The sequence below is a fragment of the Kogia breviceps genome, chromosome 8 (genome assembly GCF_026419965.1).
Source record: "Kogia breviceps isolate mKogBre1 chromosome 8, mKogBre1 haplotype 1, whole genome shotgun sequence".
Lineage (NCBI taxonomy): Eukaryota > Metazoa > Chordata > Mammalia > Artiodactyla > Physeteridae > Kogia > Kogia breviceps.
This window is the reverse complement of record NC_081317.1, coordinates 55,948,629-56,009,576: the sequence shown is the minus strand read 5'-3', so window position 1 is coordinate 56,009,576 and position 60,948 is coordinate 55,948,629. Positions and strand designations below refer to the sequence as shown.

The 60,948-nt window shown below is 40.0% G+C and overlaps 1 long non-coding RNA gene across 1 annotated transcript; it reads left to right on the top strand.

Moving 5' to 3' along the window:
* The first annotated feature begins 311 nt into the window (after nucleotides 1-311).
* Nucleotides 312-47,339, top strand: LOC136794764 (uncharacterized). Its single transcript, XR_010841965.1, has 3 exons — nucleotides 312-422; nucleotides 1,750-1,876; nucleotides 47,235-47,339. It is a non-coding gene; the product is annotated as an uncharacterized lncRNA (long non-coding RNA).
* Nucleotides 47,340-60,948: the final 13,609 nt, after the last annotated feature.

Genomic DNA, 60,948 nt, shown 5'->3' with positions numbered 1-60,948 from the left:
CTCAGATGGGATGAGTTGGAGGGTTCGGGAGTTCAGGGTTCCGAGCCTTGTCCACCTGGACGGCTCCATCCTAGTCCTCTGGGTCCCACTCTCCTGACTTTGACAGAAGGGAACTGTCAAGGCTGTATAATCAGTTTTCTTTGTAGCTTCGCCTCCTTGGCAGATTTTGAGTTGATTTCCAGTACAGTCCGCCCTACAGTTGCAGGAGATAAGGGTTGCCTAAGCGCCTCCCTGGAGGCCCTCTGTTTTTTACAGTTTATGGCTGGTTGACCTGTAGCTATCTTTTTTTTTTTTTTTTCCCAAGATATTCAAACAGTTACCAAAGCAACGAACACCACAGCCACAGCCGTCATAATTACCATTTCACTGTGCTGTTCAAGTGTTCTTCACCTTCCACCAGTGCCTAATCCTATTACCCCAAGGTAAGAGTTCATTGTGATGCTTTGTCCCTCAAATGGCCACCGTAAATGGGGCCCTTGCCCTCTGACCAGTGGGTAGGCAATCAGCTGCCAAATCCTACTCTGAGAGTTTGCTTTCCAGGACATTTCTGGTACTAACTTTCTTAGCCTGGTACCCCAATATCCAGAGACTGAAACGAAACCTTGCATGTGGGTGGGTTTGGAGGGAACTGTGATTCCAGGAAGCAGGAAATCAGGACAGGGAAGCAACCAAAGGCAAAGATACATTTTTGAGGTATTTTGCTGCTTTGCAATAGGTGTTTGATTCTACCAAGGAGAAATATTCTCTTGGGGAATGAAAGGGGTAAGCACTGATCTATTGGCCCCTATGCCCTACACTTCTGGGTTTCTCATGGCCATGTATAAGAGTGGTTCCCAAGGGGTGAGAGGTAAGCAGCCTTAACCCGAAGCAAGGCTCTGTCTCCCTGCATCTGTGCAAAGCTAGTCAAAGCTTGCATGGAAGTGGATGCTGCAGCTTTTTGGCTGGAGTAAGAAGTAGGGACAAGGGGATTTTGAAGTGCACACCATACCTACCCCGCACCTCATGCAACTTCTACTCAATCCATTTTTGCCCTTCTCTCCTCAGATCTTGCAGCTCTTGTTATATTCAAGGGATTATCTACCATGTTGGGATGAGCCCCTTACCTGGAGGAAGTATATTCTTGCTGGCATCTTTTTAGTCCCTGAACCAGCTTATTAAGCATATCCCCCTGCACAGCTTCTTCCTAAATACCTCCTCACCCGATTTGGTTATTTTGGATGACCCTTGGATATTTTTTGACCCTGAGTATTATATATCCCTCCTAATTTTGCTCAAAATGTCATTATTCATACTGTTATTGTTTCCGTTAATCTTGTTTTGTATGACATCCTGGAGGAGAACTGGAAATTTCTGTCTCATGCTGCCATGTTTATACTGGAATTCCTACTCTGATTCTTTTTTTTTTTTTTTTTTTTTGCGGTATGCGGGCCTCTCACTGTTGTGGCCTCTCCCGTTGCGGAGCACAGGCTCCGGACGCGCAGGCTCAGCGGCCATGGCTCACGGGCTCAGTTGCTCCGCGGCATGTGGGATCTTCCCGGACCAGGGCACGAACCCGCGTCTCCTGCATCGGCAGGCGGATTCTCAACCACTGCGCCACCAGGGAAGCCCCTTACTCTGATTCTTTTAATCACTCAGAGATGGAAATGTCAGGTCCCTGAGTGAGAGGCAAGGTAGAAGGTTTCACTCTCTCCTGTGTTACCATCCATGCAGGGCCAAACACTATTTAGATACTAACCTTGTTGATTTTAGCCCCTGCTGAAGGCAGGATGTTTCAATTGTCATCACAATCCTGGCTCCAGAGCTGGTGTGAGTCCCTTGGTGACGATCGGTGGGGCTTTGTCTGCACGCCCAGCCAAGCCTCCGTGGTAGCCACCAGGTGAGTGTTCCCTAGGAGTGGGGGAAGTACATGTTTGAGATATTTTATTATTTTTCCTCAGGGTAGAACATATAGGCCCGCAGTGATGTCTAATTGCAACTCTCTCACCTCATTTGTGGCAGATATCTCCCTGTGCTTTTATTACAGAAACATAAAAATCAAGCAAGCATGATTTCTAACCAAAGAGAGACTTTTAAACATTTTTTTCTCTCATTGCTGTGTATGAGTGGCCTGTTTCCTAAGAAAGGTCTCAAATGTTTCAAGTATCTTGTTAAAAAATCCACAGGCGATAGTCTGTCAATCCCTTCTGCTTCACAGAAGGAGGGATTTTTCCAAGGGTTTCCCATAGCTCCTGACATATATTATCTCATTTAATCCACACAACAAACCCAAGAGAAAGGTGTTGTCAGCCAGTTCTATATATGAAGGAACTGAGACTCAGAATTCTAACTCAAGTTTTTCTGACTCCAAAGCCCATACTCTCCTGGTACCATAGGACACAGCATTTCACATAACTTGTATTTTGTGGATGAGGAACCCAAGTCCCCAAATTCAAAACACACGACCCCCTCCATTTACTAGTTTTGTTATGTTGGGTAAACTACTTAAACTCTCTGCCTCATTTCTTTGTTTATAAAATGGGGATAAAATAATACCTACTTCATTGTTGTGGTAGGTTGTTGAGCATTAAATGAGTTAACATGTGAAGTGTTTAAAATAGAGTGACACAGGGAGCTCCCTGGCAGTCCAGTGGTTAGGACTCTGCGCTTTCACTGCTGAGGGCATGGGTTCGATCCCTGGTTGGGGAACTAAGATCCCACAAGCTGCATGGTGCAGCCAAATTAAAAAGTAAAATAAAATAGCGACACAGAGTGAGCATGCCATGTGGTTTAATAAAACCAAACCAAGGTTCTGGGACTAAAATCAATTCTTCTGACTCCTGCTCCAAAGTCTTCCTCTGTGAAACATCTCTGAAATGGTAACTAAAGTCAATGGGAAAATGCGTTATATTTTCCAAATGCTTTATGCACCCTCTTTCAGCAAATATTTACAACATTCAACAGTGACAATTTATGTCTTTGGTTATTTGGACATTGCAGTCAGTGTAGAATAATTCAAATCCATTCACTAGAAGACCATTTATTGTTCCTGCCAGAGAGAGAGCAGGAGCTCATAAGGTTGGAGCTAATTGATCTTTAAAGAATGGAGGTAACAAACTGGGGAGACCAGGTAAATGGGGGCTGGGCAGTCCAGACAAGCCATATTTGTCCTACCCATTGTAGTGGTGAAAGTCTTCACTGCAAGCGACAGTAACCTAAGGTGCACCAAAACAAAAACAAAGAAAGGAAGGAATTGGTACATGTGATTGGTAAGTTCAAGGATAGCACTCACTTCAGGCAAGACTAGATCTAGGTACTTGAGCAGTGTCATTGGAACTTACCCCATCTTTCTTCCGCCCTCATCTCTTCTTGTTTCTTGTTTCCTAATAATTTATTGGCTTCATTCTGTACTGCCAGAGACAACTCTTTGTACATCATGGGTAAGATAATTACTGACACATCCATGTCTTCATCCTTACAGGAAAGAGAGCACTTTCTCTTCAATATCCAAATAGAAAAATCTCATGGAAGAACACCAATTGGCCCTCCTTGGACCTGTGTCCATCCTTGGACCAGTCACTATGGTCCGGTCACTATTGTTAGTTGGATAGGGTCCCATGAGAGTCTCAGCCTTGGTCATTGCCCTCCCTCATGGAGTAGGAGAGTCAAGGCTTTAGGCTAGAGAAGAAATAGCTCTCCAATTAAAAGGGGAATACTAGACAAACAAAAATCAATCAATGTTTCTTGCCCTCTGTATACAATCTCAGGTTTTCTCAACTGTTTTCTTCTCCTATCCCCTCAAGTCTATTTCCAAACCGGTTTCTGGCTGTTGGTTTAATTTACCTTCCATAATCTCACCTTTAGACTTAATGTTTGCATGTGAACTCCAGACTCCTGACTCCTGTCTGCACCTCAAGGATTATGGCTCAGATGTGTTCTTCCACTCTTTCTGCTTTAGACAACAACTTTAAGTGAGATTTCCTTCCTTGGCAAATCCTATGGAGCCCAGATTCTAGCACCAGTTTCATCTTCCCAATTCCGTTGAGCTTCCCAGAATCAGAAATTTTGTGTGACATGAGGATATGTTTAGAGTACATTAGGACTTCCCTGGTGGCGCAGTGGTTAAGAATCCGCCTGCCAATGCAGGGGACACAGGTTCAACCCTGGCCCGGGAAGATCCCACATGCTGTGGAGCAGCTAAGCCCGTGCTCCACAACTACAGAGCCTGTGCTCTAGAGCCTGTGAGCCACAACTACTGAGCCCGCATGCCATACCTACTGAAGCCCACATTCCTAGAGCCCGTGCTCCTCAATGAGGGAAGCCACTGCAATGAGAAGTCCATGCACCACAATGATGAGCAGCCCACGCACGCAGCAACAGAGACCCAATGCAGCCAAAAAGATAAATAAATAATCATAGAGTACATGTGTCTGATTGTAAGTAGTAAGCCTTCAGTTTATATAACCCAATGAGATCTGGGATCTCAGGAACACTGGAATAGGAGGCACCCGAGGATTAACAGTGGATCAGAGTAAGAGCATTTCTGTAGCTCAGGACCATTTCTATAGGTCCTGGGAAAACTGTGGGACTTTGAGATTAAAAGGGAGCAGATTCACTCCAGGGTCGATAAGAAACATGAGGACATCAATACAGCTTCCTTTTACTGGGGGGAGGGGTTGATATGTCTCTTAAGACTCACTTAAACTGAAGGTTTCTTCTCTGTTTCTGTTGCAATTTGTTGAAGACACAGGATCATACATTTTATAGAGTGTTCTCAGTAATTTGGTATTTGGATCTAGACAAGTGACTTGATCAAATTCAAGCTTGAGTTTTTAGCAAGACTTCCTCTTAGGTAGTGTGTTCTTTCTTTAGGAGGCATTTAATCTTTGATCATATATATCTTTTTGTGATTTTGGCAGTCATTGAAAATCATTCTTTAGATACATTAATAGAAGTTGCAAAGTACTGATATTCTAATTCTGTCATTCCTTCTACGCTTATTTTCTAGAATACTTTTATAAAAAGAAACTTCCGTTTATCAACTATTTTTTTTTTTCCTAGTGATACACTGTATACAGGAAAGGCAGGATAACTTCTTGATTCCTTTTTCTGTTTTCCTGTTTTCAAGATAGTTAATTCATTAGCATTTCCAATAGTGACCAATAGATTTTGTAAGTATCATTATGAACTCATGGATCTAAACATATTTAATATGTTTCAGTTCATTGAAGTTATCCTTATTGATACTCAGATTGCCCCTATTTTGGCCAGTGTGAATCCCTTTAAGTTGGCATCTGAGTCCTTTTAATACAACCTTAGGAGTCTCTGCTAACTTCCGCCCTTTCTAGTGAAATGAGCTATATGGGCTCATCTGGTAGGTTTCTTGCCCCAAAACTGGAATTGGCCATTTCTTCAAGGAGCCCTGGTTCCTTGGAGTAGTATATCTCAAGACCACAGCTGAAGTGCTAGGGACTTATTTTACCTTCTGAATTAACAAGAAGGCAAAGTTATTCAATTACAATCTACTTAAGTAATATGAAGGCTCTGAAGGTTACTAGTTCTATGAAAAGGCCCTATAGATTTTCAGAAATTTTGGACAGTATATTAGTCAGGTTTCTCCAGAAAAATAGAAAATAGAACCAATAATCTGTCTATCCATCCATCCATCCGTCTATCCATCTACACATATATATAAAGAAGATTTTTAAATGAGGAATTGGCTCATATGATTATGGAGGCTAAGTCCCACAGTCTGCAGTCTACTAGCTAAAAACCCAGGAAAACCAGTGATGTAATTCCAGTCCCAGTCTGAAGGCCTGAGAACCAGGGAAGCTGATGGTGTGAATCCCAGTCCAAGGGAAGGAGAAAACTGAAGTCCAGTGTAAGTGGATAGGCAGGAAGGAAATGAATCCTCCTTCCTCTGCTATTTGTTCTCCAGATGCTCAGTGGATTAGATGACCACCCACATTGGGGAAGGCTGCCTACTGTAATGAATCCACACGTTCACATGCTCATCTCATCCAGAAGCACCCTTACAGACACACCCAGCAATAATGTTTCATCTGGCCCTGTGGCCCAGTCAAGTTGACACAAAAAATTAACATCACAGAGAGTATGTTTGGCAATATGGGTATGTTTAAATACTTTTGTGAAATGCCCACTAATTATCTCAAGAAGGTCTTCAGGGGCTTTTTAAAGATTCAGGCTCTTATCCTCCAGAAGGGTTAAAGCTGAGGTATGATGAGAGGCCCCTGGGAGTGCTGACTGGGTGAGATGTGCTAAATGAACAGAGAAATCAAACTGTGGTTCAAGTATAAGCCTGAAATTGAAGTCACTGGGCTAGATGCTTCAAATTGCAGGCATTGATTTGCAAGAGCAAGGTGTTTTTCACATGGGCAGCCCTATGTAATTGGTCTCAGGAGGACTGGCAGCTTGGATTTATTTATTTAACAATGGTTAAACATTCACCCAAGCAATGCTGGATATCAGCTAGTGGGAAAGCTATCACACAGGCTGAATAGGCCATATCAATCCATCTGCATGTTTTTTTGTTTGTTTGTTTATTTTACATGGGTGAACTGTGCAGAAAGCTAAATTTTAATCTCAGTGTACTTCATCTGAGTTCAGCTAGTTGTTGGTACTGTTCAGCCTACCGTGCTCTGACAGCCTGTTACAATTATGTCCACCATGGGGCTGGCTGGCCATTCCTGCAGGAGGTCTGGAATGCACCTTTCACTGGTCAAGTTCCTTCCCTGGACATGGCTGGAGGCTGTTCAAGTTGTGTAAAGAACCATACTCCCCTGTATGAGTGAGTTCATACCACCACCTCCCCTTTATCTTAAAAATATGGCATTTTATGTATTTTCTGATGCAGGTCAACTAGAGAGTTTTGGAATCTTTAGCTGAGGGAATTCTAGGCCTTGCACTCAGCATGTTAAGTGCATGAAGAGTTTGAGTGACACTTGTCCATACATCTGAAGGAGGTCATTGACTTTGCTTTCCAAAAATGATTCACTTCATTCTTCGGACCTGAAGATGGACAGTGGACTTTTCAGAAGGAACATCTAAGTCGCAGAGCTGATTGTCTTCTGGGTGAGAATGTCAAATTACTGTTGTATGTTTGGGGCTATCACCAATGTCAGACTAAGGATTTGGAGTGACTAAAATCAACTGATGGTCAGACCCTGATGTAGTGTGACATCATATTGTCCAGCTAACATTAATAATGTAACTCTTTTTATAAAAAGTTTATTTATTTTTATTTTTGGCTGCACTGGGTCTTCTTTGCTGAATGTGGGCTTTTCTCTAGTTGTGGCGAGCGGGGGCTACTCTTCGTTGTGGTGCATGGGCTTCTCATTGTGGTGGCTTCTCTTGTTGTGGAGCATGGACTCTAGGCACATGGGCTTCAGTAGTTGTGGCATGCGGGCTTAGTTGCTCTGCAGCGTGTGGGATCTTCCCAGACTAGGGCTTGAACCCATGTCCCTTGCATTGGCAGGCAGATTCTTAACCACTGCACCACCAGGGAAGCCCAATAATGCAACTCTTAAGTGATACCTATGCCATGTTTTAAAGTCTCTCTAGCTAGTGCAATACTGAGAAAGCATATTCCTATGGTATTTTTATTGAGGAGAAAGCATATTTCTATGGTATTTTTATTTAGGAGGTTGGCTACCATGCTTTTACTTCTGAGTAAGCACAGAAATTTCACCTTCACCTTACATCAATTTATGAAGGAGAGGAAGCTTATTTGGGTCAAAAAAATGACACAGACAAGTATATGTAAGAGTAGAATTTCTGGTGGGTAGATAAATGAATTATAAACAACATTGATTGAGAGCATATTATGTGATAGGAACAGCTCTAATATTTTACATGGATGGTTTCTCACACTTCCTATAACAACCCAGTTAGGTAAGAGCTGTTGTTGATCCTTGTCTTTGTCCATTCAGTCTGCTATAACAAAAATGCCACAGACTGGGTGACTTAAATAAAAACATTTATTTCTCACAGCTCTGGAGGCTGGGAAGTCCAAGACCAAGGCACCAGCAGATGGAGTGTCTGGTAAGAGGCTGCTTCCTGGTTCATAGAGATGGATATCTTCTCACTGTGTCCTCACAGGGCAGAAGGGGCAAGAAAGCTCTCTGGATTTTCCTTTATAAAGGCATTAATTCCATGAGGACTATACCCTCATGACCTAATCACCTCCCCAAAGCCTCACTGCCTAATGCTATCACTCTGAAAGTTAGGATTTCAACATATGAATTTGGGGAGGAAACAAATATTCAATCCATAATAACCCCCGTCTTGCAGCTGAGAAAACTGAGGTCCAGAGGAATTAAGTTATGCCGAGTACATGTTGTTTGCCAGAAACTGCTAAATATATTTTTTAATAGATCTTTATTGGAGTATAATTGCTTCACATTACTGTGTTAGATTCTGTTGAACAACAAAGTGAATCAGCTATATGCATACATATATCCCTATATCCCCTCCCTCGTGAGCTTCCCTCCCACCCTCCCTATCTCACCACTCTAGGTCATAGCAAAACACCCAGCTGACCTCCCTGTGCTATGCTGCTGCTTCCCACCAGCTAACTAGTTTTCATTTGGTAGTGTATATATGTCGCTGCCACTCTCACTTCGCCCCAGCTTCCCCCTCCCCTCCGCTATGTCCTCAAGCCCATTCTCTATGTCTACGTCTTTATTCCTGCCCTGCCACTAGGTTCATCAGTACCATTTTTTTTTTTTTTTTAAGAATCCATCTATATGTGTTAGCATACGTATTTGTTTTTCTCTTTCTGACTTACCTCACTCTGTATGACAGTCTCTAGGTCCATCCACCTCACTACAAATAACTCAATTTCATTTCTTTTTATGGCTGAGTAATACTCCATTGTATATATATGCCACATCTTTATCCATTCATCTGTCGATGGACACTTAAGTTGCTTCCATGTCCTGACTATTGTAAATAGAGCTGCAATGAACATTTTGGTACATGACTCTTTTTGAATTATAGTTTTCTCAGGGTATATGCCCAATAGTGGGATTGCTGGGTCGTATGATAGTTCTATTTTTAGTTTTTGGAGGAAACTCCATACTGTTCTCCATAGTGACTGTATCAATTTACATTCCCACCAACAGCGCAAGAGGGTTGCCTTTTCTCCACACCCTCTCCAGCATTTATTGTTTGTAGATTTTTTGATGATGGCCATTCTGACTGGTGTGAAGTGATACCTCATTGTAGTTTTGATTTGCATTTCTCTAATGATTAGTGATGTTGAGAATCCTTTAATATGTTTGTTGCCAATCTGTATATCTTCTTTGGAGAAATGTCTGTTTAGGTCTTCTGCCCATTTTTGGATTGGGTTGTTTGTTTTTTTGGTATTGAGCTGCATGAGCTGCTTGTAAATTTTGGACATTAATCCTTTATCAATTGCTTCATTTGAAAAAATATGTTCTCCCATTCTGAGGGTTTTCTTTTCCATCTTGTTTATGTTTTCCTTTGCTAAACAAAAGCTTTTAAGTTTATTAGGTCCCATTTGTTTATGTTTGTTTTTATTTCCATTTCTCTAGGATGTGGGTCAAAAAGGATCTTGCTGTGATTTATGTCATAGAGTGTTCTGCCTATTTTCCTCTAAGAATTTTATAGTGTCTGGCCTTACATTTAGATCTTCAATCCATTTTGAGTTTATTTTTATGTATGATGTTAGGGAGTGTTCTAAATTCATTCTTTTACATGTTGCTGCCCAGTTTTCCCAGCACCACTTATTGAAGAGGCTGTCTTTTCTCCATTGTATATTCTTGCCTCCTTTATCAAAAATAAGGTGACCATATGTGCTTGGGTTTATCTCTGGGCTTTCTATCCTGTTCCATTGATCTATACTTCTGTTTTTGTGCCAGTACCATACTGTCTTGATTACTGTAGCTTTGTAGTATAGTCTGAAGTCAGAGCGCCTAATTTCTCCAGCTCCATTTTTTTTTCTCAAGATTGCTTTGGCTATTCAGGGTCTTCTGTGTTCCATACATATTGTGAATTTTTTTATTCTAGTTCCGTAAAAAATGCCATTGGTAATTTGATAGGTATTGCATTGAATCTGTAGATTGTTTTGGGTAGTAGAGTCATTTTCACAATGTTGATTCTTCCAATCCAAGAACGTGGTATATCTCTCCATCTGTTTGTATAATCTTTAATTTCTTTCCTCAGTGTCTTATAGTTTTCTGCATACAGGTCTTTTGTCTCCTTAGGTAGGTTTATTCCTAGGTATTTTATTCTTTTTGTTGCAATGGTCAATGGGAGTTTTCCTTATTTTCTCTTTCAGATTTTTCATCATTACTGTACAGGATTGCAAGAGATTTCTGTGCATTAATTTTGTATCCTGCAACTTTACCAAATTCACTGATTACCTCTAGTAGTTTTCTGATAGCATCTTTAGGATACTCTATGTATACTATCATGTAATCTCCAAACAGTGACCACTTTACTTCTTCTTTTCTGATTTGGATTCCTTTTATTTCTTTTTCTTCTCTGATTGCTGTGGCTAAAACTTCCAAAACTATGTTGAATACTAGTGGTGAGAGAGGGCAAGCTTATCTTGTTTCTGATCTTAGTGGAAATGGTTTCAGTTTTTCACCATTGAGGATGATGTTGGCTGTGGGTTTGTCATATATGGCCTTTATTATGTTGAGGAAAGTTCCCTCTATGCCTCCTTTCTACAGGGTTTTTATCATAAATGGGTGTTGAATTTTGTCGAAAGCTTTTTCTGAATCTATTGAGATGATCATATGGTTTTTCTCCTTCAATTTGTTAATATGGTGTATCACGTTGATTGATTTGCATATATTGAAGAATCCTTGCATTCCTGGAATAAACCCCACTTGATCATGGTGTGGGATCCTTTTAATGTGCTGTTGTGTTGTTTGCTAGTATTTTGTTGAGGATTTTTGCATCTATGTTCATTAGTGATATGGCCTGTAGATTTCTTTCTTTGTGACATCTTTGTCTCGTTTTGGTATCAGGGTGATGGTGGCCTCGTAGAATGAGTTTGGGAGTGTTCCTCCCTCTGCTATACTTTGGAAGAGTTTGAGAAAGATAGGTGTTAGCTCTTCTCTAAATGTTTGATAGAATTCGCCTGTGAAGCCATCTGGTCCTGGACTTTAGTTTGTTGGAAGATTTTTAATCACAGTTTCAATTTCAGTGCTTGTGATTGGTCTGTTCATATTTTCTATTTCTTCCTGGTTGAGTCTCAGCAGGTTCTGCATTTCTAAGAATTTGTGCATTTCTTCCAGGTCATCCATTTATTGGCATAGAGTTGCTTGTAGTAATCTCTCATGACCTTTTGTATTTCTGCAGTGTCACTTGTTACTTCTCCTTTTTCATTTCTAATTCTGTTGATTTGAGTCTTCTTCCTTTTTTCTTGATGAGTCTGGCTAATGGTTTATCAATTTTGTTTATCTTCTCAAAGAACCAGCTTTTAGTTTTATTGATCCTTGCTATTGTTTCATTCATTTCTTTTTTATTTATTTGTGATCTGATCTTTGTGATTTCTTTCCTTCTGCTAACTTTGGTTTTTTTTTTTTTTTTTTTTTTTTTTTTTTTTTTTTTTTTTTGTCTTTCTGTAATTGCTTTAGGTGGAAGGTTAGGTTGTTTATTTGAGATGTTTCTTGTTTCTTGAGGTAGGATTGTATTGCTATAAACTTCCCTCTAAGAAGTGCTTTTGCTGCATCCCAAAGGTTTTGTGTCATCATGTTTCCATTGTCATTTGTTTGTAGGTATTTTTTGATTTCCTCTGATTTGTTCTTGGTTATTTTATCTCTTGGTTATTTAGTAATGTGTTGTTTAGCCCCATGTGTTTGTATTTTTTACAGATTTTTTCCTGTAATTGATATCTAGTCTCATAACGTTGTGTTTGGAAAAGATACTTGATATGATTTCAATTTTCTTAAATTTACCAAGGCTTGATTTGTGACCCAAGATATGATCTATCCAGAAGAATGTTGCATAAGCACTTGAGAAGAAAGTGCATTCTGTTGTTTTTGGATGGAATGTCCTATAAATATCAGTTAAGTCCATCTTGTTTAATGTATCATTTAAAGCTTGTGTTTCGTTATTTATTTTCATTTTGGTTGATATGTCTATTGATGAAAGTGGGGTGTTAAAATCCCCTACTATGATTGTGTTACTGTCCATTTCCCCTTTTATGGCTGTTAGCATTTGCCTTATGTATTGAGGTGCTCCTATGTTGGGTGCATAAATATTTACAATTGTTATAGCTTCTTCTTAACTTGATCCCTTGATCATTATGTAGTGTCCTTCTTTGTCTCTTGTAATGGTCTTTGTTTTAAAGTCTCTGTCTGATATGAGAATTGCTACTCCAGCTTTCTTTTTATTTCCATTTGCATGGAATATCTTTTTCCATCCCCTCACTTTCAGTCTGGATGTGTCCCTAGGTCTGAAGTGGGTCTCTTTTAGAGAGCATGTATGGGTCTTGTTTTTGTATCCGTTCAGCCAGTCTGTGTCTTTTGGTTGGGGCATTTAATCTGTTTACATTCAAGGTTATTATCGATATGCATATTCCTGTTACCATTTTGCTAATTGTTTTGGGTTTGTTTCTGTGGGTCTTTTTCTTTTCTCATGTTTCCCATCTAGAGAATTTTCTTTAGCATTGTTGTAAAGCTGGTTTGGTGATGCTGAATTCTCTTAGCTTTTGCTTGTCTGAAAAGCTTTTGATTTCTCCACCAAATCTGAATGGGATCCTTGATGGGCAGAGTACTCTTGATTGTAGGTTTTTCTCTTTCATCACTTTAAATGTGTCCTGCCACTCCTTTCTGGCTTGCAGACTTTCTGCTGAAAGATCAGCTGTTAACCTTCTGGGGATTCCTTTGTATGTTATTTGTTGTTTTTCCCTTGCTGCTTCTAATATTTTTTCTTTGTATTTAATTTTTGATAGTTTGATTAATATGTGTCTTGTCATGTTTCTTCTGTATCCTGTATGGGACTCTCTGTTCTTCCTGGACTTGACTGACTTTTTCCTTTCCCACATTAGGGACGTTTTCTACTATAATCTCTTCAAATATTTTTTCAGTCCCTTTCTTTTTCTCTTCTCCTTCTGGGACCCCTATAATTCGAATGTTGGTGTGTTTAATGTTGTCCCAGAGGTCTCTGAGACTGTCCTCAGTTCTTTTCATTATTTTTTCATATTCTGCTCTGCAGTAGTTATTTCCACTATTTTATCTTCCAGGTCACTTATCTGTTCTTCTGCCTCAGTTATTCTGCTATTGATTCCTTCTAGGGAATTTTTAATTTCATTGATTGTGTTGTTCATCATTGTGTGTTTGCTCTTTAGTTATTTTGGTCCTTGTTAAATGTTTCTTGTATTTTCTCCCTTCTATTTCCAAGGTTTTGGATCATCTTTACTATCATTACTCTGATTTCTTTTTCAGGTAGACTGCCTATTTCCTCTTCATTTGTTTGGTCTGGTGGGTTTTTACCTTGCTCCTTCATCAGTTGTGTGTTCCTCTGTCTTCTCATTTTGCTTAACTTACTATGCTTGGGGTCTCCTTTTCACAGGCTGCAGGTTTGTAGTTCCCATTGTTTTTGGTGTCTGCCCCCAGTGGTTAAGGTTGGTTCAGTAGGTTATGCAGGCTTCCTTGTGGAGGGGACTGGTGCCTGTGTTCTGGTGGATGAGGCTGGATCTTGTCTTTCTGGTGGGCAGGACTGTGTCCAGTGGTGTGTTTTGGGGTGTCTGTGACCTTATTATGATTTTAGGCAGCCTCTCTGCTATTGGGTGGTGTTGTGTTCCTGTGTTGCTAGTTGTTTGGCATAGGGTTTCCAGCACTGTAGCTTGCTGGTCATTGAGCAGAGCTGGGTCTTAACTTTAAGATGGGGATCCCTAGGAGAGCTTTCACTATTTGATATTACATGGAGTGGGGAGGTCTCTGGTGGACCAGTGTCCTGAACTTGGCTCTCCCACCTCAGAGGCACTGGCCTGACAACTGGACAGAGCACCAAGACCCTGTCAGCCACATGGCACAGATGGCTCTCCTCTGCGGCTCTGAAGCTTCCCCCCTCCGTCACCTGCAGTCTCCACCCATGAAGGGGCTTCATGGTGTGTGGAAACTTTTCCTCCTTCACATCTCCCTCCCAGTGGTGCAGGTCCTGTCCCTATTCTTTTGTCTCTGTTTTTTCTTCTTTTTTGCCCTACCCAGGTACATGGGGAGTTTCTTGCCTTTTGGGAGGTCTGTCTGAGGTCTTCTGCCAGTGTTCAGTAGGTGTTCTGTAGGGGTTGTTCCACATGTAGATGTATTTCTGATGTATTTGTGGGGAGGAAGCTGATCTCCATGTCTTATTCCTCCACCATCTTGAAGAACTCCCCAAGAGCTGTTTTTAATTCAGGGTCTTTTGTTTTTCTATATAAATTTTAGAATTATTTGCTCTAATTCTGTGAAAAATGTCATGGGTATATTGATAGGGATTGCATTAAATCTGTAAATTGCTTTGGGTCTTATGGCCATTGTAACAATAGGAATTCTTCCAATCCAAGAGCATGGGATATCTTTACATTTCTTTGAATCATATTAAATTTCCTTCATCAGAGTTTTATAGTTTTTAGAGTATAGGTCTTTCACCTCCCAGGAATTTTGTTTTGATGTGATTTTAAACAGGATTGTTTTTATTTTTTTTAATTTTAATTTTTTAAAACATCTTTATTGGAGTATAACTGTTTTACAATAGTGTGTTAGTTTTTCTTTTACAACAAAGTGAATCAGTTATACATATACATATGTTCCCATATCTCTTCCCTCTTGAGTCACCCTCTCTCCCACCCTCCCTATACCACCCCTCTAGGTGGTCACAAAGCACAGAAGTGATCTCGCTGTGCTATGCGGCAGCTTCCCACTAGCTATCTAATTTACATTTGGTAGTGTATATATGTCCCTGCCACTCTCTCACTTTGTCACAGCTTACCCTTCCCCCTCCCCATAACAGGATTGTTTTTATACTTTCTCTTGCTGATATTTCATTATTAGTGTATATAAATGCATGGATTAACAGACACAAGCCACTATGTTTATATAATAGATTAGCAACAAGGATATACTGTGGAGCGTGGAGAATTATACCCATTATCTTGTACAAACCTATAATAGAGTATAATCTGCAAAAATACTGAATCACTGTGCTATGTACTTGAAACTAACACAGTCTTGTAAATCAACTGTACTTCATTTAAAAGAAAGAGCAGTTGTCACAGTTTTCAACTCCTAGAGCCCTTGAGCATGTTCTCTGTCACCTCCCTGCCTCTGCCTTCATAGATCCATCACCTGGAATCTAACTCCCCATATGTACACAACACTGCCTTCACTGGCTACCTCCTAGCCCTTTACAAACCTCGGCTCAGATATCAACTCTCCCCCCTGCCCACTGGATTATATGTCCAGCGTGTGTTTTGAATTACATCATTTATCCTACTCTAATTCCAAATTTCCATTCCTCATAGCAATCTTCAACCCCCTTGAAAGCTGGGACTGAGGGTTTTTTTCCCCCTATTATAGCCACAGTCCATTTTCTTTGAAGGGGCTGAAATATTTTTAATAATCCCATTTGTGGATTTGAATATAAAGCCGCTTCTTCTTTGTGGTTTTTCCCCATGGTTTGGTTAGCTGCCCATAGCCAGTAGAGGGCACTCTGGCATTTGACTAGAGTGCCCTTTGGTGGTAGTTTGATTCCTTCAGCATTAAGCTTGCTTTTATTTTCATTTTCCCCCAAAGAGGTGCTGATCTGAAGTTTCTTAATCAAGAGACTGAAATCATACATTAGATATTTAAAGTTATATCTTGTTTGTGTAATGCATCCAAAGAATATATTGGGGTCATGTAGAGTGATGGCACACTTTCACTTAATCGTCTGAGGTTTATTGCTGAATCCACGCAGCCTCGAAAATTCCCCTCCTTAGGCAGAGTGGGTGCAGCTGTTGAGTTCTTGACAGTAGCTGAAGGGGTCTGAAGAGCATAATATGGTGTCTTGCAAATGTACTAACCTTTCAGGGCTCCAAAGCCTGCTCCACCCCTCACTTAGGCCAGGTTGGCCTAGGGTGGTCTTGATGAGTTGTGATAGTAAAAGTGAATATTATTTGAGGAATGGAAGGGGAATGAGTCTGGTTTAGGAAGTGAGAGTAATGGGTCGTTCATTCATCCAGCCAGTCTTTCACGTGTTTAATTAATATTTGAGAACCTACTATGTACCCAATGCTATACTGGACTACAGCAATAAATAAAACATGTTAAGTCCCTGACCTCATGGAGCTTATGTTCCAGGGAGGGATATAAAATTAAATTTTAAAATATATAATAAAATATAAGGAAAAATCCCACGGTGGGGGGGAAATACAGCATGCTGAAGGGTTAGGGAAACAAAGAGGGTGACGTTTTAGGTGTGTGCCATAGAGGGGAGAACATTCCAGACAGAGAGTTCAGGAAATGCAGAGACCCCAAAGCAGAGAGGGCCTGGTGAGCTGAAGGCATGGAAAGAGGCCAGAGGAGCTGGAGCAGGGCTGTGTGGCAAAGGTGGTGGAAGATGAGGTCGGGGAGGTAGCAGGGGTAGGGCAGGGAGAGCTGGGGGGCATGGTTAGGATTGGGATTTTCTTCGCAGTGTGATAAGAAACCATGGGACGGATGGTCAATAGTGGAAGCAGGGAGAACAGCCTGGGGGTTAATGCAGAGTCCAGGCAAGAGGTGCTGGTGGCCAGACCACGGTGGCAGTGGCTGAGGTGGTATGTAGTGGTCAAATTAGGCTGTATTTGAAAAACTTTAAAGACAGAGTTCCTGAGATTTGTGATGGATTGATTATATGAAATGTATATAAGAGAGAAAGTGGCCAAATCCAGGGTCTCGTTTTCCCCTTTCTTTTTCTTTTTTTAAAAAAATAAATTTGTTTATTTTATTTATTTATTTTTGGCTGCACTGGGTCTTCATTGCTGCCTGCGGGCTTTCTCTAGTTGTGACAAGGGGGGGCTACTCTTCCTTGCAGAGCACAGGCTCTAGGCACATGAGCTTCAGTAGTTGTGGCACACAGGCTCAGTAGTTGTGGCTCATGGGCTCTAGAGCGTAGGCTCAGTAGTTGTGGCGCACAGTCTTAGTTGCTCTGCAGCATGTGGGATCTTCCCAGATCAGAGCTCAAACCTGTGTCACAGGCAGATTCTTAACCACTGTACCACCAGGGAGACCCCTCCCCTTTCTTTTCTGAGGATGCATTTAAACTGAAGCCAAACTAGTCACCATCCATCTTAAGCTCTTGTATCCCTAACACCAAGCCTAGCACTGAACAGCTGTCGTTTATGCTGCTGTTAACAGTGAGGATTTCTTTTTTTTTTCTTTATTTATTTTGGCTGCGCTGGGTCTTAAACGCGGAATCTTTAGTTGTAGCGTGTGGACTCTTAGTTGTGACATGCATGTGGGATCTAGTTCCCTGACCAGGAGATCGAACCTGGGCCCCCTGCACTGGGAGCTCAGAGTCTTACCCACTGGACCACCAGGGAAGTCCCAACAGTGAGGATTTCTGATTTCAAATAACAGGACTTCAGCATAGGGGCTTCCTTCATTGTTCTATGATTGACAGCAGTCTGTTCATCAGGTTTGGATGATCTGCGAGGTGTAACATGAGCACCAAGTGTTTTTCCCGTTGCGGCCTCTGTTTCCCCCAATCCTCTTTCTGCTCTTTTATCTAGAATGAAGCATTTCATTTTGTTAGCTGAAGAAAGCCACCTTTAAATTTTTCATCCCTATACCCCAAGAAAGAACATTTTATATCCCTTCTGAAAAAGTGCAATGAAACCTCAATGTGGCATTTGTCATTATTTCGAGTCAGGTTGGCAAGAATCTCCGTGATCAGGGCAGATTTTAATTCTTCTGGGCTCTGTGCCTGTAATTCAGAGAGCTGCCACCAAGTGGCACAAAGTCTAACGGGCTAGGCCTCTCTGGGTACAGGTAGGAATGGAGAGCAAACTCCAGGCTTTTTTTTTTAACTCAAGAACTTGCAGTTTATAGAGATTAACCTCATTTAAAAGTATACCCAATAACTTGTAAAGAATAATAGCACAATAATTCATAACGAAAAAGCCTGTCTTTTAAATGTTTCCCATCTCTCACCTTCTCTGCAGCTCACTGCCTGTTTTAGGTCCCCTCCTCATCATGTCATGTCTCCCCCATTCCCACATCACCAACCTCCTAATTGCATTCCCTGCTCCTCACCAACCCTACCCAGTCTTTTATTTTTTACCTCCAAAATGATCTCTCTAAATCACAAGTTTGATCTCATCACTCTCCCCCTCAACACTTTGCCTCCCATTGTCTACAGAATAAATCCCAAACTTCAAGCTCTTCATAATCTGGCCCAATTGACCTTCACATCTGCATCTTCTCCCACCCCATCTTTTCAACCCTATGTTCTCTTGGTACTGGCCACACTCGTGTTCCTTTAGTAAGATGTACATTCAAGCCTTTGCTTTTCTCCATGCTGTTCCTTCTGCCTGGAATGCTCTTTCCTTTTTCCCTGGAAACTTCATCCTGATTCTCCAAGCCTCTGCTCAAAGCACCTTCTCTGTTAAGATCTTACACAGTGTACTCATGACAGGCTCTCCTGGTGCTGCCATAGCAGTTTTTACAACCCCCTGTGCCTCTATTCTAGTGCAGAGGCTAATCACCAAAGCTGCTTTTTGTTGGTGGCTTTCTATGTGCCAGGGAATCCTTAAGGTCCTTTGTCTTAACAGTAACGTGGATATATGTCTCCCATGCAGGATGGCTTGAAGATCAAGGTTTGCTTACATTCTGTAACTTTTCAGAGTTGACTAATATACCAGAGGCACAGCAAATGCTTATAAATTTCCCATCGATTAAAGACCCAAAGATTTTGGTTTTGATCTTGTGGATTCTCAAGCACCACCTGGTGATTGTAAGAATTCCTGTAAGAGTTTTTAAGAGTTCCCATAAGAATTCTGACAAGACTAAAATATGCACCTTTTCACAGGGATGTGGTTTGGGGAATGCCTCACTTTATAAACCATGGGCTATAAACCACAGAGGGAAAACCCGGTCACCCCTCTCTCTTATTAAGAGCATTTCCAACTTTCTGACAATCATTGTAGATTTAACATGTTTTGGATAATAAGATGAAATGTAATCAAGTTACCCAAAGTGTTGTGAGGTTCTAGTCACATGTGTGCTAAATGAATAACTCAGTTATTGTCTTCCCTTCCCCTCCTCCCTTGTGTAATTTTAAATGTTTTAGGAGTTCTAGTACAAAAATAGAGAGCAAGTGAAAATTTTTCCCTTCACTCTGAAAAGTTTCAAGGGTTACTAGGAGTTTCTCTACAGTTTGTTGGAATGTAAGAACATCACAGATACAGGGAATTGTATGGATTCACTTACTTCTCATGTCATTTTGGACTGAGAAGGGTAGAACATTTGCAGACACCTGTTTGTTCTTGTAACTGCAGGGCAAAGAGGCCGATCTAAATGTCTACCATGGGAAATGGAGTGGGAAGGGTTATTCTCTCCGTGAGAGAAAGGGTAGGTGAAAAATATGGAGATAGTTAGATGATAGACTGATCGATAGATGTATATTCAGGCCCTTCCATGCCTGGATTAAGACTCTTAAACAATGTGTGGAGACCAAAATTAATGCCTGTCTCTGGGATGAGTGCCCTGAATATGCAGAGATAACCTGCTGAAAACCAAAGTGGTATGATCTAGTTTGGGGTCAGAAGGGAAAAGTAATTTTTTTTTTTTTTTTTTTGGTGGTATGCGGGCCTCTCACCGCTGCGGCCTCTCCCGTTGCGGAGCACAGGCTCCAGACGCGCAGGCTCAGCGGCCATGGCTCACGGGCCCAGCCGCTCCGTGGCATGTGGGATCTTCCCGGACCAGGGCACAAACCCGTGTCCCCTGCATCGGCAGGCGGACTCTCAACCATTGCGCCACCAGGGAATCCTGGAAAAGTAATTTTTAGTGTAAACCTGGGTGGTAGCATTCAGCTGTTTTCCAAACCAATCCCAAGAATCTTGGACCTAAATTCCTCAAGACTGGAGACTAAAATACCAGGGCATATTCCTGTCCTGGAGCCTAATAAGGAGCCACAAATACTAGTGTAAAGTAAAGCCTTCCTCATCAACTCCAGAAAAGGAAATAGTCCTAGAAGGGAATCGACAGTAGTTACAAAGGAAGCCCCCAGGGGGCAAGAAAAGAGCACCATCAATGGCAGTGGTCAAACCTCAGTGGACACTTTAGGGGAATGAAATATGTGACTAACCTGGGAAAAGGGTAACTTCAGGGGTCTTGGATTTCCACTCATTTTACTGGGTGTCCAACAGAAAAACATATCCATCAGGTATGCTGCCCAGCCATTTTGCCCAGACACAGTTCATACTGACTAATCTGGTGTGTGAACACACTGGGGGAAAGTGTAGCTTGTAAGCATTTCCCTACAGCTCTTGCTATGTTGTACTATAATGTGTTGTTTGTGTGTCTGTCTCTCTTGCCAGATTGTGAACTATTAGGGAGAAAGAAGTAAGCATTATTCATTCTTGTACCTCTAGTTCCTAACTTAGAAACTGCACTGCCAGTTGATCAACAAATCCTGGTGAATGAATGAATTTCTGAATGAATCAGTGAGTGAATGGATGAGGACATGGTTTGGCCTTCTCTCTGCTCCTGAAGCCTGACTCCACATGCTGCTTCCTAAAAAGTATTTCATGATTGCTGAGAAAGTCCTTTGCATTTTAAAGCACAGTCCTTTAAAGCACAGTCCTTTGCATTTTAAAGGTGCAGGATTGAGAATAATTGCTTATCTATGCAGACAGGGCTGGAAAGAACTGATTCATGGTTTGCAGGTCCCTTCAGTAGGCACAAACAAGACTTTTCTTTGATATGTGTCTCCAAATGCTCTCTACAGACTCAGCCCAGATTCCCATAGTTCAGATATTGGACCAAAACACCATCCACCTTTAATTCAATTCTTTCATCAATAGTTGATATGATTTTCAGGCTCTGGGAATGAGTGAACCAAAGGGTGCTGTGAAGAAATGTACGGGGACCCTGTAACAACTTCCCGTGTGGAACCATGTCCATCTATATGAAATTCAGTTCAGATTAAGCAAGTTACCAGGGTATTGTTTGTTTTGGTTTTGTTTGTTTGCTTTGCTTTGTTTTATTGTAAGCTTGTTATCATCATCATCAAACACCTGTGAGGGCAATTTAGGTTTCAAATAAGCAAACCACAAATACAGGCAAGCACGTAAGTGTATTGAAGAACAGAAAGTTGGTGGAAATAGTTACCCTTTCAGACTCAATCTCTGTGTGAATGAACACTAAATGAAGAGAACTCAGAGATGAGTCTTTTCATGATAAACATCTTTGTATTTTACTAAGAACTTGGAAATAACTTACCTCTATGGATGGGCTATAAAGAGTCCCTGAACCTCTGGTAGCAAAAAACCAAAAACAAACAAAACAAAACAGAAACCAAAAAACTCACTCTTGTTTCTAGGATCATAAATTAGTTGACAAGTTTTTGTGATTCCAGAGGACTGAGAACATTTTATCATGGTGCATTTACTTTAGAATGTACTGGGGTGGAATTATTTTGGTCCATAGCTGTGTTTTTACACTTTACAATTACCCCACTATGCTAAATTAATTTAAAAGTAATTAGATTTGAATGATTTAAGTTATGGTGATTAAGATTTCTATAAGGTTTGCAAGTCTCTGACATTTAAGCTTCTACAAGATACTGTGGCACTTGCATCTTGTGGAAAGTGATTTATAGATGGTTAGGTGACCCAAGAAGTTCAGGACCTACCTTTCCCTAACCTCCAGTCCCCCTGGAATCTGAGGGAGAAGATGAGGATGACAAGCAAAGGGCTGGTTGGCGCCTGACCTGGTATGGAGCTTGGCCAGCTCATGGACTGAGTGTCTCTCTCACCTGAAGTGTGCTGGCTGAAGGTCCAGCTCCACAGCAGAAGAGGAGGCTTCCTCAGCTCCCTTTAACCCTGTCCACACTGAAATCTCAGGTCTCTGAAGGTTACCCTTAAGGGGGAGGAAGGGCAAGCGCAAGGAAAAGTATTCCAAGAAAGAGGAGGAGCCGAATGCTGCAGGAAGCTTTCTAAGCACGAACTCCCCATTCACCTGAAGAAGGCTGTTGAGTCAGTCCACCATCTAGGAATTCCATGGGGCTGCCAAGGTGGAGGGAGCTAATGGCGACAAAAAAGGGAGCAAGAGCTGCCACCAGAAAACAAACCAAAAAAATGTTTTTGTCTGTTTTCGTATAAGACTTTTTCATAAACATGGTGTTGTCCCTGGGCTTACTTTTCTGTAAATGGAGAAATGACTCATATCATCTAATCATTTCTATCCAAAGTTAGTGTTGTATTCATGATGGACTTTGTAGTCTTTGGACTAAATATGCTTTATAGGGATCAAATAATTATATGGAAACAGCCAAGTGTTGTTTCACAGTTATTAATCCATTGAACACGTGTTAAACTTGTTTTTACTGTAGCTACCCACACCTGTAGCTCATCATTGGAAACACCTGGGGAGCTTTCTGGTTGGCCCTTAAAAAGCTGTAGGGTTCAGAGTTACCAGGTCTTTCTGATGGTCAGCCAAGATTGAGAACTGTCAATCTAGCTTCCTAGTTCTAGCCTCCTAGAACTGTCAGTCTAGCCTCCATGCCTAGTGGCCTCCCCAAATAGGTGTTTTGTTTATGCTCATAATTTAAGTGCTTTTCTCTATGTTCTTTTTCTAAACCCTAACTCTTCTTATGTCTCTTATCTTTGATGAGACCTTCTCTGAATATGTGATTAAGCAAAATACTCTCTAATATCTGAATACTTACAGAATATATTTCTTCCCTTACATACTTAGTCATCTTTTGAGGTCTGTAAATCTGGCTTCCCAGACCTGGGGGCAATCAAGTGTATAGCTCTTTAAGACTTCTAAGAGGGCTTCCCTGGTGGTGCAGTGGTTGAGAGTCCGCCTGCCAATGCAGGGGATACGGGTTCGTGCCCCGGTCCGGGAAGATCCCACGTGCTGTGGAGCGGCTGGGCCCGTGAGCCATGGCCGCTGAGCCAGCGCATCTGGAGCCTGTGCTCCGTAACGGGAGAGGCCACAACAGTGAGAGGCCCACGTACCACAAAAAAAAAAAAAAAGACTCCTAAGAGATTAATAGCTACACAAACAGATGATCAATGTACATTTGCCAATTTAAAAAAATTAGAATTCTAAGCCGAAATTGATTAATGCTAAATACTTCAAATTTGAGCCTACTTAGAAATTTTTTGCTGAAGAGAACATGAAATTACAGTGAAATTGGTGGTGTAAGTATCAATGATGGGATTCTCTTACAGTAGAAACTTTCCAATCCTAAGGCTTGATAACACTGAAAGGCATTGTAGGCTCTCTGTTCACAACTCAAAGGCAAGCCAATCTCTGGGATAGTAAGTGAATTAAGGGGTTGAATGACAAGGTCCATATCTTGCATGAAGTAGTACAGTCCTCCCTGTGCATGGCTGCACTATGCATGAATTTCAGTTAGTTAAATAACACCAGTCCCACAAAAATATGATTCAAATTTCATTACCATGTTATATTTACTGTGAGTAATTGCATAACATACAATTTGCTCCTAGCTCTTCAGGCAACAAATATCTATGTAAATAACTGGCAAATCATGATCAGTAACCAGTCATGCCCTTTATTTCAAAGTCTGTGAGTGATTGGTCTATACATGTCCTTTTTTAATTTGCACAGTCAGCAAAGCATGTAGTTGTATTACCTCCTTGTCTCCCAGGGATAAACAAACATGACATTTTATAAAAATAGATAATCAAAAAGGGAATTGGCCAACAAAGATAAAAGTGCAAAAATGAAATGAAATGTGATAACTCTGGAAGTGAAATTTGAATCAGACATAAATGGAGTTATAGAAGTACTGCTTACTATGGAAATGTTGACAGGGCTGCTATTTGAAAGATTCAAAATATACAGCTGGAGGAATTTAGGGAAGGTGAAATTATGTAACTAAATTAAGGAAAGTGGTTGTGACAAAAAGGATGAAGATACTGCAGAGGAAGTGGGGCTATCTAGTAAAGAATTCCTCAATAAGTGAACTTTCAGAGCTGTTTCATGACATTGAAATTGCAAAAGATACAGTATTGGAAGTAGATCCTAACACAGAAAGGAGTATGACAATTCACCAACATATAAACAATGCTCATTCTATATCATAAATTATATGATGAAAAGGAGAAGGCAAACACTGTTCAATCTACTCTTGCCAGGTTTTTAATGAACAAATAAAACATTTTAATGTTCAATGTTCCTAATGTGCTAAATTACAATGTACTAACTAAACATTAGTTTTACTATTTCTTTCCATTTCCCTATCCATTTATGACCAACAGTAGGAGAGTTTTTAATATTTTGACAAAAATTTTTAAAGGTCACAGAGCAACTGTAATTTTCCCCATTGATTATTAACATTACTTTGCACAGTTTCAGCTTCCAGGGTCATTTTTACAGTCTTGCACTGCCATGAAAAGTGAGGACTGACTTTATTATTTCAAAGTAGACCCTTATAAATTAAGAATGCTTATAATAATGTATACAGTAAACACTTAAAATACATAAATAAAAGGTATATAGAAAAGGTATAATTAAAAGGTTTATAGAAGAATTCAAAGAGATTACTTAAAATTATTTGATTAACTCAAAAGAAGGTAGGAAATTAAAAATAGTGAAACAAAAACCAAAAACATCTTTTTAGATGGCAGCAAGGTAATAAAGTCAACTATATCAGTGATTACATTAAGTGTACTTGTGCTAAACACTTTAATTAAAATTCAGAGATTGTCAGATTGGACAAAAATCAAGTTTCAACTATATGTTGATTACAAAAGACACAATTTCACATAAAGACGCCCATAGATAAAGGTAAAAGCAAAGAAGACATTCCCTACAAATAGAACTGTAAGAAAGGTGGTACAACTTTTTAATATGGAATAAAGTAGACACCAAGCAAAGAGATTATCAGAGATAATGAGGGACATTGATAATGATAAAAAGATTGATTCATCAATAATACAAAATAATCATAAATGTGTACATATTCAATAATTTCAAAATACATGAAATAGGAGAAATAAAAATATCAGTAATTATCATTAGAGCTTTTAATATCCTTTTCTCAGCAATTGATAGAATAATTAGTTAAATTCAGGACAGGTAAAGATGTGAACAACACCTTGACCTAACATTGCCAGAACACTACCCACAACATCTGCAGAATACATGTTCATTCCCAGTGCATATGGGATTTCCACCAAAATAGACTATTTGCTAGGACATTAAATTTCAAAATATTGCAATATTATGCACTATGTTCGCTGACCATAATTAGAGATAAATAACAGTAACTTAATACATTAATAATGCACAATATGACAAAAGATGAAAATTTTGCATTTTTATAAGCATATTTTGTATTTGGGTCCAATGTGATTTTTCTCTTCATATATATTCTTTAGAGCTGTCATAAATAGGCCCTACCCCAGTGGTTAATTTTGAACATTGTAAATGGCAGCATTAGTCTCATAGGAGCTGTGATATTTGAATTAATTCGAAGAGCACCTGGCATGGTTTAGGTGACAGATTGTGAAAAGACTTAGCTATTAGAGGACCAATTGGACCAAGTGCTTTGGTTCTGTTTATCCAGATGGCATATTAAAATTTCACCATTTTGAAAAATCCACTCTACCAATCAGTTTTTTTTTTTTTTTTTTTTTTTTGTGGTACACGGGCCTCTCTCCCGTTGTGGAGCACAGGCTCCAGACGCACAGGCTCAGCGGCCATGGCTCATGGGCCCAGCTGCTCCATGGCATGTGGGATCTTCCCAGACCGGGGCACGAACCCGTGTCCCCTGCATCGGCAGGCGGACTCTCAACCACTGCACCACCAGGGAAGCCAACCTATCAGTCTTTTAATTGATGTATTTAGACAATTTAGTTAGCTAATGTTAGCCTTAAGTCTACCATTTGTTTTGATTTGTTTTGGTCTGTTCTTTCTGATTTTAGTTTCTCTGTTTTCTTTTTTCTGCCTTCCTGTGTTACTTTAAAAAGTTTTAGAAGTCCATTTTCATTTATCATTTTTACTTATTAACTATAGTGGTTTTGAGTATACCACTTTGTATAGCTTTTTAATCAATTGCTTCAGGTATTATATTACATATACTATATATATATGTTATGTATATCATATGTATGATGCATAGTCTACTGGTATCAACATTTTACCAGTTAGAATGAAGTGTAGAAACATATCATTTTATATCCCTTTGCCCTCTTCCATTTATAATATAATTGGCTTAAATAAATATTAAATTTAAGAATTTCCTCTATGTATATTGAGAACCAAATTAGACAGTATTATAATTTGTGCTTCAAATGTCAAACTTAATTTTAAAAACTCAAGAGGAAAAGTAAACTCTTCTTTACTCATATTGCTCCTCTTTCCATTGTTCTTTCTTCCTTCCTGATATTCCAAGATCCCTTCTTTTTTTATTTCTTTCTGTTTAGAGTAGGAAGCCTTGGCTTATTGCTGACAGGTGGGGTTGGAATTCCAGGTTCCCCAATTGGCATACAATGACACTCGACGGGCGGGGTGGCCCCTTATTACTGCTGATATCACCCCTTGTACCCTGTCATTACTCTAGTTGCAAGGTCCCTAGCCTGTCTGCCTTTTGCTCTCCACCTTTCAGAGTCTTCATGTGTTTCTTTAATCAGAAAATGTCCAATATTTTTAGCTGTACTGAATAAAAAGAATAGGGAAAAGTATGTCTACTTCATATTTGCAGATGTGGAAATCTTGGGAGATATTTCTAACGCAATGATAATGAAAACTCAATCTATCAGAATTTGTGAGATGCAGCTAAAGTAATATTTAGCAAGAAATACATAAATCTAAAAAGTTATATTAGAAAATAAAAATGATCTATAATTGGTGATCTAAACCTCCACCTTAGAAAGCTAGAAAAAGAAGACCAAATTAAACTCAAAGTAACTAGAAGATGGAAATGATAAAGATAAAAGCATACTAAATATTTCAGAGAACAGAAGAATAAAAAATTCATTGAAATCAGCAGCCCTTTCTTTGACAAGATCAACAAAATTGAGGAATCTTTAGCAAGACTGCTCAAGGATAAAAAAGAGAGAAGATGTAAATTGCCAGTACAGTCATTTTTGATATAACACTTGTTTTGAGACGTGAATTCTTTCCAGTACAATTGGTAAACTAGGGAACATCTTGAGTGTAGCACACTTTCACATTCACTTGTGTGTGATTCTTCTGTGCACAAGAAAAATAGGTGAATGCTGAACCCAGCTGAACCAAGTCACCTAGGAATACACAATATGCACATCTGTGCACAGCTCAGACATCTACCAGCTACCTCATTTCACCATGTGTGTGATGGGCCACACCCATCTACATCTGGTGTTGGATCTTCCTGTTCAATTTTAGAAAACTATTTCCATCACTTCATAACTCATAAACTGAAACCCTTCTGATACCTGCTTCCATAAGCAAGCTTCAGGTCTTTTTTTTAAGGTAAAGTGCCATGTTTGTTGTAGTATTTATGTATTTCTTAAGCATTCCACATGTGTAAAACTGCTACTGTTTTTTAACAGATTTCTATCTTTTTCTTTTTCGTTATGTGTCACCAACAAAAGTTTTTGAATGTTGTACCCTTATTCCCATTTTCCCCATAAGCCTTGTGGTTTTTACTGTGTACTTTTGCATAGCACCGTAATTTTTAAGGATCTATATGTAGCATTATAGCAAAACTGACTATTGCTTTACCAGGTACTGAAATTTACTGTCCCTGATAGTACAACCAGACATTATATGCCTCCTGACATGTTGCATTATGAACTATACAGCATCTCCTGTGAAGACTTCTTACCAAAAATCTTGAGCCTGAAGCTAATCAAGACTTAAGATCTAACCTCCAGTGTTAAAAAAAAAAAAGGAAAAGAAAAAAAAAATCCACAAGGGAGGGCAAAAGAAATAATTTAAATGACACCATGAGGAAACCACTAGATAAATGCAAAATGTTACAACCAAGCAGATAGTTGGCCTGGTCTGACTGTATCCTATTTTGGAGAAACCAACTATAAAATACATTTTTGGTACCACTGGGGCCACTTACTGTAGACAAGGTATTACATGAGATTATGGAGTCATTGTTACTTTTAAGAGTAGTAATGTTATTGCTGTTAAATTGCAAAATGTCCTTATTTGGGGACTATAAAAACTTACATATTTAGAAGTGAAATGTCCTAATGTGCATAATTCCTCTAAAATGTTTCAGCCTTTTACGTATGCGTGTATATATACACGCACACACATATATATACATATATGTATATGGAAATTGAAATGCAAATATAAATATATAAAAGCATTTATATACTTATTTATACACTTATTTATAAATATGTAAAAGTAAATACAACAAAATATTATGGATGTTCATTGTACTAATCTTTTCACTTTTTGTATGTTTGACATTTTTTTCTATTTTATTTTTGTAATTTTACAAAATTGACATTTAAGAGGAATTAAAATATTATTCACCTGCTTTTTTTCACAGAAACTCCTTGACTTTAGGGACCACCCCTCCTCCCCCCACCAGGTCTCAGGGCCAATGTATCCTGCCTGCTCCAAGTGGACACGATCCGATCTCATTGCTCTTGGGTCTCCTGTTATAAAAGCGCTCTGCTCAGGAGGTCTGTGCCCATCTTCAGGATTCCTTGCATTCCTCCAGGATATAAGGCTCCCATTGTATTCCCTTGACTGGCCCCACAAGGGAAATTTAGCATAACTTTCTCTCTTACTTGGATTTTTTTTTTCCCTTTAAGAAAAGGAACAATCAGATCAGAGCAAAATCTGAAAAAGTGGAGTCATGCTTAATGTTCACCAGGAGGAGAGACAGTGTTCTAGACATTTGGGACTTTGGGGGAAAAAATTTTTATGCCTTTAGTGAAGGCTTTAGCACAGATGGTCAGTCCAAGGGGGAAGGCAGAGCCAGAAGAATGAGTGTACAATGTGTGTGCCTGAGTCCTGATTTCGTGAAAAACTTGGCACAGCGAATCTGTCTCTCCCAACTCCTTGTTGACTCAGAGCTGCTGAATCCGAGCCAGGCCTGAAGGAAATAGATATCCGAGTACAACACACTGGGACAGCTCGTGTGCACGCTGTTGCAGTGATTACATGGAAACCTCGGAGAGGAAGGGCATGGGGGTCGGGCATCCAGAAGATGAGTTAGGGTATTTAGGAGTGATTATAGGACTTTCTTTTGGCATTTTTTTCCCTTTAATTTTTCACTCAAAGAGGTGATTAACTGTTGTGCATCCAGAAGTGGTTTAAGCTAAACACAGCATAGCTGGCAGAGGTTGTTATAAAATAGAACTTGGTTGTGGGAATGCTGCCTCTTAGCTGTAATCCTTCCCCTGGGTAAAGCAATGTCAATGCTATGCCCTCAGGCCAAGGTCAACCTTGAGAATCAGGTGTAAGATCTCAAGTCTTTAATTTGGGGGGGAAAGGTCATTCTCAATGGGTATGCAAACTATCTGAAGTCAGAGGGACCTTTTCTTGAATAACCATCGTCTTTTTTAGAAGTGGAAGAGACCACTATTAAGAAGATTTAGTTCAGATTCCCAATTTTATAGATGAGGACTATAGAAGTAATTTACCCAAGCTCACATATAGGTAATTGGTGATAGAGGTAAGACTCCAAGTTCAGTGCATTTCTCACTATAACATGTGATTTCTCTGAATTTAGTATTCTTTCCCTCATTGATTTATGATTAAATGTGAACTCAATAGAATACGATTAAAACTCAGAGGAGATTGTGCGTTGGCCTTATTGACCTTGTAAAACTTTGATTAGGTTCTCAAAGGTGGGGAGAAGACTGTAGTTGGAAGATTGTATGGATACAATCAGCAAAATAATCAGAGCCTCTAGTTAGAGGCAGATGTTGCCCTTTAGGTGGTCTAATCTCAGGGGATGCTCAGAGATGATTCCAGGTGTGCCATCTGAAGAGCTACATCGCCATCGTACGTGTAGGTACCTGTGTGAGGTGGAGAACTAAGCATTATGCAGTTAGAAAACATTAGGAAATAAGAAAGGTGGCTCTAGGACCCAAGCTAGGTGTGCATAAAAATACCTCCCTGCCTCCAGCTTTAGCTGAGTACCCCCTGCATGGGATGCTATGCAACAATTTTTTTTTCTTCTGTAGAAACTCCCTGGAAAATTCTATTCTATTCTATTCTTTTTATTCATTCATTCTTTTATTTTTTAAAATGTTTATTGGGGTACAGTTGATTTACAATGTTGTGTTGGTTTCAGATATACAGCAAAGTGAATCTCTTACACATACCTACTCTTTTTAGGTTCTTTTCCCATAGAGGCCATTACAAAGTATTGAGTAGAGTTCCCTGTGCTATACAGTAGGTCTTTATTAGTTATCTATTTAACATATAGTAGTGTGTATATGTCAATCCCAACCTTCCAGTTTACCCCTCCACCTTATCCCCTGGTAACCATAAGTTTATTTTCTACACCTATAACTCTGTTTCTGTTTTGTAGATAAGTTCATTTGTACTCATTTTTTAGATTCCACATAGAAGTGATATCATATGATATTTATCTTTCTCTGTCTGACTTACTTCGCTCAGTATGACAATCTCTAGGTCCATCCATGTTGCTGCAAATGACATTATTTCATTCTTTTTTATGGCTGAGTAATATTCCTTTGTATATATGTACCACATCTTCTTTATCCATTCCTCTGTTTATGGACATTTAGGTTGCTTCCATGTCCTGGCTATTGTAAATAGTGCTACAGTGAACATTGGGGTGCATGTATCTTTTTGAATTATGGTTTTCTCCAGGTGTATGCCTAGGGGTGCGATTGCTGGATCATATGGTAGCTCTATTTTTAGTTTTTTAAGGAACCTGCATATTGTTCTCCATAGTGGCTGTACCAGTTTACATTCCTACCAACAGTGTAAGAAGGTTCTCTTTCATTCATTCATTTTAAAAAACTTTTTTTGAGGAAATAATTTCAGACATGTAGAAAGGATGCCAAAATATTGTTAAGAATTCCTATATACCCTTCACCCAGATTCTCAACATGCTAATGTTTTACCAGTTTGATTTATCATTCTTTCTTTCAGAATCATTTGAAAGTATATTGCAGATATAATGCCTCTTTATGCCTAAATTTTTCAAGGTGTATTCTTTTAAACAATGATATTCTTTTATATAACTATAGTACAGTTATCAAAATCAGGAAATTAACATTCATACAGCTATTATCTAATCTACATTCACAATTCATCAATTGTCACACTAATGTGTGAATGTATTTTTGTGATCTAGGATCCAATCTAGGCTCACATGATACATTTAGGTGTCATGTCTCTGTAATCTCCTTTAAGTTCCTCAGTCTTTTTTATGACCTAGACATTTTTGAAGATTACTGGCCGGTTAATTTGTAGAATGTTTTAATTTTTGCTTTATCTCATATTTCCCACAATTAGATTTAGTTTATACCTTTTTGGAAGTAACACCACGGAAATAATGATGTGTTTTTCTCAGTACATTATCTCAAAAGGCAAATGATACCTATTGCCCATTATAGGTTATAACTGAGCAATTGGGGAAAGTGGTGTCTGTGACATTAGTACACTGTAAAGTAACTTTTTTCCCCATTTGTAATTAATAAGAGTCTTGTGGGAGATACTTCCAGACTCTGTAAAAATTATGTTTCTTATCAAAGTTTCTTTCACTTATTGGTTTTAGCATTATGGTGATTCTTGGTTGCTGCCCAATGCTAATTATTTTCTAATTCCACCACTCCTTCCATATTTATTTCCATCATGTCTTTATCTATATCTATATCTGTTAGGTACCATTCTAAGGCAAGGAAGAGATTTTCTTCTTCTTTCTCATTATTTATTTATATATTTACATAAGTACAGACACATGGGGTCTTATTGCATTCGGTGGGTTATAATCTGTACTGTCAATATTTATTTTGAGGCTAAAATTGTCCTAGATTGAGTCCCTTTAAGCTGACTCCTTATCCTTTTGACATGTCCCCATATTCCTTTAACACATCTCTACTTTCTGGTGCAGCAAGATGTTCCAGGTTCATCTAGTAATTTCCCAACCCCACCCCTAAAAGCAGCTGTTTTTTCAAAGAACACTGATTCCTTTCAGTGGAGCATGGTATTTAGAATCCCAGATCTGGGTGCTAAGTTTGCTTATTTGTACTGGGATGTCCCAAATGACACTTTTTCAAGCACTATTTTCATCATTTCACTTCTATGAAACTTGCTGGGCCTTTTTGCTAGAAGACCCAGGGTCCAATTTTCCACTTCCAGGCCTGTCCTGGTGCTGCCTTCTGTCTTCCAAGAAGAAGCTTTCACCTACTTGTTCTCATATTCTTAGTAACATCTGTTCTCTCAGTGGCTGTGAATTTGGATGCAAGCTCCCCAGAGCCCATCTGTCCAACCAATTCCTATAGCAACCATGTATTCTGAACCCCAAACTAGGAAATTTCAACACACAACCTCCCAAGCTTAAATATACTTATGGGTAGAATGGAACAAGGCCTTTGAAATCTGGAAAGTCCTGGAAATTCTATCCATCAACAAGAAAAAAGACCTCCCTCTTCTTGTTCAAATAGGGGCACAGATATGAAGAAACAAAATTGGTAAGTGTGGGTAGAGCTCAACCTTTCCAAACGTCATTTGTGAACCTGTAGCCTGTTCCCTGGTCTATATTTCCCAACTATTCTTCTGAGAAGTTTCAGGGAGGGTCTTTGTCAGTTATGCCTCTTTAATTCTTGGAACTAAAGCTCATAAATCCTTCTCTGTCTCTAATCTTGGGTATCTCAAGACTGAATTAGAACCCTGTCAAAGCATTTGCTCTCCATATGAATTCCCAAATACTCTAAATATCAACTCTCCAAAAGAAGACCAAATACAGTGAATGATGGTGGACAGGAAAAGTAACTAACATAACATATATGTTTTATTTTCCCAGTCCTGAAAGTTTTCCCTGGTCAAGTCTGGCATTTTTATTATGTCTTAAAGTTGTGCTTTGTTATCATTTCATTTGAAAACACATGTCTTTGTTTAAAAATGTGTGTTAGTTGATGCTAGTTGTATATTCTGAAACATCTTTCTGGAGTCATAGTAGTTTTCATTAATCTCAGAAACCATGGCCTTTTCTAATGCTGGGGAAGCAGAAGCACAAAGGAGGACTTGTCAGAGCTGACTTCCAGCTCAGGGCTGGATTTCAGTGTAATCTTAGCAAGTCACGCATCTTGTGTACTGTGTCTACTGTTGCCTCTAGCCCATGTGGTAACTTTGCATGGATTAGAAAAAGGTGCCTAAGAGGTCTGAAACTCACAAGTAATTAGTTGGTCACTTCCACTCACAACTAATTAGCCAGAATTAGTCACATGTCTTCATCCAATCACAAGGCTGTCAGGAAGTGTCCCCTCATGTACCCAGAATGGGGGGAAAACAGGAAATATTTGGCAACAAGATTAATGACAATGAAATGCCTTACAATTGGTTGTATCTTATAATTGATATTTGTAATATTTTACCATATTAGTGGTAGGTAAAATAGTGGTGCTTCTTACAATATGTGGCCTCTCAAATTTTGTGAAATATGGCTGTTTTTATGGATAGTATGAGACTTTTAACAGGATTTCTTCCTAGCCCCACTAACACATGGGATAAAAATCAAAGACTATGATCATAAAAACACTCATAGCCAATAAACTAATGTAGAAACTCACAGGATGTCTTTGTGGGCACTGTTGGGCCAAGGCTATGCCATTTGCATGCATATAGGGGGAGCTGCGTCCATCCTTGGCCATCACTTTTGAACCTCTCTCTTTGTCCTGTATTCCTCCCTCATCTTCTGGCCATTGTAACTGCTGCTGCAATGCCTGGGGCCAAAGTCTCTTTGCTTGTCTGAGTCCTGGTGGTCCCGTGGCTCTTGCCATGACTACTGCTTCCCCTGGGACCCTGGTCGCCGTGCCATGTCCATTAGAGTTAATTACCCCTATTCCAGGCAGGAACCGCACTTAGGCCAAGGCTTGGGATCTGGGTCTGATGGCCTCATCTCAGCCTGAGCCCTGGTACAGCTCTGATGCAGGTCATCTGGTTGTTTGGAGCCCAAGCTGATGCTGGTATCTGAGCCCAATTCTGGTTGCCACCTGGCCAGACTCTCCCAGGAATGCCCCACCTTGACCGCATAGCCTGTTTTGCTCTAGCCACCAATACCCTGACTAGCCAGCAAAGTGTCCTCCTCCAGCACCCCATGATGATGCTGAGGAGGCTGTGTTTCTCCCCCTCCAGACTGTTAATGATCTCCTCCTAGAGGATAGTCCTGATGAGAGAAAGCCTGTCCCTACTGCTCTGTGAAGCTTTAGACACCATGCAGGGCTTAGCACTTGCTCCACAAATCACTTACTCTCCTTCCAGACCCACTGCAAACTTTCCCATCCTTGCCCATTCCCCTCCAGCCACATTGAGCTGTCTGCAACCACCTGCTCTCCAATATACCAGGCTTTCTCACACCAGTCTCTCTCATACCTTGGGTCCTTACACAGGCCTTTTGTTTAGAATATCTTTTGTTTAGAATACATCTTGCTGTATCCAGCCTATTCTTACACATTCTTCAATGTCAGGCCAAAGGCTATCATCCCTTGGACACCTTCCTTGATTTCTGCAGCCTGACTCACTCTCCCTTCCTTCAAGCCCTCCTGAATTTCAGCCATACTCATGTCAATCTAATCACTGTTATCACATTATAGTTGAATATATCTGTCTCTTCAAAACAAGCTCCTTGAAGGCTGAAGCCATGCCCTTGCATTTCCGTGTATCTCATGTCTAGCACAAAGCCTGGCACGTTGCAAAGCCCAATAAATGTTGAATGGATACAGGTCTGTGCTCTTGATGAAGAAAATGGGAAGTCAGTCACCAGGCATGCAAACTTGAAGGCTCCATTAGTGCCCTCTCACTGGAAGTGGGGTGACACCAAACCTTGAGACAGAACAAATGGGAGCAGGAGAGGGAGATGCCATCCATGTCAGCTTTCCTCAAGTGTAGTGAGGGGCAGGGAGGGACCAGCAATGATGTCAGGGAGGAAAGATGGGGCATTTCTCAGACAACAATGTGTGCTAAGGAAGAGCTGCAACACAGAGACCAATAAGTCAAGAGCCTCAGCCTAGAGAGGACACCCGAGGGGTCAACTCTGTAGCCAGGATTTTACTGCTGAGCACCAGAGCTGTTTTCCCAGCTGCCCACTGGAAATATCCTGGACACCTCAGGTTCAGGATGCCCAAAGCTGGGAATCACTGTCATCCTCTCTACCTCCTGGGCTTCCTCCTTGGTGTTGGTTCTACCACGTATTGAGCCGGGAATCTGGGTATCATTCCTGATGCCTCTCATGCCCTCACTTCCCACATCTGATACACTATCAAGATCTGTCAGTATTTTCACCTGAACATCTTTGGATTCCCCTTGCTGAGTGCCTCTTAATTCCATCTCCTTATCTCCACTCCATTCTCACTCTCTTGATTCAGACCACCATCCTCTTCCAGACTTAAAACTGATGGCCCTGCCTTTAGTCCCTGCACAATACTGTTAGGTACTTCTCTCCCTTTTCTGAAAGACTTTGGAACCTACTCAATGTCAGGATAAAGTCTTATTTCCTTAGCATGATAGAATCACCTTCACAATCTGGCCCCTTCTTCAATGTCAAGCTTTATCAGTTAAGAGTCTTTCAGCTTTAAGTGGCAGAAAAATCCTGATGCAAAGGACTGAAACCAGTGATTTCCTAAGTGGCAGACACATGTCTAGAGTGTGTGCGGGATGACTCATTGGACTAATAGGAAAAAATATTAGAACTTCTTAAAAGTAAGACATCAAACCTTCCATAGGTTTAAGAGTCTGAAGGAGGAGATAGAATTCCAAATTGGGGAAGAGTTGACCAAGTGTGATCCAGGTGTGCCTGGCTCAGTGAATTTAGAGATCGTACTATGTGGATTTTTTGGATGGTGAACATAATGAAATGATTTTCCTTTTAATTTCTAATTGAAACATAATTTATAAAACTGAAATATACCATAGATTAGTTTTCCATTTATAGAACTTCTAGAAGTAATAGAAACAACAGAATATACTCTTTTGTGTTTGCCTTTTTTGCCTACCATAATGCTTTTGGAACTGGGATTCATGTGTGATGATGTGACCTGGTATATACTTCACTTCCTAAGAAGCTGCCAGTTTGTTTTCTAAAGTGTTTGTATGATTTTGTACTCCCACCAGTGGTCTATGAGAATTTAGGTTACTCCTATCCTTGACAACATTTGATGTTGTCAGACTTTCATTTTAGTCATTGTAGTGAGATGGTATTTCATTTGGGTTACATTTGCATTTCTCTGATGACTAATGGTGCTATTTACCTTTTTATATGCTTGTTATCCATTTGTATATCTGCTTTTGTGAAGGATCTGTTTAAGTCATTTGTCCATTTAAAAAAATTGATTGACTTTTGTTTAATTTGTAGGAGTCCTTTATATATTCTACATTTAAGTACTATATCAGATGTATTTATTGCAAATATTTTTTCTAGTCTATGACTTCCCTTTTCACTAGTAGTGTTTCTAATTTTGGTAAAGTTTGGTAAAGTTTTTAAATTCCGGTAATTAGACTTTATATATTTTTCTTGTGGTGTTAGTGCTTTCTGTATCCCATCTAAGAAACTGTCTGATTGTGAAGATAACCTCTTGTGCTTTATTCTAGTATAGAGTAAGAGTAAAAGGCACATAACCTCTTAGTATCATTATAAAGTTGGTTTTGAGTTCACAGGCTTCCTGAAAGGGTCTCAGGGGCCCCCAGTGATAACCAGAACACACTTTGAGATCCTATACTTTATATCTTTACTGACTTTTTTGTTTATCTTTTCTACCTAGGAGTATGAAATTTCTAAGTCTAATTACAGGATTTTTTTCTTTGGTGCTGTCAGATTTTGCATCATATGTTTTAGAGCTCTGTTATTTCATGCATACACATTTAGGATGTTTATGTTTCTCAATGATTTGATCCTTTTATATGTCCCTCTTTATCTCTGACAATGCACTTTGTCTTAAAGTCCAATTTGATATTCATATAGCCACTCTATCTTTTAAAAAATATAAATAATGATTTCATAATATATATTTTTTCATCCTTTTACTTTTAACCTGTCTGTGGATTTATATTTAAAGTGCATTTCTTGTGGACAGCATATAGTTGTTTTTGTTTTTTGGTTTTTTTTGAATGCCAATATGACAATCACTTTCAAAAATTAGAGTTTTTAGTCCACTTAAATTTAATGTAATTATTGACATGGTGTGGTTGAAGTCCACTGTCTTGCTGTTTGTTTTATTTGTCCTATCTGTTTTTGGTTTACTTTTCTTTCTTTCCTGGTTTCTTTTGAATTAATTGAATATTGTTTAGTGTTCCTTTCTGTATACACAGTTGTATTTTAGTTATACCTCTTTGCTTTATTTTTTATGGGTTGCTTTAGGAATTAAAACATCCATTCTCAACTAATCACAGTCTACCATGAATTAATATGTTTAACACTTCAAATATAACTTAAGATCCTTAACAACATACTTCCCTGTACATCCTCTTTCCTTTGTGCTGTTGTTGTATAACATTTTACTTTTATGTATATATAAACCACACAATGCATTGCTTTTATTTGTATTTAATACGTATAAGTATGTGAACCCTTTTACTATGCAGACACATATTCATTTTTTAGCTCAGAAATGTGTTCTTCTATGACTTAATTATGTTTAATGATGGCCTCACCTCTTTCTCTTATTTTTTCTTCTTTTGGGACTGATTTGTTTTTCAGGTTGCTTCAATATATTCTCCAAGCCTTTTATCTTTTACCTCATGGCTTTTATCTGTTTGTATTTTTGCTCAGTTCTTTGAAATATTTCTTCCATTTGTCTGGCTTATGATTTGAATCTCATAGTGATTCTTTTGTCAATTCATTTTTTGACTTTTTCAATTCTAAATAGTGGTTTTTTTTTTAGTACTAACAGCCATCTCTGTATTATCCTTGACTATCTTTAATACTGTCTTTCCTGTTCAATTTGTTGTTAGTCTCCGTCAGCAGCTCTGTTTCACTAGGGCCTGTTCAGAATGGTTCTTTTTGTTCTTCTCCTCTCTGACTGCCAGACGCCATTACATATAATTGGTAATTGAGTTGATGGTCTGCTCACTTAGGCTCAGATTCAGCTGCTGATGCACCTGAAGTAGGGCTGTCCTATGAGTGATGAAAAACTTGGTGGTCTCTGCTCCTTTGAGCCAGTAGTGGAACAACAGGCACTTCATTATCCTCTACTGAAGTGTCAGTGTCAGGAAGAAGCCGATCTGTTTCTCAGTCTCTTTGGGTTCTCCTGTCTTAGGAGCAAAGAGAAGAAAATTCCTGTTCTCAGCTCCTCCTCAGCATTTCAGAGTCACAGAGCCCAGGCCTAGTGGCTATTCCCTTGGTAGTGTCGTTGGGGTGAGAGGTGGGGTTCCATGGATCTCAGTGGACTAAGTTCCCTTCATGCATCCACAGTATTCTAATCCTTGACCTTAAGGTCTCCATTGCTGTTTCCAGGTTCTCACCTTGCTCAGGTGGAAAAAGTCCTGTGCACATAGTTATCTCTACTTTTATCAATATCATTGTCAACTGCAGTCATGGCAGTGCTTGACTCAGTAGAAGTAGCTGGACTGGAGTGAAAGGAGTCAGAACATAATCAAGCTGTCATTCTTCAGGAATTTTCTATTCTAGGGACTATTGCTAGACAAAGGAAAACTGACCACAGAGATTACCAAGGTAACCATCATGTTCCCGGTCGAGTGGTGTGTGAAGCAGTGTGGTGTAAGGGGAAAGCTTTGGAGTAATCCAGACTTGGGTTGGAACCCCAGCTCTTCCACATACCCATAGTTGGCAAGTTATTTAGGGTCTGTGAGCCTTACTTTCCCCCTCTATAGAATAAGGAAGATGAGAGCTCCTTTACAGAACTGCAAAATCTAAACCAGGTATTACATGCAAAGCCCCTACATAGGCAGGTGGTACCTTGTAGGTTCCCTTCTCCCTTTTCTTTACACCTCGTTGTGCTAACATTTATCTATTTTCATGCCTCATTGGCCAGCTCACAGACATGTCTCATAGCCCAAAGCAAAGATACCTACAAGATCTCAGCTCCAACACACGTTTTCCTAGTTGTGTGGCTATATAATGCTACAATATGTTCTTGTACTGTAAACAGCGAGGTGCCACACCCTGGATGTCCTGAAACAGGAAGAATTGATATTTTGTGTAAATAAGCAGGATTTGAGGTAGAGAAAGAATATTTCCTAAAGCCCTGGAGTTAGCCTGGGTAATGCAGTGTGTGAGAGAGAAGCTGGGTCTGGACAGAGGGAGAGGAACTAAAAGGGTGGAGTTTAAAGGAAGATGACTTGGGACTGGTAAAAGGACTAGGGCAAGGATAGGTGTTGAGAGGGAGAGGCACTGGGTCTGGACCTTTAGAACATGCATGTGCCCCACAGGTAGACAGAGCATAAGAGCACACAGGCAGAACTGGCTGCTAGCCGATGGCAGCTTTCCTGTAACCTATGAGCCTGCCGGTCCATCCACACACCCTCCACGCCTGGAGAACCAGAATGGCAACCTGCAAACTAACTGGAAGTATCCTATTCTCAGGGCCCTCTTTATTCTGTCCCAGATATTCACATTCTTTCCTGTTCCTCACCTTTATCCACTTTCCTGTTGTCAGCTCTACTCTGACCTTGGTGCTCATTGACCAAGTTTAGTTTCCATGGCTTGGCTCTGATGCTTGCTAAGGAGGCTTAAAGTCATCTCCCCCTTTAGCTCCTGGCAGTAACTCCATCCTAGCTTTAGCACCTGCTCTTGGAATGGAGGTTGACCATCAGTCTGGCCACTAAACTAAGTTTTCCTTTCTAATGTGCCTGATACTGTCTCCTCTGTCCTTTCATGATTTGAAAATGTCCTTGTTACAAAGTCTAATTGTTCCAAAAGGTACTTCCTTCATTGCCTGCATATCCACCACTATGATAGTGATTACTTTAGCAATCACTGTTTATTAATCACTTGCATGTCCCATTCATTATTTATAGCACTTAGAAAAGATAATATCCTTTTACATAATCAGCAGCAATTGTTCAATCAGGTTACCTAATCAGCGTAAGTGAATGAAAAGAGGTCAGGATGTAGATGGGAGGTGAAAAAGAAGTTTCAAGAAAAAGCTGACAATTCATGTCATTTAGGGAAGCCAGCATTATTAGGTAAGAGAGCTGGTTAGAAATGCACTATATCTGAGTTCATTTTACTTTATATTTTGCTTAGGGAAGGCAAGATTTAGGGCTGGGGAAAAGCTTTTCCTTACCATTTTCTGTTTATTAATATACAAACAGTTCTTCAAGCTAAGAGGCTAGATTTATTAAAATCCAAATTGTCTGAAATATAATTTGTCTTAAAATCACTTTGTATACCCCCAACTAATAACCTAGTTTCTAATTTAAGAAACTAGAAAAAAAGAGTGAATTAAACCCAAAGCAGGTAGAAAGTAGGAAATTAAAGATTAGAGCAGACACCAATGAAATGAAAAACCAGCCAAAAAATAAAGACAAAATCAATGAAAACAGAAGTTTATTATTTGACAAGATCAACAAAATTAAAACTTTATCTAGACCAGTGGTTCTAAACTGGGGATAGTTCTGCACCCCAGGGTACACTTTCCAACTTCTGGAGACATCTTTAATTGTCATACCTTGGTGTGTGTGTATGTGTGTGTGCCCATGCACGCATACACTCTATTGCCATCTAGTGGGTAGAGGCCAGAGATGCTGCTAAACATCCTATGATGCATGACAGCCCACTCCATAATAAAAATTATTGGACCCAAATATCAATAGTATTGAGACCGCGAAACCTGATTTAGTCTGACAAAAAAAAAAAAAGAAACCCAAAAAGAAAAACAAAGAAAGCAGAGAAGACACAAATTATCAAAGCCAGGAAGGGAAAAGGAGACATCACTACCACACTTACAGAAATTAAAAGCATACTATGAAAAAAACTTTATGCTAACAAATAAGACAATTTAGATGAAATACGAAGGTTCATACAAAGACACAAATGAATGAAACTTACTGGAGAAGAAGTTGAAAATCTGAATAGACCCGTAGCAAAGAGTTTGATTAGTAATTGAAAATATTCTCTCAAAGAAAAGTCTAGACCCAGATGTCTTCATTGGCAAATTGTATAAAACATTCAATGGAAAAATAATACCAATTTTTCAAAAAGTCTTCCACAGACTCTTCCACTTCCCAACTAATTCCATAAAGCTAGTATTACCCTAATACCAAAACCAGACAGACATCATCAAAAAACTACAAACCAATATCCTTTATGAGTCTAGATGTAAAAATTCTCAACAAAATCTTAGCAAAATGAATTTGTCTACATATAAACATATTATACACCATGACCAAGTAGGTTTTCTCCCAGGAATACAAGGTTGGCTTAATATCTTAAAATTGATGTAATACCATATTAATAGGATGATATGAATAAAGGACAAAACCTACATGATCATCTCCATAGATGTATAAAAAGCATCTGATAAAATCTAATACCCACTCATGATGAAAATTTCCAATAAACTAGAAATGGAAAATATTTTTCTCCACTTGATAAAGGGATTCTCTGAAAAATCTACAGCTAGAATCATACTTACTGGTGAAAGACTGACTGCTTTTCCCTCTAAAATTGGAAAAAGGGCCATGTATTGTATGACTCTATATGTATAAAATGTCCAGAGAAGTAAATCTATAGAGACACAAAATGGATCAATGTTTGCCTGTGATGGAAATGGGGAATGACTTCAAATAAGCACAAGAAATCTTTATGGGGTGATAAAAATATTCCAAATTTGGATTGTGGTGATGGTTCCACAGCTCTGTAAATTTACTCAAAAATTATTGAATTGTACAATTAATATGGGTGAATTTTATGGTATCTAAGTTATATTCAACAAATATCACGCTTAGAATATCACCATGTGGCATATGGTGTATGTATATACACATGTGTGGGAATGATTATCTGAATTTCTAAGGACTTAGGCCCTAGTCCTGGCCTGATGTCTAATTAGCTGTCTATCTTTGGTAAAATTTCTTTATCATTCCAAGTCTCAGTTTCTTCACCTATAAACTGAAGGGGCAAGGCTATTTGATTTCCAAGGTTTCTTCCAGTTCTTCTAACATCGTAAGTATCTGGGTGCTTTCATGTGAATTGTGGTTCATGGGCCAGGTAACTAAGGATTAGATGCTAGATTTCAGAGAAAGTTGTTACTCTCTGCTTTAGAGAGTAAGAGACCATTAGGATGGGAGAACCTCTTGAAGATCAGTCAGGGCTAGGTTACCCCCTTTGCCATGTAAATGAGAACACTGACACATTAAGTGACTTGTTCAAGTCAAACCAGCCCAGTAGGACTAGAATCCACTCACCTGGTCCTCAAATCAAAGTTCTTGTTCAAGGGAAAGCCAATGTCCTTTCCCAGAGCAAAGCTGTCCTTTTACATTTATTTTACTAAGAGCTGGGGAGCAGAGCTTGGAGGAAGAGTAGGCAAGAAAGGACTGTTTGGTGCCTGTATGTATGGGTTATACCTTCATGCAAATAGATGCGGCGCTGGGTCTGAGGATGGTGTGACTGGTGTTGCTTATATGTTTGGTATCTTCCTTGCACAACTGTAAACACATTCTTCCCTTTTCTAACCACCTTTTCCCCAGTAGTCTCCCTGTCACTGAGTAAAATCACCACAAACATCAGCTTTCAGAAAAACCCCTATTTGTTATTCAACAGATATTTTATTCCTATAAAAGCCAGACAAAAAAGTAATCACATAAAAGTCAAAGTATAGTGAACTCCCTGTAAATTCATGGCCTGATTTCATGGGTCCCACCCTGCTTTGTTTCTGGCTGTAAGCATGTGGGTCCAGGTTCATTTTTTTCTCCTCTTTCATCATTTACTGCTTTCTTACTGCTTCTCACCTCCAAGCTAGATCCCAGAGCGTGAATTAGGGTATCAATTGTCTGCTGCCTTGTGTCTGGAAACCTAATGTTATTGGTTAAGTTCCTTGAATCTAGAGAATTTGGAAAGTTGACTATCAGGGTAGTAAAACGCCTAATACTCATGACTAATTGTAAGAATAGCTGCCATTTATTAAACACTATGTTCCAAGCAGCATGTCAAGCTCTCTATATGCATTAATGTGTTTACATCGCAAAACAGCCTTATGAGACAGGCACTCTTCATTTCCTGATGAAGCAATTGAAGCTCAGAGAAGTTAAGTAGAGTAGTTAGGGTCATGTGAAATAAGTGATGAGGCTCCCAAGTCTGTCTATTTCTAGAGCTGAGCTCTTAATGTAACAACTGCACCACACTGCCTCTGGATCCCATCTCATCTGAATCCAGTTTCATCCACTGCTCAAATCCCTCCACCATACCACTGTCAGTGGACCATCTATTCTCACCATGGCAAGGAACTCACAGCTGCTGGGGCACCCCATTCTGTACTTGAGGGACTTTTTGCAGCTTATGTTCAGTATTTGTCCTGGAACTTCTACACAAACAAATTAAAAACACACGACTGACTTTCAAATTAAAAAAAAAAATAAAACAAGAAGAAGCATCATGTCCCTTTGCCCCTTGAGTACCCCCCCCCATAGTCCCATTCTTTTTTTTTTTTTTTTTTTTTTTGCGGTACGCGGGCCTCTCACTGTTGTGGCCTCTCCCGTTGCGGAGCACAGGCTCCGGACGCGCAGGCTCAGCGGCCATGGCTCACGGGCCCAGCCGCTTCGCGGCATGTGGGATCTTCCCGGACCAGGGCACGAACCCGTGTCCCCTGCATCGGCAAGCGGACTCTCAACCACTGCGCCACCAGGGAAACCCTATAGTCCCATTCTTGAACAATCTCTATGTGACAGGGTTTTGCACCTCCCTACCATGCTGGCTTCTCTCCTTTGCACATGCCCTAGGTTATTACTCCTCCCTCTTAAAATGTGGTGTGGAGCCCACAGCACAGGAAGGAGCAATGCCATCACCTTCCTCTTTCTGGTTTCTATACTTCTTTTAATGCTGCCTAAGCCTTGCTTAATTTTTGGTGGTCACATTATTTTGGTGGTTAATTACCCTGGGAAATCCATTTCCATCTCTACATGGTTCAAATAAAATAGATTTAGAAATCACAGATGAGTACATACTTCAGGCTTCAAGAAATACTTGTTAAATGACCTTAGGTATTCACTTCATCTAATTTTAGATTAACTGATTGCCTTAATGTCTATTTCCACTTAATCTTGCTGATGATTTTATTCCTTGATCTCATAATCCAAATTTGGCCAAGGATTTTTGCCAGTCTTTTTAAAAAATACCCTTTCCCTTAGAAGAAGAAAAAAACAAACAGCTCCTTCTCATGAAGAGCCTGGCTGAGCCATGTGCCTGAGCTGACAGGGATGCATCCTCTGTGCTCATTCCTCTCCCAACTGATGGCCAAGTTGCATATTTGACCACGGAAGATGCTGAGGAGCTCTGCCCACTCCAAGTTTAGCCTTGATCTTATTGAGCAGCAAAAATATCTATGTGTCAATGGCTAAAATTACCTAGTCAGGCTCTCTCCACCCCTGGCCTGCATTATCCGTCATCTGTTTATCTGTAGTGGAAAGAGATCATCTTCCAAAATGGGCCAAAAGCAGATAGATTCAATTCTACCTCCTGTTGAGGCATAATAATTTTCTAAATCTGCCTGGGGACTCAAATTAGTTCTGGATGCTTTCCTGTCACTTGGGTAGAGGGCTTGTCCCCAGCTTTAATATTTTTAGAGATATAAATTGTTGCTGCCTATCTAGTTATTAACTGGTGCTTGAAGTTGAGTTTTAAAGCCCTACAAAGATTTTTTTTTAAAAAAAGCAAAATGCTTGCCAATTTCTATAGTTCTTGAAACACTCAAGCAGTAGGGTCCTCCCTGATGTCCTTAAATCATAGGAACCTTTCCCCAGCCCAGCCCCTGTCCTGTAATTCTACCTGAAAGCATCTTAATGTGTATTTGAGGTTGTTGCCTTCTTCCTACAGCCCAACGCAGAAGGTGATTCAGTGAGATGAAATCCGAGCTGGGCCTGGCGTGCCTGATTTTTAAAACATGTCTAAAGCATGTATTTAGCTGTCACAGAGAGATCTGACAGTTTATGGGAAAGGTGCTGTGTACAAAGAACCAGCAGTGGGCATTTCCAGCACACACCCACTTAGAGTATGCTGTGATCTGAGGGTCCCCTCTCCCCAGAGCCAAACACAACCTCTGTAATAATAATACTACTACTAATAGTAATAATAATAAACCCTCATTTATAAAGCACCAAAATAAGCCCCAACCATGGTTTTCTTTTGGGGACACCCTACAAGGACATGGGTACAGGTAGAAACAAGTAACCGTAACCAAGTTAGCTCATCAAAAGTGTGTTTTCCCTTCTTGGATTAAAGTAGTACAGGGAATATTTGATTTTAGTCATTGCCAGAGATCCTGGAACCGACTGAATTTCTTAGCACTGGGATTTCTTGGTTGTTGGGCTGCATCTCCGCTTTTGGCTTCTGAAATACTTCCTCCTGCCATCATCGAACACTTACTAAGCATCCTATAAACATGGGGCATTGTACTTCACTGTCTTATTCTGTCTGCAAGGCAAAGTAGGCATTGTCAGCCTCTTTTAGAGGTGAGAAAAATGGAGCTCAAAGAGGATAAGGTTCTGCTCCAAGGCCACACAGCTCGTGAGCAGGAGAGCTGACAAAGTGGCAAAGCAGCCAACAGAGCCTAAGGTCTCCATCTCTAAAGCCCTTGCTCTTAACCACTGTGCCCCACTGCCTCCACGGGACCTTCTCAGGCCTGTGCCCTATCCCTGCCCACCCACCTCCCATCCAAATTAAGTGTTGGGATTATCCCCAATCACCTAATGCTACCTCCAGCGAAATGAATTGTCAAGCTTAAGAAAAAAGTCCTACCATTTTCTCTGAGAAAGGAGAGGCCCTATCAGTGCTGAGATGCTCACTCAGTCCCCAGCATCCCCACCCAGGCATCTATCCAGCCTTCAGAGGACCCCAGCCCCGCTATTTGACCACAACTGCATGGAGAGACCCCAAGTGAACCCATCCGAGCCCATCAACCCCAGAACCACGAGAAAGAAAACGAAATTGTTCTTTTAAGCCACAAAGTGTTGGGAAATTTGTTATGGCAGAAAGACAACCAGAATACTGCAGTTAGTGAATTAGTCCGTCTTCTCTCTAATTCACTCAAGATCCATAGTTCCTAAGGTCTAATGCAGAAATATCTTGCAGAGATATCTCCAACCTCCCACATTAAAAAAAAAAAAAAAAAAAAAAAAAGGAGAAAGAAAGAAAGAAAAAATCCCCAAATGTTCCAAACCCACAGAGGACCACTCAATTAAATTTTGTTGTCATTGGGTTGAAGGGCAGTGGTTGGAGCTTTAAGAAATTCCTTATCAGCCTTTCACTCCTATGTTGTCACATAATGCAACAGAACATGTCTTGCCTGGGAGGAAGAGAGGAGAGAGGATTGTCAAAGCTCAATTACTGTTTCGGTAGTTCATCACTTGACATTTATACGTCTAACATGTCCAATGTGCCTGTGAATTTGACATTCCAGATGATTGACCATGACTGCTAAAGGATACTTCACATCATGAAGGAAGGCAGGGTGTAAATTCTCTGAATGACCAGGTGGATCACTAGTAGACAAAAATGGGAGTGGGAAATCATATTCTACAAATGCTTCCTATGTGTGCAGATACTTCCTATGTGTCAGGGACTGTCCATGAGTTATCTCATTTGATCCTCATTCAAACACCTAAGGGAGTTACACTTCTCCCCATTTTACAGACGGGAAAACTGACTCAGAGAGGTTGTAATTTGGGGGTCGCTGGAAGAGCTAGGACTTGAACATTCAGTCTGATTCCAGTGTCTGTTCTCTTTTTACTCATTAGCATCAGCTACACAGATCCAACCGATGTGACTTCAGTGCAGATGTCAAAGCAATATGAATGGATCTTTGCGGCCCTTCTCTGCCACTCCCTGAGGCAGGGACCATTCTTTGACTTGTCTCCAGGACTGCATGGCTATCATTGAACCAAATGTGTGCTGCATGGGTAAGAGCTTGTGCTAACACTCTATTCTCCCCTTTATCCAAACCCAGGATGCTGTGTTCCTGCCCTGGCGGGAACATGGGTATCTACTAGTATTGCTGCTCCCTGAGCTGGAAATCACTTGGAGTTACTGGCTCTTGGGCCACCATTGTGTTTCCAAGGGTTTGGTTACTTGGAGCAGAGTCCTAGATGACCATGACTCTTCATTCACAGAGAAAATAGAGGACTATCTACATGAACGTCCTGATCTTTATAGTGCCACTAATCTCTATCCCCCTCACTCCCACCACACACTTACTCATTGTAGCAGAATGGTTCCAGTCACAGCTTAGATGTACAGCCATATAGGTCTCGTTATATATTACTCCATAACTGGGCTGGAATTTCTCACAGCCCCCCTTTTTCCTCTGATGGTGGCATATACTTCTTTTGCTACTTCAAGATAACTCAGTCACTTATAGTTTTACATATGGTCAATTCTGAATTTAGTTCTTTCAATGCAATCCGAATTCCTGGTGGCTTTTTTGCCTGGGGGAGTTGCTCTTGTCCATGTGTTGTCCTTTGTTCTTTACTCACTGTGACTCTGCTGCCCCATGCCTCCAAGCCATGGCCATGACCTCCGTGCTTTCTGTACCCTCTGCTGAAGCATCTGTGGCTGGTGTGGTGTGTGGATCTCCTCCTGGCCTTCACATACCCCTGCAGCTCAGTTCCACGTCAGCTTAGTAGCTGCTGTCCCGAGACTCAGCTCCACCCTCCTGAGGCTTCTCTGGATTGTCACCTCTCCCCAGTCTTCCCAGGGCTCTGGCTGGCACAGTGATTCCCTTTTACCACGGAAAATGTGGTAATCATTAGTGTTGCTCACCAATAATCTCTGAATTACACTCACTGGGCCCCTGATAGGTGGCTGGGGCCATGTAATTCATTTGAACAATAAGCAAAAATGAGGTGAGTCAAGACGAACATCTAATTATCTGGACAAGACCCTCTTGAATCCTCTTCCTCTGCCAGAGTGATCGTCTATATTCAAGATGGCCATTGCGTCATTACTCTGTGTCCCCAAGTATTGAAATAGACTGACCTCCCTGCCAACTAGTGATGGTCATATATTGTGTACAAAAAAAAAAGTCTGTTAAGTTTCTTAGATTTCAGGGCTGTTTGTTATAGGAATTTTTTTCACATTTTTTCCATGCCCCACTGGAGGACAGGAATACTTCTAGGGTTGGGGGAGGGGAAATATCCAGCACCCCCGCCACACCGCCCAGCCTAATGTGCCATTATTGCTACCATACTTTCTCTGTTCTCAGGTGACTGAGGCACTTCAGTTCCCTAAGCCTATCTGGGTATTTCCATCCTGTCTCCATGCCCCTGCTGGTTTTGACCTTGAGGAGTGAGGCAAAGAGCATGCCCTCTGGCCCACCTTCAGGCTCTCTTCTCTGAATCCTAAGGTTTCCTCTCAGCCAAAGAGGACTTTTACCTCCTTCCTGTGTGATGGGAAAACTTACTTTGATGTCATATCCTGCCTCCTTCCTATGGCCTCCTCCTGCCATCCTGCCATGCTATGGCTGGTTTTATAGGCCTGTGCTCTCGCCTTTCAGGCTTGTCCCACATTGTCCAGCCCAAGCTTTTCTCTTTCTTTTTTTTTTCATTTTATTGAAGTATAGTTAATTTACAATGTTCTGTTAGTTTCTGCTGTACAGCAAAGTGATTCAGTTATACATATATATACATTCTTTTTCATGTTCTTTTTCATTATGGTTTATCACAGGATATTGAATATAGTTCCCTGTGCTATACAGTATGACCTTGTTGTTTATCCATTCTATATATAAAAGCTTACATCTGCTAATCCAAACCTCCCACTCCATCCCTCCCCCTTGGCAACCACCAGTCTGTTCTCTATGTCTGTGAGTCTCTTTCTATTTTGTAAATAATTTCATTTGCATCATTTTTTTAGAGTCCACATGTAAGTGATATCATTTGAAATTTGTCTTTCTCTGTCTGACTTCCTTCACTGAGTATGATCATCTCTAGGTCCGACCATGTTGCTGCAAATGACATTATTTCATTCTTTTTTATGGCTGAGTAGTATTCCATTGTATAAATAGACTACATCTTCTTTATCCATTCATCTGTTGATGGACATTTAGGTTGTTTCCATGTCTTGGCTATTGTGAATAGTCCAAACTTTTCTCTTTCAACCAGCCCAGCTCTTACAAATCAGAAACACTCAGCCTTCAGACTAGCCCAGACTTGAGGAGCTGTATTTTGAAACTGAAAGCTGAGTTTTTCCACTGAGGACAGTGAGTAAGAAAGCCATCTCTCCTGCCTGGAAGGTAGAGGAAGAGAAATAGAAAAGACATTAAAAAAATAAACCATTGTTCAGCATTGCAACCTCCCGCCCCTACATTTGCACACCCATACCCAGCCCTGCCTCATCTGCCATCAGAGTTCTGGTCCCAGCCTGGCCTTGCCTCTCATTCTATTCCTGTTTCTGCAATATCTCCCTCTTTACTGCTTCCTGTGTCTTCATCATTACATCATCTTTACATTTTCCCTGTGAAATTAATTAAACAAGGAGGCCGTAAGACGGAGGGGCTTCTCATGCCTTAGCAGCCTATGTAAGCAAATCAAAACCTAAGCCTGAAATGCCTCAAGGTTAAGAAAATGAAACCTAAGGACAGCCAGTCATGCACAGTCAACGAGCCTTTCCCAAATAAGGTGGCTGCTTAAGCTAGAGCCAATCAAATGGTTTCCTTGTTTGGCTTCGGTCATCTTCTCTATGAAAGTCTTGACCCAGCTGTTGCCAGTGGAGCGCTCCTAACCACTTCCAGTTTGGGGCTGCCCAGTCCAAATAGATTTCTGCTCACATAAACTCTTCAAGTTTTCTATACGCCTCAGTTGATCTTTCAACATCCCCTGCAAAAACCTACAAACAAAAAGTCCCCTTCAACAAACCTACAGACAAAAAGTCCCCCAAATTCCCTGCCTACTGTATGTCCCTGTCTCTCTCTCTCTCCTCCACAGGTTTTCTGAAAGGGGAGCACACTCACCATCCTTTCCTCACTCCCATCCTCTTCCATTTTTGCTCCCGAGTCCAGTGGGAACATGTCAGCCTCATCTCTCTTGACCTCTCCGCAGGATTTGCTCTCATTGACTGTTGGCCTCTCAAAACTCTCTCCTCCCCTGGCCCAGGCTCTCCTGGGGTTCCTCCCACGTCTCTGACCATTTCTCTGCCTCTCTAGTGAGTCCCTCCACCTCTGCACATGCTTTTGAGGTTGCTGTTGCGTGGGTTCTGCCCAAGGCTCTTTTTTCTGTTTACATCCTCACTCAAGGACTTAGAGACCACCAGATATACCCTTCACATCTGTCTTCCAGCCCTTTGAGTTTCTTCTTCGCTCCTAAACACATGCCTCTTCAGCCTTCTGATGGAAGGCAGGTTGTGTATGTAGCGACTTGCCCCTCTTCTCGGTAGTCAGTGCCCAGCTCGTCAGCGCTGCTAGGGTCTGCTGGCAGGGGGGTTCTTTGTGCTCTGGGAGGCCTCTCTTTGTCATCAACCCACCTTGGATCCTGCTGTTTCCATCCCACTGTTTCTCGCAAGAGTAAACGTGGTCTCATTCATTATCCACTCCCTGATGGTAACAACTCAGCCGTTTCCGACAACTTGAGCGTTCTCCTGTCCAGCCAGCTGAAGGTGTTTTGTTCTCTGAGGTCTCAGCATCCCTTTCAGAGAGAATTGCACGATTTGCCTGGGGGGCCAGGGGTGGAGGCAGAAGACTGCCTCATTTAGGCCTTGTCATGGGAACACACTATTGACCACATTTGGGTGATGGCAGCCTCTGTGTGGGGTAACTCTTCCTGATAGCACCAGCTCTATCTAGCCTCAAAACCTTTGTACTAGCAGTTTGCTTTGCCAGGAACATTCTTTCCTTTCCTCTTCCAACTGTCTGCAGGTCTCTGCTCAAGGATCACCTGTGTTAACTAGCACCCCTCAGCCCTCTCCCTCCCCTTATCTGGTGTCCCACCTTTGTTTTCTTAGCAATTATCACCATCTGACACATTTTAATCTATTTGTCTATTGTCCTCCTCTCTCTACTGGAATATAACCTCCATCAATACACGGATTTTTATAGCTTTGTTCAATGCTGTATCGTGTCTCAGACAGGGCCTGGCATGCTCAGTGCATGTTTGTTTAATAGATAAATGGATGAATGGATGAATGAATGAATCATGATATCTCTTCTCATGAGAATAAGTAGTTTAGGGCAGTAGATTTTAAACTGTTCCAGATAAACCAAGTCAGAAACCTGGGATTCACACTCGGCTGTTTCTTCTCCCCAACATTCAGTATCACTCAGTTAGTTCTACCTATTGGATGTCGCTGAACTTAGTCCCATCTCTCTGCCCTCATTCCCATTCCGGAGCCACATCATCTTTCACCAAGTTACAGACAAGCTTTCACGCCTGTTTTCTCTGACTTTAGTTCTCCCCCCTCCAAATAATACTTCCCACCTAGCCAGAGGGTGTTGCCGACACCCAAAGCAGCTAATGGCATTCCCTGGATTGGAAGACTTCAACGTCTTCTCATTTCCTCCAGGGGAAACCCAACCTCTTTTGCACATACAGCGTTTGAGATCCGGCTTCCACGGCACTGAGCAACCCTGTCTCTCACAGCTTTTCCCCTGGACTCAGTGCTCCACAGCCACCCAAGCCCCTCCACCTGCTTCAGCAACCAGCACATTCCAGACAGAGAGGGGAGTGTGGACTGGGAGAGGCTTTTCTGACCTGACAGTCTTCACAGACAAGCCCACAAACAAAACCTGAAGCTTCTGCTTCTTCAGCCTATTCCCCTTCTATGTTCAAAAAGGGCTCGGTGCTTCCCTGTGCCACGTGTGCAAGTCTAACACTGCATTTTAATTGTTTGCTTGTTAATCTTTTTCGCCCATCAGATGGTGAGTTCCAGTGCACTTTTTAATGTATGGTTTATATGCTCAGTCTCATAAGGAGGCTTGCACATGGGGGCCACAGAGGAAATGTTGGTTGAAAAGGTGATGAATGAATACAGCTTTAACATACACATTAATTTCATTCATATAAACTGGAGGGAAAATACAATAATCTTTTACCATATAGGAAAAAAAACTAAGTTAGATAAAAATAACTTCCCTTCCTAGTTAACAATGTCATATTTTACATACTACTGCTCCAGGGTATGTGCTCTTCTTGCCGGCATTATTCTCTATATGTGTCCATACCTGCCCTTAAGAGTGAATGTTTCTAGTACATAAGGCAGGAAAATATAACTCGCCATCCTGAAAGAAATCATCAACATGATGAAGAGGCATTTAATTTGGGGGCTTTGAAGACTGAAGGGTGTTTAGTGTATGCCTGGGGCAGGTGTGAGGCCAGTGGGACAGCATCCCTCCTTCCTGCCCTGGGGTTGACGGCATGTAGAAATGGAAGTGGTTGTACGATCTCCAAGGTCTATTTAATCTTTGGCCTAGTTATTGAATTTGCCAAAAAGGAGGCCAGTTAGTTCCAGGTGTGAGGCTGTGGTCTCTGATGTGGAACTTCCCCGAGGGGAAGTTGGCTCACACCTGCCTTCCAGCATTATTACCAACCTCTCTCTTGCCTATGGGCTGAGAAGGGAATTCTGTTCACTTATTTTATGTCAAAGGCAGTGTCCCGTATCTTCTGGAGACTCAACTAGGCATTTGGTAATGTTCCTTTCTAATGTGAGAATTCGGTGCTATTTGGGTCATACAATTTACACATAGGAAATGACCCTCTGGAAGATTAGATCTCAAAGTGCACTTTATTGAAAAAAAGCATTTCCCTTTCGCTAGTTAACCAAAAAGACGTCTGTGTTGATGAAGCCTTTCTTGCCCCTCACTCATGCTGTGACTCTTTTTGCCCAAATGGGTGATTTGTCCCCAGAGAAAATGATGTAACAGTTTTTTCCTCCATGAAGGAACATAAAGTAAAAACTGGGCTAACTGTCACATGCTCTAAAACCCCTTTCTTAATACTTTCCAGTATAGCATGCTGGTCTTGTATAGCCCTGCAATTTCCCAATGTCAGTGTTCCTTTTTCCAGCCCCTGCGAAAACCAATTTTACTATTAGTCTTGCACACTTATAAGTCCATATTTTTATTCTCAACCAGGAATCATGGTGAATTCTCAGCAGCAGATATGCATATGGGAAGCTAACATTGTTCATTCTTTAAAAAGCTCTCTGTAGCATCAAATGTATCATGAAATTCATGGAAGCAAGAAGGCAGCCACAACTCCCTAAATGCCTGTGGCTTACTCTGTTTCCCCAACTCCTGCCAGGACCTCGGTCCCTGTGGTTTAAACAGAGGCCTGTGACCTCAGACTTGAACTTTGGGGAGATTGTCCCCACCCACATATAAAGAGTATCTATGAGCAGAACATGAGGATTTGATTAGGAAATGTGTTCAGGAGGTTTGGACAGCTATGTACCAAGAAATATACTCTCATTCTTACATAGTGTATAAAACCAGTGAACAATTTAGGGTTGGTTAAGAAATATTGCAATTCTATAACATAGGATGTGAACTCCTCAAAAGAGAAACTAGTGCTATTTATAGCACTAGAGTCTAACTTAAAATTCAAACACATTTAAGAGCAGAATCAGGTAAATGTGCATTTTATGCTCCGTTAAAGATCACAATTATAAACCAGGTACCAATCTTTTATAAATGTCAGGATGAACTCCAAAGACTGTATCCTTTTTGGAGCTCTAGTAAAACTGGAATATTTTCATAACACCAACAAGGAACAATGTAACTATGAAAACACATTCTTATATTCTGTCCAGGGTATTTACTCTGAGCATTCAATTCTCTAAAATTCCCTAAGATCATTGTATGACGCATGCTTCTTAAGTAACTCCTAAGCTTTAGAATGGAAGATAACGTAAAACATAAAATAGTATGGCAATGATTGTGAAAGAAAAGAGCCCCCTTTAGACATAGATTTTAAAAACACATCAAAAAACCTTAAAGGTAGCTGATAATGTTGGTGACAATTTGCTAAATACAGTACACGAGCTCCTGCTTCAAGATTAAATATATTTAGGAATGTTGGTATTTGGTCCTTTGTAAACTTTAGATGATGCTAGTCCCAAGTGATAAGTAAAATTCTTTTGCCTAGAGGTTCCTGAGAGATTAGGGCCAATAACACAGATGATCAGTGTAGTTCTGAACCCACAAGCGTGGGGAAGAAAAGCGTTAGGAATAATGGGGATACAGCAATAGTTCTTTCAAAGGTGTTGGAAAGTTTAACTATAACTCATTTTACTCTTCGTACATAGTTTAGCCACTAACCGTTTGATAATTGATGTTCTTAAAATCAATCGTAAGATACATTTCAACAGTTTTTCCTCTGACAATAAGGAAAGTCCTCCTTCATTTCAATTAGTAGGTGTTAGTGATTTTGGAAACTTGACCCTCTGGATATGAATATCAAGGAAAAGAGTGAGACCTATATTATGGAAGGTTGCCAGTGTTTATGTCACAACTCCTTACAATGTGCATATCACATGTCTCACATTCTTTTGGAATGAAGTGGAGGATAGACACAATTTAATAAAATACTCAGGAGTAATTGAGCAAAGTCTTGTTTCACACACATAAAATTAGTTTGCAGAAAATATTCCTCTCTGACAATATTTCTAGATTTCTACTTATTTATAAACTTTGTTTACTTGTGAGATTTTTTTCTTTTTACAACCTTTCCTATTTTAGCTGAATTAAAAACAACATTACTTGCTTGGGAAATGTGATATGCTCCACTGAGTCCCTGTTGGAATACAGAAAATGTCCTCAGTAGTTAGGAGGGAAGATGCATCATCTGGGGCATATATGTTCTCCGTGGACAATTTTGGATACTCATGTTTTTAAGCAGATGTTCTCTTCATTTTAAATGGCCCTATAATTAATGTACCAGTGGAAAGTAAAGGTGTTTTCAAAATTTTATGCCCATTAGATGAGTCATCCTGCATGCATTGTACACATGTACCTTTAATTCTCAGGAAAGACCTGGAAATTATTTGATTTCACCTGCAGTATGTACACTTGTTAGTCCCAAAAGATTTTCTCAAGTTCAGTTTAGATCTTTAATTGCCTTTTTTTTCTTCCTTCCTCTTTATTAACGCATTTCCTTTCTTCCTTTTGCTGTGTTGTTATTGCTTTTCTTTTCTTCCTTTTCCCTTCCCTCTAAATGAGAGTCTTGCTGGCTGTGGTATCCCCCGAGCCATAAATCCTCTTGTTGGCCTGCTCAAATATCCTGCTCACTCCCCTCTTCAATATTTCAGACCCTTCCCCAGCATTCTCTTGGTCTGCGGAGCACTTGGCTTGTTGGAGAGGAAGACAAAATGTGTTTCTCTTTGTTTTGGAGGTAAACTGCGAACCGTCTTCCAGCAAATCACCCTTACTCTCAACCTCTTCATCATCATCTATGAGCATCTCCTTTCCAAAAGCAAAAATAGTAGCCCCTAACCTGGCAGGTACACTGCCGTCTAAGTTGAGATTCCAAAGTTTTTGAGTCCAATGTTGATATGGCAAAGCAATACTTTCTTTTCCTTCCAGTTTTATTGAGATGTAATTGATAGACAACACTGTATAAGTTTAAGGTGCCCAGCAAAATGACTTGACTTACATACATCATGAAATGATGACCACAGTAAGTTTAGTGAACATCCACCATCTCATATAGATACCAAATTACAGAAATAGGAAATAGTTTTTCCTTGTGGTGAGAACTCTTAGGGTTTACTCTCTCAACAGCCTTCATATATAACACACAGCAGTGTTAACTGTATTTCTCATGTTGTACCTTACATCCCTAAGACAACCGTGGCTAGGAATTCCAAACACCTGGGCACATTAACAAGATTACTTTAGGTCCCTCCGAGAGAGAGTGAATGAACATCAGAGAGAGTGAATGAACATTGTTCAGGAGTGTCAGATGGTAACTTTACTGATATCTGCTTTAAGAAACAGAGAGCAGTTTCCTTCTTCCCAGTGTCCCTAGGCAAGAAAATATTCCCATGAGTTAGGGCGGGGCTGGAGTTAGAGGCATGCTATTACCAGAGCTCTGGAGTTTCCCGACCTGTGCTCAGGGCCAGGAGCAAGAGGGGACTCAGGCCTCACATTATGGTTTGCCTATGTTTAGCTACGTCTCCCTCAGAACAAGCTGGGGGTTCTCTGTAGGTTGACTTCCCTGTTTTTGGAGTAGAGTCCCAGGAGACTGTCAAGACACCAGGGAGGGAACTGTTCCTTGATGTACTTAGGCAGATGATGCTGTGGTCAGCCTCACTGACATCTGTGTGCCTCAAACGCAGAATGGAAGAAGGGGAGAAAGCCTCCAGACTGCGTGGGCCATGTGGACCTGGGTGCCAACCAGCACAGAGAGATGAGTCAAGGGTCAAATGTTCCCACCCTCCCCCAGTTCAAAGACCTCCCTTATTGTATTGGCACATGTTGCTGGAATTATGGGAGCCTGAGAATGAAATTAAATTTTGCTGGATAAAAAAGGTTAAAATATTTTTAAAAAATATCTTAGAAGTAGATAAGACATATACTTACTACATTCATATGTTTGGCATTTTGTTGCAGTTTAATAACAGTGGCTTTAATTTATAAAAGTGATAAATCCTTAACATAAAATAATAATAATGATAAATAGCAATAAATTTTTAATATAAAATAAATAAAAGTAACAAATCTTACCAAATACCTTCCCTTAGAGATAACCTATATTGACAGTTGGTAAACCTCAGTCTAGATACATTTCTGTGGGTAATCAGATGTAAAAGCATGGATAGAGAGAGAAAAAGAGAGAAATAATTTTATTAAAATGGGATCATACATATATGATATATATATATTTAAATAAGAAGGATTATACTTTACTTGAATTTAACACAGGAAAAACGGTATTGAAGCAAAACTAAAGGAATTGCTATTCTTCACATAATTGTTTCTTTACCATAAGAGATACTAGTTTGCATAAGATTCCTTAAAAGTTAAGGGGGGAAAATGAGGCTTAAATAATTACGTTTTGTTTATAACAGCACCTTTTGATTTAATAAAATATCAATTGATTCCCTGATAGAAAAAATGAGATTAGTGTTTTTGTACTTCTTCCCACTCTACTGCCCCCAAATTTAGTTTAAAGTTTGACCTCAGTGACTCTGGGCTTGGCCATGTGACCTACTTTGGCCTATGAATTGCGATGGAGCATGACATTTGCCTCTTCGAAGCAAAAAGTTTTAATTCAAATGTGTGTTTTGGCTTGAGACATCTGGCTTTAGCCCTCCACAATGTAAACAGCATGCTCTGAAGAGGCACTACTCTTTCAGTCTGGTTTTAGCAAGGAGAAGACATGTGGAGATGGACCCAACAGAACCACAGCTTATCCACAGCCCTTATCTAATGTGAGCAAGATACAAATGTTTGCCAGTAGGATATTGAGTTTGTTAGTTATAGCATCAAAAATAGTAACTACATTTTTAAAAGTTTACGTATTTATATTCTGCCCTATAAACACAATTTTTTCCAGTTGTTTAGTCTTAGCTTTGTATTTAAAATGGATTTAGTATTTAGCACCAGTTCTTGTACTTAAAGCATCTCCATTTTTTTTTTTTTTTTTTTTTTTTTTTTTTTTGCGGTACACGGGCCTCTCACTCTTGTGGCCTCTCCCGCTGCGGAGCACAGGCTCGGGACGCGCAGGCTCAGCAGCCATGGCTCACGGGCCCAGCCGCTTCGCGGCACGTGGGATCCTCCCGGACAGGGGCACGAACCCGCGTCCCCTGCATCGGCAGGTGGACTCTTAACCACTGTGCCACCAGGGAAGCCCGCATCTCCATTTATGAATTATTTGTTTTGATTCATATCTTGATGAGTAGATTTTATCATAACATACATTTTTCTAAACGAATTCAAGATTGCCATATTCTGTGGGTTTTTTCAAGTTTGTGAATACCTTCTTTTGGCCCTTGTCTACTTGAATACCCACTTAGCTAGCTATGATATTCTCACCCATTTACTTTCCCAACAGTGCATAAGGTTTATTTTCTCCATATCCTTGCCAACACTTATTTGTTGTCTTTTTGATAATAACCTTTATGACAGGTGTGAGGTGATATCTCATTGTGGTTTTGATTTGCATTTCCCTGGTGATTAGTGATGTTGAGCTTCTTTTCATGTGTCTGTAGGCCATCTACGTGTTTTCTCTGGGATTTAAAAAAATTGTGGTAAAAGATACATAACAAAATTTACCATTTTATCCATTTTTGAGTATATGGTTTCAGTGGCATTAAGTACATTCACATTATTGTATGACTGTAACCACCATCCATCTCCAGAACAGTTTTCATCTTGCAAAACTAAAACTCTCTACCCATTAAACAATAGCTCCTCATTCCCTGCTTCACCTATGCCTCGCAACCACCATTCTACTTTCTATCTCTAGGAGTTTCACTATTCTAGGTGTCTCATACAAGTGGAATCATACAATATTCATCCTTTTGTGACTGGCTTATTTCACTTAGCATAATGTTTTCAAGGTTCATCCATGTTGTAGCATGTGTCAGAATTACCTTCCTTTTTAAGGCTGAATGATATTCATTTATATGGATATACCACATTTTGTTTATCCATTCATTTGCTGATGAACACTTTGATCACATCCACCTTTTGGCTATTGTGAATAATGCTACTATGAACATAGGTACACAAATATCTGTTCAAGTCCCTACTTTCAACTCTTTTGGGTGTATACTCAGAAGTAGAATTATTGGATCATATGGTAATTCTATTTTTAAGTTTTTGAGAAAATGGCTGCACCATTTTACATTCCCACCAGCAATTCACAGTTTCCAATTTCTCCCTCTCCTCACTAACACTCGTTTTCTGGGTTTGTTTGTTTTTATAATAACCATCCTAATGCGTATAAGGATCCCTTCTTGATCTATTCTCTATATAGACCATCTCTTCTCTATTTGCTATCTTCTTTTTGTTATTCTTATCTATATTCTTTGTGATTAATTCAAATATTTCAAATTAAAGAATTTAGCTATATTGATACTTATTAGATATATTGTTACATACTTATTAGATATATTATGCTCTTGTTTTGATGATTTGTTAGTTTCCTTAGCTTTGCCTCATGCATTTTCAACTCATTTTGTAGTTTTCTGATACTCCTTTATTGAATTCAGATATTAAAAAAATGTTATATCTCAAAACATTTCCAAGGAGTATCATTCTGTCTCTTGAGACAGATTTTCTTTGAGACCAGGTTCATTATGTCTTTTGCCTGCTATTTTCCTCTCCTTTCTTTTTTTCTTTTTAGCATGTTTATATAGTTGCCATGCCACTTCTCCTCTTGTTTATATTTAATGTATAATACAGGCATCTCTAACCAGTCTTCTCTTTGCTCTGAGAGATTATGATACATACGCCTTGTCATGCTTCCTTCTTTTTCTATGCCTACTGTTTTCCTTTTCTCAGCTGCATTTTGAGGGATAAATGTAGATTTCTGTCCACTTATTTGTAGCCTGAAGGAATTGCAGCAGGGAGGCAGGGAGAAATTAGTTGGGGGCTGGATGCAGTCTTTGTCGAAGGACTTGAATTCTCTCTGTTTTAAGAGTCCATTAAATGCCATGTATTATGACCCATTTCTTCAGGAATACACCCCACTCCCATGGCTTTGGGTTGTTTCCTCCAATCAGCATCTTTTCCCTTGACTTCGATCCTTCAGGCTTGTAGGAGTTTCTACCCTTTAATACTTTTTCCTGAGCTGGCTACTCTCTCCCATAACCTGCCTCCATTCAAATTGGGAAGTATTTTATAAATTCTTTCTGTAGTATAGTTTTTAGAAGGGTGGGGTTAGAAAGAAAGCCACAAAGGAAACTTTTGTTGTCTTCCCTTGACATTTGCTTAACATTCATATCATGAAGCTTAACCTCTTTTCTTTTTTTTTGTTTTGTTTAATTTTTTAAAAAATTGAGGTATAATTAACATAGAACATTATATTAATTTCAGGTGTACAAGTTAATTATTTGAGATTTGTATACATTGCAAAACAATCACCACAGCAAGTCTAGTTAACATCCATCCCCATACACAGTTTAAAAATATTTTTTTTTTCTTGTGATGAAGACTTTTAAGAGCTACTCTTTTGGCAACTTTCAAATATGCGATATGGTATTATTAACTATAGTCACCATGCTATCCTTTACGTCCCCATGATTTTAAAAAAAAAAATAAATAAATAAATTTGTTTTTTTTAAAAAAAGAAAGGGCAGTTGATATAAAGACTAAATTTTCTATCGGCTAAGAGTCCACATTTATCAACTGTTAAAACATACAACTTTCTGGACAATCTTAAAGATATTACTGTCATTGTTGAAAAAGCAATTTGTATAGGGTATAACTTTCATGTATAATTACTGCTAGTATAGGCAGATTGGGGCATTGCTAGGAGCATCCCCATGATTTTTAATGCATTTTTTTAAGTAGCAGAAGAA